The sequence below is a fragment of the Diadema setosum genome, chromosome 3, assembly GCF_964275005.1.
Source record: "Diadema setosum chromosome 3, eeDiaSeto1, whole genome shotgun sequence".
NCBI lineage: Eukaryota > Metazoa > Echinodermata > Echinoidea > Diadematoida > Diadematidae > Diadema > Diadema setosum.
This window is the reverse complement of record NC_092687.1, coordinates 14,215,721-14,278,772: the sequence shown is the minus strand read 5'-3', so window position 1 is coordinate 14,278,772 and position 63,052 is coordinate 14,215,721. Positions and strand designations below refer to the sequence as shown.

Below are 63,052 nucleotides of genomic sequence, written 5' to 3'. Positions count from 1 at the left end.
ATAAAACAGCTGCCTTAGGGAAACACGTGGATAAAACAAATGGAGCAGAAAAGTAAATCAAGTAATATGAAACAGAGAACAGATGTGGAAGCACATTAGGCAGAGCGTCTGCACGACGCCATGCCCGAGATGTCCGGTGATTCCTTCGAGGTACGCAATGAGCTGATAAAACGACAGTGCGAAGGTTGCGAGTCATTAGTTTTGTTCCACTACTCTCTGACTCACTACGTATCGCATCGATTGTTATCGTGATGGCGGCTTCGGAAGCAGCAAAGAAGACGACCAAGAAGAAAGCGCCCGAGCATCCACCGACCCAGGTGATGGTCAATGCTGCTATCGGCGCACTGAAGGAGCGGAATGGATCATCGCTTCAGGCCATTAAGAAGTACATCGCAGCCAACTACAAAGTAGGCGATATGGACCGACAGACCATCTTCATCAAGCGAGCTCTGCGGAAAGGGGTTGCCAACGAGACACTGGTTCAGACGAAAGGTGTCGGGGCATCTGGCTCTTTCAAGCTGAACGTCAAGGCAGCAAAGGCAGAGGCGGCGGAGAAGGCACGAAAAGAGAAGCAGAAGGCAAAGGTCAAGGCTGACCGCGAGAAGGCAAAGGCAAAGGCAGCCGCAAAGAAAGAGAAGGCGGTCGCCAAGAAGGCCAAAGCTGCAGCAGAAAAGAAGGAGAAGAAGAAGAAGGCGACAAAGAAGAAGCCGGCGAAGAAGACAGCAACCAAGTCGGAGAAAACGAAGACGCCCAAGAAGAAGACCGCAGCAAAGAAGCCATCCAAGAAGGCAACCCCGAAGAAAGTGGCGAAGAAGACGACGACCAAATCCAAGGCGGCAAAACCAAAGAAGCCTGCTGCCAAGAAGGGTGCCAAATAAGTTTATTTGCACCTCACACCAAAAATCAAACGGCTCTTTTAAGAGCCACCACAAACCCAAGAAAGAATAATTGTTGCAGTATCAACTAGTCGATGGAATGATGCACTGAGAAAAGAAAGGAAAAAAAAAAAAGAAGGAAATACACGAAACGGGGAAATAGAAAGGAATAGTTTACAAAAAGAGAAATCATTCTATATTGGTGAATTTATGTTGAAAAGGAGAGAAATGGTAGATGAAGGCACAGTTGAGGAGTTTTATGTGTTACTCAAGAGCAAACAATTGTGTGAGAGCTAGCGAAAATAGGCTAAACAGAATGCGAGCGGGGGGGGGGGAGGGTGATGGTTTTCGTTTGGGAGAGAAGTTTTACTCTGAAAAATCGTTTCGAGCTCGAAATTATGTGAGTGTGAGTGTGTGTACATATGTATATGTATATGTATATATCTGCCACTCCATATCTATGTAGCTTCATGCTGTCAATATTATCATATGTGTATTGTATTTGTTCATTTCTTTAGGTAATGTGCGACAGAGTAATGTATGTGATGTGACACAGTGCCCGTCCGACTCGCGGTGCTGGTCTGGTCAACGTAACGAACGGCCGTGAGGTGGCGCACTCGATCCAGCCGGATCTCGTGCAGGCGGATCGTGGGCTGGCCGCGGCGGACAGTAGGAGAATGGGGCGTCGCCCTCCATGTCCGCAAAGCGGTTACTTAACCCTGTTCGGTCATTGGGAGCGTCATCATTCGGCTTTTGGATCTCTCATCAGCTAAACCACAATCAACTCACGCCATCATGTCTGGACGCGGTAAAGGAGGCAAAGGACTAGGAAAGGGAGGAGCAAAGCGGCACCGCAAAGTTCTTCGAGATAACATCCAGGGCATCACCAAGCCAGCCATCCGTCGTCTGGCAAGAAGGGGCGGCGTGAAGCGAATCTCGGGCCTCATCTACGAAGAAACCCGCGGAGTCCTGAAAGTCTTCCTTGAGAACGTGATCCGCGATGCAGTGACATACTGCGAGCATGCCAAACGCAAGACGGTTACTGCCATGGACGTCGTCTACGCATTGAAGAGGCAGGGACGAACACTCTACGGATTTGGCGGCTAGAATTTAACGGCCTCCTGCACCACAAAACAACGGCTCTTTTCAGAGCCACCACATTATCAAGAAAGAATACACTTAATGAAACAAGTTTCCACATCTCTTTCCTTTTCTTTATTACGGAACGTCATCATAAGTAGCACGTTTGAATCAATGCGCAATCTATCTATCTATATAACCACACTGTTCGTACATCTTTTAAGTTCAGATTTCTGTTTCGTGGCAATGCTCTTAAAACGCCCTCATTATACGCTTTGCAGAGTTTACCGGTTGTAATTGAAGGTAATAGAATAATTATGGCATCCATTCGCTGATCACAGCCCCCAGTTGCAAATAGAGAGAGTGAGAGAGAGAGAAAGAAAAAGAGAGACGTTATTTTCATAAGTAAAGTTGTTGTCATACAATTGTAAAGTTGTTGTCATACAATTGTAAAGTTGTTGCTTTATGTGTAAAGTTGTTGCCTTTTTGGTAAAGTTGTTGCTCCCATAGTGGGCGGGTTGTATAAAGCAACAACATTACACATTTCTTTGGTGAAGTTGTTGCCTCTGCTCACAGATATTTCAGAGTTGTGAAGCTCACAATGCACATGCCGCCCCACGCCTGGACATGGACTGGAATTTGGAGATACTACCAAGACAGTATCATTCAGAAAAAAAAAAAAAAAAAAACAGAAGATAAAAAAGACACACACACACACACGCACACACACACACACCCACCAAAAAAAAAAACACACACACACAAAAAAAACCAAAACAAACCCTGCTAATTATTGACTACATTGTATTATGAATCAAGTAGATTGTTTGGCTTCACCTGATATTGAGTTAAACTCACTAAAGAGGATAGATTCTATACCCTATTTGGCATATAGCCAATTTTACGCAGATTCAATACCCTCAATACAAAATGTGGGTAAGTCTGGACAATATCTTGCTGTCTGACATTGGCTTTTGGTATTGTGCAGTGGGAAACAAGCAGTCAATCAATCAATCAATCAATCAATCAATCAAGTAGGTAAAAAAAGAAGAGTATCAGCAAAATATGAATGCAAGAAGGTATGTTTTTTTTTTTTCTAACGCAAAATGAATATTTACAAATAGATTTCAGCTTCAGCGTGTCAGCAAGCGGCGACGAAGGTAGATAACATGTGTAAGCTTAACACGCAATCAAAAGGAATAAGGGAAGTTAGCAGCTTTTTTGCGAGATACGAAACAGAATATATATAGTTACAGGAGATTTTCTAGATCTAGTTTGATTACAAAGAGAAAAGAAAAGAAAAGTAAATGGTGATTTAATATTTGCAGAGAATATTATTCACGTTTTTCATTTTTACACGCAATTCGTGAACAAATTAAGGTAAAATTGGACAAAAATCTGTCTACTGCCATCTGGTGGCAGAAACCGTTATTCCACCACCGCGGCCGGCCGGCCGGCAGGCGGGGCCGTCACGCCCGCCTGAATCGATGCTTCTGCTAATCCTCATCTAATTTGCATGAACTGTGCGAGCGGATCCTCCGAACGCGTATAAAAGAGGAAAGGGGGCAGCTGACCATAACATTTCTCTTTCAAAGCTGCATCGAATTCGCATCCGCCTAGTCTCTAGTCAACGCTCACAATGGCTCCTCCATCCGGACAAGTTGCCAAGAAGGGTTCCAAGAAAGCTGCCAAGGCTCCCCGGCCCAATGCCGACAAGAAGAGGCGTAGGAAGAGGAAGGAGAGCTACGGCATCTACATCTACAAGGTTCTGAAGCAAGTCCACCCAGATACTGGAATTTCGAGTCGCGCCATGTCCATCATGAACAGCTTCGTCAACGACATTTTCGAACGCATCGCCGCCGAAGCTGCACGTCTCGGTCAGTACAACAAGAAGTCGACCATCAGCAGCCGTGAAGTGCAGACCGCAGTGCGCCTCCTTCTCCCCGGAGAACTGGCAAAGCACGCCGTCAGCGAGGGCACCAAAGCTGTCACCAAGTACACTACATCCAAGTAGATGTCCACAGTCGCCTATATCTCAAACGGCCCTTATCAGGGCCACCACATAACCAAGAAAGAATATCCCACTGTTGTATGAAAACCTAATCATATCCTAATTATAACGAATCGAAAAGCTAGTACTTTACCCACCAGAGAAATACAAATCATCGCTTGTTTATAGTGACTTCACATTGTATGCTTATTTATATTTGCTTCTCGTGTTCACTTAATGTATTCCTTAATTAGTTTATTGACAGCACCACCTGATTGAAACATGGTAAAATTAGGCAAACATATTACAGATTAATGTTTAAGACCCGCACAATATAGATTAACTTCCAATCAGCCAGCTCTTCCCTTTCGGGTAAAAGAGTGTATTAAATTACCACACCGCTTTATATAATCGTCTTCTTAACGAGCTGTTGCTATATGAATCTATTCCAAATACCATCATGCACGTATAGTAATAATATCACTGTTACAGCAGCCTGCATACAGAAAAAAATCGTTCGGAATGATGTTTTCAGTATATTATACGCCGCAATAATCATTGAATTCGCGAGCTGGTATCTCAACGGCGCCATCTACGGGAAGGCGTGAACAGGTTGAGCGGCGTGACCAACCATAGCGGACGGGACGGGTGGGGGCCGCCGCTGCGGGGCTGGTGCGCCCAGATCGGACAAAGGAAATCACTGCTTGACCAATCACAGGCCACGGATTGGATCCGTCCCGGGTCTAGGGATCCATCGTCCGCGATATAAAATGGGAGCTGGATGTCCGGCGGTTTCATTCTCTTCCCAACTCCGCATCGAAAAAACTCCCCACTCGTTACCTGAAGAAAACATGGCTCGCACCAAGCAGACGGCTCGCAAGTCGACTGGAGGCAAGGCTCCTCGCAAGCAACTGGCTACGAAGGCTGCTCGCAAGAGTGCCCCCGCCACCGGAGGAGTGAAGAAACCTCATCGCTATAGGCCCGGCACAGTCGCACTTCGTGAGATTCGCCGCTACCAGAAGAGCACCGAACTTCTCATCCGCAAACTCCCCTTCCAGCGACTTGTTCGTGAGATTGCTCAGGATTTCAAGACCGAGCTGCGCTTCCAAAGTTCTGCTGTCATGGCCCTCCAAGAAGCGAGCGAGGCTTATCTCGTCGGTCTGTTCGAAGACACCAACCTGTGCGCCATCCACGCCAAGCGGGTTACCATCATGCCCAAGGACATTCAGCTGGCCCGTCGCATCCGGGGAGAGAGGGCGTAGAGAGAGGCCTGTCCTCCGTGGTCGCACCACACAACACAACGGCTCTTTTCAGAGCCACCACATTATCAAGAAAGAATATCATGGTTCATACAGGACAATATTCTGTTTGTTATTCTTAGTTTTAAAAAGTAGAGCCTTGGATGATGTTAGATATTTATGTATTTAAAAGTGCACACGTAGTTGAACGGAAATGAAAAATGAGAACAAGAAAACCACAAAGATAAATGAAATGCACGTAAAGTAGGGATATCTGCCCCCCCCCCCCCTTCAAATGAAACGCAGTCTACGGTGATTATGTACCTAGCAAATCAATTCATATGTAATTGAGACGAGAAGGGGTCTGTAAGGTGCTTGATAGAGAGGGAGAGAGAGAGAGAGGGGAGAGGGATAGATAGGGAGACAGAAGGAGTGAAGGGAAGGGGGTAAGAAAAAGTAAAACTATATGGTCAAGAAAAGGAAAAAAAAAAAGAAAGATTGTGACGTTAATTCGGAGCCTTTTTACCAATGTGTTGACGTGATCTGAATGCTGATTCAACACACTGAAAGTGTGTATTCACAATTGCTTTATTGTGAAATATAATATATGGACAGCCGCCGCGATACAACTAGCTGCATTGAACTACTAGACACTGTGCCGAGTTAGCCAGCAAGAGGGCAGCAAACAGCGCTTGTGTCCGCACTGGCAGCAGTAGCAGCTGCCCACTTCTGCCACCGGCTACGCTGATTGGTCGACCGGTCAACAAAAGGATCTTGACCCGCTGGATCCCCGAGCGGGGTATAAATGGGTGCGGAAACAATCGGCGGGGATCACACTCTCAGTTGAATCAGCATTCAGATCACGTCAACACATTTGTCTCTCCGTCTCCAATCATGTCTGGACGAGGAAAATCTGGCAAGGCTCGCACCAAGGCCAAGTCTCGATCATCACGCGCCGGCCTGCAGTTCCCCGTCGGCCGAGTTCATCGCTTCCTTCGTAAAGGCAACTACGCCCAGAGAGTAGGCGCTGGTGCACCAGTGTACCTAGCTGCTGTTCTGGAGTACCTGACCGCTGAGATTCTGGAGCTGGCCGGCAACGCCGCACGCGATAACAAGAAGACGAGGATCATCCCGCGACATCTTCAACTTGCCGTTCGCAACGACGAAGAGCTGAACAAGCTGCTGGGAGGCGTGACAATCGCTCAGGGTGGTGTACTGCCAAACATCCAGGCTGTGCTTCTGCCGAAGAAGACTGCAAAGTCCAGTTAGACACTTCACGGCGGCTCTTTTCAACCAAACGGCCCTTATCAGGGCCACCACATTTTCCAGAAAGAATACATTCAATTCATCATGCTATTTTGTGTTGTGTTGAGATTTCCGCTATATCTGGTTTTTTTTTCTTTTCTTTTCTTTTTCTTTTTTTTCCTTTCTCTCTCTCTCTCTCTCTCTCTCTCTCTAATTATCCTTACTTGAATCACACATAAATATAGGAAATGTAGAGAAAGGAAGAAATATAATGATAAATATGTAAGGTGACAATGCATGATATTATATAAGGAGACAAAATGGATAAGGGATATCTAGACTAAAGAATAAAGACTAAATATGTAAGGTGGCAATACATACCATTAGATGAGGAGAGAATATGGAGTAAAGAATAAGCATAGACTAGAGTATGAAAATAAGCAAGAGTTACGTACCAAGTTAATTTCGGAAGAATTTATGAATTTATGAAATGCACAGATGATAAATCGTCAGGCGAGGCCGTTCTGAGGTTAAAATGAAGGTATTAAAACAAAAGAGTAATTTATCGACAACATAAGAACAGCACAGCCACATGTATGTAGGAAGTTTGTGTGTTTGATTGCATTAATGCTCTAGTGTTTGTGCGTTTGCTGTCTAAAATTGTTGCAGTTTTCGGCATGTTGTAATATAAAACAGCTGCCTTAGGGAAACACGTGGATAAAACAAATGGAGCAGAAAAGTAAATCAAGTAATATGAAACAGAGAACAGATGTGGAAGCACATTAGGCAGAGCGTCTGCACGACGCCATGCCCGAGATGTCCGGTGATTCCTTCGAGGTACGCAATGAGCTGATAAAACGACAGTGCGAAGGTTGCGAGTCATTAGTTTTGTTCCACTACTCTCTGACTCACTACGTATCGCATCGATTGTTATCGTGATGGCGGCTTCGGAAGCAGCAAAGAAGACGACCAAGAAGAAAGCGCCCGAGCATCCACCGACCCAGGTGATGGTCAATGCTGCTATCGGCGCACTGAAGGAGCGGAATGGATCATCGCTTCAGGCCATTAAGAAGTACATCGCAGCCAACTACAAAGTAGGCGATATGGACCGACAGACCATCTTCATCAAGCGAGCTCTGCGGAAAGGGGTTGCCAACGAGACACTGGTTCAGACGAAAGGTGTCGGGGCATCTGGCTCTTTCAAGCTGAACGTCAAGGCAGCAAAGGCAGAGGCGGCGGAGAAGGCACGAAAAGAGAAGCAGAAGGCAAAGGTCAAGGCTGACCGCGAGAAGGCAAAGGCAAAGGCAGCCGCAAAGAAAGAGAAGGCGGTCGCCAAGAAGGCCAAAGCTGCAGCAGAAAAGAAGGAGAAGAAGAAGAAGGCGACAAAGAAGAAGCCGGCGAAGAAGACAGCAACCAAGTCGGAGAAAACGAAGACGCCCAAGAAGAAGACCGCAGCAAAGAAGCCATCCAAGAAGGCAACCCCGAAGAAAGTGGCGAAGAAGACGACGACCAAATCCAAGGCGGCAAAACCAAAGAAGCCTGCTGCCAAGAAGGGTGCCAAATAAGTTTATTTGCACCTCACACCAAAAATCAAACGGCTCTTTTAAGAGCCACCACAAACCCAAGAAAGAATAATTGTTGCAGTATCAACTAGTCGATGGAATGATGCACTGAGAAAAGAAAGGAAAAAAAAAAAGAAGGAAATACACGAAACGGGGAAATAGAAAGGAATAGTTTACAAAAAGAGAAATCATTCTATATTGGTGAATTTATGTTGAAAAGGAGAGAAATGGTAGATGAAGGCACAGTTGAGGAGTTTTATGTGTTACTCAAGAGCAAACAATTGTGTGAGAGCTAGCGAAAATAGGCTAAACAGAATGCGAGCGGGGGGGGGGGAGGGTGATGGTTTTCGTTTGGGAGAGAAGTTTTACTCTGAAAAATCGTTTCGAGCTCGAAATTATGTGAGTGTGAGTGTGTGTACATATGTATATGTATATGTATATATCTGCCACTCCATATCTATGTAGCTTCATGCTGTCAATATTATCATATGTGTATTGTATTTGTTCATTTCTTTAGGTAATGTGCGACAGAGTAATGTATGTGATGTGACACAGTGCCCGTCCGACTCGCGGTGCTGGTCTGGTCAACGTAACGAACGGCCGTGAGGTGGCGCACTCGATCCAGCCGGATCTCGTGCAGGCGGATCGTGGGCTGGCCGCGGCGGACAGTAGGAGAATGGGGCGTCGCCCTCCATGTCCGCAAAGCGGTTACTTAACCCTGTTCGGTCATTGGGAGCGTCATCATTCGGCTTTTGGATCTCTCATCAGCTAAACCACAATCAACTCACGCCATCATGTCTGGACGCGGTAAAGGAGGCAAAGGACTAGGAAAGGGAGGAGCAAAGCGGCACCGCAAAGTTCTTCGAGATAACATCCAGGGCATCACCAAGCCAGCCATCCGTCGTCTGGCAAGAAGGGGCGGCGTGAAGCGAATCTCGGGCCTCATCTACGAAGAAACCCGCGGAGTCCTGAAAGTCTTCCTTGAGAACGTGATCCGCGATGCAGTGACATACTGCGAGCATGCCAAACGCAAGACGGTTACTGCCATGGACGTCGTCTACGCATTGAAGAGGCAGGGACGAACACTCTACGGATTTGGCGGCTAGAATTTAACGGCCTCCTGCACCACAAAACAACGGCTCTTTTCAGAGCCACCACATTATCAAGAAAGAATACACTTAATGAAACAAGTTTCCACATCTCTTTCCTTTTCTTTATTACGGAACGTCATCATAAGTAGCACGTTTGAATCAATGCGCAATCTATCTATCTATATAACCACACTGTTCGTACATCTTTTAAGTTCAGATTTCTGTTTCGTGGCAATGCTCTTAAAACGCCCTCATTATACGCTTTGCAGAGTTTACCGGTTGTAATTGAAGGTAATAGAATAATTATGGCATCCATTCGCTGATCACAGCCCCCAGTTGCAAATAGAGAGAGTGAGAGAGAGAGAAAGAAAAAGAGAGACGTTATTTTCATAAGTAAAGTTGTTGTCATACAATTGTAAAGTTGTTGTCATACAATTGTAAAGTTGTTGCTTTATGTGTAAAGTTGTTGCCTTTTTGGTAAAGTTGTTGCTCCCATAGTGGGCGGGTTGTATAAAGCAACAACATTACACATTTCTTTGGTGAAGTTGTTGCCTCTGCTCACAGATATTTCAGAGTTGTGAAGCTCACAATGCACATGCCGCCCCACGCCTGGACATGGACTGGAATTTGGAGATACTACCAAGACAGTATCATTCAGAAAAAAAAAAAAAAAAAAAACAGAAGATAAAAAAGACACACACACACACACGCACACACACACACACCCACCAAAAAAAAAAACACACACACACAAAAAAAACCAAAACAAACCCTGCTAATTATTGACTACATTGTATTATGAATCAAGTAGATTGTTTGGCTTCACCTGATATTGAGTTAAACTCACTAAAGAGGATAGATTCTATACCCTATTTGGCATATAGCCAATTTTACGCAGATTCAATACCCTCAATACAAAATGTGGGTAAGTCTGGACAATATCTTGCTGTCTGACATTGGCTTTTGGTATTGTGCAGTGGGAAACAAGCAGTCAATCAATCAATCAATCAATCAATCAATCAAGTAGGTAAAAAAAGAAGAGTATCAGCAAAATATGAATGCAAGAAGGTATGTTTTTTTTTTTTTTTCTAACGCAAAATGAATATTTACAAATAGATTTCAGCTTCAGCGTGTCAGCAAGCGGCGACGAAGGTAGATAACATGTGTAAGCTTAACACGCAATCAAAAGGAATAAGGGAAGTTAGCAGCTTTTTTGCGAGATACGAAACAGAATATATATAGTTACAGGAGATTTTCTAGATCTAGTTTGATTACAAAGAGAAAAGAAAAGAAAAGTAAATGGTGATTTAATATTTGCAGAGAATATTATTCACGTTTTTCATTTTTACACGCAATTCGTGAACAAATTAAGGTAAAATTGGACAAAAATCTGTCTACTGCCATCTGGTGGCAGAAACCGTTATTCCACCACCGCGGCCGGCCGGCCGGCAGGCGGGGCCGTCACGCCCGCCTGAATCGATGCTTCTGCTAATCCTCATCTAATTTGCATGAACTGTGCGAGCGGATCCTCCGAACGCGTATAAAAGAGGAAAGGGGGCAGCTGACCATAACATTTCTCTTTCAAAGCTGCATCGAATTCGCATCCGCCTAGTCTCTAGTCAACGCTCACAATGGCTCCTCCATCCGGACAAGTTGCCAAGAAGGGTTCCAAGAAAGCTGCCAAGGCTCCCCGGCCCAATGCCGACAAGAAGAGGCGTAGGAAGAGGAAGGAGAGCTACGGCATCTACATCTACAAGGTTCTGAAGCAAGTCCACCCAGATACTGGAATTTCGAGTCGCGCCATGTCCATCATGAACAGCTTCGTCAACGACATTTTCGAACGCATCGCCGCCGAAGCTGCACGTCTCGGTCAGTACAACAAGAAGTCGACCATCAGCAGCCGTGAAGTGCAGACCGCAGTGCGCCTCCTTCTCCCCGGAGAACTGGCAAAGCACGCCGTCAGCGAGGGCACCAAAGCTGTCACCAAGTACACTACATCCAAGTAGATGTCCACAGTCGCCTATATCTCAAACGGCCCTTATCAGGGCCACCACATAACCAAGAAAGAATATCCCACTGTTGTATGAAAACCTAATCATATCCTAATTATAACGAATCGAAAAGCTAGTACTTTACCCACCAGAGAAATACAAATCATCGCTTGTTTATAGTGACTTCACATTGTATGCTTATTTATATTTGCTTCTCGTGTTCACTTAATGTATTCCTTAATTAGTTTATTGACAGCACCACCTGATTGAAACATGGTAAAATTAGGCAAACATATTACAGATTAATGTTTAAGACCCGCACAATATAGATTAACTTCCAATCAGCCAGCTCTTCCCTTTCGGGTAAAAGAGTGTATTAAATTACCACACCGCTTTATATAATCGTCTTCTTAACGAGCTGTTGCTATATGAATCTATTCCAAATACCATCATGCACGTATAGTAATAATATCACTGTTACAGCAGCCTGCATACAGAAAAAAATCGTTCGGAATGATGTTTTCAGTATATTATACGCCGCAATAATCATTGAATTCGCGAGCTGGTATCTCAACGGCGCCATCTACGGGAAGGCGTGAACAGGTTGAGCGGCGTGACCAACCATAGCGGACGGGACGGGTGGGGGCCGCCGCTGCGGGGCTGGTGCGCCCAGATCGGACAAAGGAAATCACTGCTTGACCAATCACAGGCCACGGATTGGATCCGTCCCGGGTCTAGGGATCCATCGTCCGCGATATAAAATGGGAGCTGGATGTCCGGCGGTTTCATTCTCTTCCCAACTCCGCATCGAAAAAACTCCCCACTCGTTACCTGAAGAAAACATGGCTCGCACCAAGCAGACGGCTCGCAAGTCGACTGGAGGCAAGGCTCCTCGCAAGCAACTGGCTACGAAGGCTGCTCGCAAGAGTGCCCCCGCCACCGGAGGAGTGAAGAAACCTCATCGCTATAGGCCCGGCACAGTCGCACTTCGTGAGATTCGCCGCTACCAGAAGAGCACCGAACTTCTCATCCGCAAACTCCCCTTCCAGCGACTTGTTCGTGAGATTGCTCAGGATTTCAAGACCGAGCTGCGCTTCCAAAGTTCTGCTGTCATGGCCCTCCAAGAAGCGAGCGAGGCTTATCTCGTCGGTCTGTTCGAAGACACCAACCTGTGCGCCATCCACGCCAAGCGGGTTACCATCATGCCCAAGGACATTCAGCTGGCCCGTCGCATCCGGGGAGAGAGGGCGTAGAGAGAGGCCTGTCCTCCGTGGTCGCACCACACAACACAACGGCTCTTTTCAGAGCCACCACATTATCAAGAAAGAATATCATGGTTCATACAGGACAATATTCTGTTTGTTATTCTTAGTTTTAAAAAGTAGAGCCTTGGATGATGTTAGATATTTATGTATTTAAAAGTGCACACGTAGTTGAACGGAAATGAAAAATGAGAACAAGAAAACCACAAAGATAAATGAAATGCACGTAAAGTAGGGATATCTGCCCCCCCCCCCTTCAAATGAAACGCAGTCTACGGTGATTATGTACCTAGCAAATCAATTCATATGTAATTGAGACGAGAAGGGGTCTGTAAGGTGCTTGATAGAGAGGGAGAGAGAGAGAGAGGGGAGAGGGATAGATAGGGAGACAGAAGGAGTGAAGGGAAGGGGGTAAGAAAAAGTAAAACTATATGGTCAAGAAAAGGAAAAAAAAAAAGAAAGATTGTGACGTTAATTCGGAGCCTTTTTACCAATGTGTTGACGTGATCTGAATGCTGATTCAACACACTGAAAGTGTGTATTCACAATTGCTTTATTGTGAAATATAATATATGGACAGCCGCCGCGATACAACTAGCTGCATTGAACTACTAGACACTGTGCCGAGTTAGCCAGCAAGAGGGCAGCAAACAGCGCTTGTGTCCGCACTGGCAGCAGTAGCAGCTGCCCACTTCTGCCACCGGCTACGCTGATTGGTCGACCGGTCAACAAAAGGATCTTGACCCGCTGGATCCCCGAGCGGGGTATAAATGGGTGCGGAAACAATCGGCGGGGATCACACTCTCAGTTGAATCAGCATTCAGATCACGTCAACACATTTGTCTCTCCGTCTCCAATCATGTCTGGACGAGGAAAATCTGGCAAGGCTCGCACCAAGGCCAAGTCTCGATCATCACGCGCCGGCCTGCAGTTCCCCGTCGGCCGAGTTCATCGCTTCCTTCGTAAAGGCAACTACGCCCAGAGAGTAGGCGCTGGTGCACCAGTGTACCTAGCTGCTGTTCTGGAGTACCTGACCGCTGAGATTCTGGAGCTGGCCGGCAACGCCGCACGCGATAACAAGAAGACGAGGATCATCCCGCGACATCTTCAACTTGCCGTTCGCAACGACGAAGAGCTGAACAAGCTGCTGGGAGGCGTGACAATCGCTCAGGGTGGTGTACTGCCAAACATCCAGGCTGTGCTTCTGCCGAAGAAGACTGCAAAGTCCAGTTAGACACTTCACGGCGGCTCTTTTCAACCAAACGGCCCTTATCAGGGCCACCACATTTTCCAGAAAGAATACATTCAATTCATCATGCTATTTTGTGTTGTGTTGAGATTTCCGCTATATCTGGTTTTTTTTTTCTTTTCTTTTCTTTTTCTTTTTTTTTCCTTTCTCTCTCTCTCTCTCTCTCTCTCTCTCTAATTATCCTTACTTGAATCACACATAAATATAGGAAATGTAGAGAAAGGAAGAAATATAATGATAAATATGTAAGGTGACAATGCATGATATTATATAAGGAGACAAAATGGATAAGGGATATCTAGACTAAAGAATAAAGACTAAATATGTAAGGTGGCAATACATACCATTAGATGAGGAGAGAATATGGAGTAAAGAATAAGCATAGACTAGAGTATGAAAATAAGCAAGAGTTACGTACCAAGTTAATTTCGGAAGAATTTATGAATTTATGAAATGCACAGATGATAAATCGTCAGGCGAGGCCGTTCTGAGGTTAAAAAGAAGGTATTAAAACAAAAGAGTAATTTATCGACAACATAAGAACAGCACAGCCACATGTATGTAGGAAGTTTGTGTGTTTGATTGCATTAATGCTCTAGTGTTTGTGCGTTTGCTGTCTAAAATTGTTGCAGTTTTCGGCATGTTGTAATATAAAACAGCTGCCTTAGGGAAACACGTGGATAAAACAAATGGAGCAGAAAAGTAAATCAAGTAATATGAAACAGAGAACAGATGTGGAAGCACATTAGGCAGAGCGTCTGCACGACGCCATGCCCGAGATGTCCGGTGATTCCTTCCAGGTACGCAATGAGCTGATAAAACGACAGTGCGAAGGTTGCGAGTCATTAGTTTTGTTCCACTACTCTCTGACTCACTACGTATCGCATCGATTGTTATCGTGATGGCGGCTTCGGAAGCAGCAAAGAAGACGACCAAGAAGAAAGCGCCCGAGCATCCACCGACCCAGGTGATGGTCAATGCTGCTATCGGCGCACTGAAGGAGCGGAATGGATCATCGCTTCAGGCCATTAAGAAGTACATCGCAGCCAACTACAAAGTAGGCGATATGGACCGACAGACCATCTTCATCAAGCGAGCTCTGCGGAAAGGGGTTGCCAACGAGACACTGGTTCAGACGAAAGGTGTCGGGGCATCTGGCTCTTTCAAGCTGAACGTCAAGGCAGCAAAGGCAGAGGCGGCGGAGAAGGCACGAAAAGAGAAGCAGAAGGCAAAGGTCAAGGCTGACCGCGAGAAGGCAAAGGCAAAGGCAGCCGCAAAGAAAGAGAAGGCGGTCGCCAAGAAGGCCAAAGCTGCAGCAGAAAAGAAGGAGAAGAAGAAGAAGGCGACAAAGAAGAAGCCGGCGAAGAAGACAGCAACCAAGTCGGAGAAAACGAAGACGCCCAAGAAGAAGACCGCAGCAAAGAAGCCATCCAAGAAGGCAACCCCGAAGAAAGTGGCGAAGAAGACGACGACCAAATCCAAGGCGGCAAAACCAAAGAAGCCTGCTGCCAAGAAGGGTGCCAAATAAGTTTATTTGCACCTCACACCAAAAATCAAACGGCTCTTTTAAGAGCCACCACAAACCCAAGAAAGAATAATTGTTGCAGTATCAACTAGTCGATGGAATGATGCACTGAGAAAAGAAAGGAAAAAAAAAAAAAGAAGGAAATACACGAAACGGGGAAATAGAAAGGAATAGTTTACAAAAAGAGAAATCATTCTATATTGGTGAATTTATGTTGAAAAGGAGAGAAATGGTAGATGAAGGCACAGTTGAGGAGTTTTATGTGTTACTCAAGAGCAAACAATTGTGTGAGAGCTAGCGAAAATAGGCTAAACAGAATGCGAGCGGGGGGGGGGAGGGTGATGGTTTTCGTTTGGGAGAGAAGTTTTACTCTGAAAAATCGTTTCGAGCTCGAAATTATGTGAGTGTGAGTGTGTGTACATATGTATATGTATATGTATATATCTGCCACTCCATATCTATGTAGCTTCATGCTGTCAATATTATCATATGTGTATTGTATTTGTTCATTTCTTTAGGTAATGTGCGACAGAGTAATGTATGTGATGTGACACAGTGCCCGTCCGACTCGCGGTGCTGGTCTGGTCAACGTAACGAACGGCCGTGAGGTGGCGCACTCGATCCAGCCGGATCTCGTGCAGGCGGATCGTGGGCTGGCCGCGGCGGACAGTAGGAGAATGGGGCGTCGCCCTCCATGTCCGCAAAGCGGTTACTTAACCCTGTTCGGTCATTGGGAGCGTCATCATTCGGCTTTTGGATCTCTCATCAGCTAAACCACAATCAACTCACGCCATCATGTCTGGACGCGGTAAAGGAGGCAAAGGACTAGGAAAGGGAGGAGCAAAGCGGCACCGCAAAGTTCTTCGAGATAACATCCAGGGCATCACCAAGCCAGCCATCCGTCGTCTGGCAAGAAGGGGCGGCGTGAAGCGAATCTCGGGCCTCATCTACGAAGAAACCCGCGGAGTCCTGAAAGTCTTCCTTGAGAACGTGATCCGCGATGCAGTGACATACTGCGAGCATGCCAAACGCAAGACGGTTACTGCCATGGACGTCGTCTACGCATTGAAGAGGCAGGGACGAACACTCTACGGATTTGGCGGCTAGAATTTAACGGCCTCCTGCACCACAAAACAACGGCTCTTTTCAGAGCCACCACATTATCAAGAAAGAATACACTTAATGAAACAAGTTTCCACATCTCTTTCCTTTTCTTTATTACGGAACGTCATCATAAGTAGCACGTTTGAATCAATGCGCAATCTATCTATCTATATAACCACACTGTTCGTACATCTTTTAAGTTCAGATTTCTGTTTCGTGGCAATGCTCTTAAAACGCCCTCATTATACGCTTTGCAGAGTTTACCGGTTGTAATTGAAGGTAATAGAATAATTATGGCATCCATTCGCTGATCACAGCCCCCAGTTGCAAATAGAGAGAGTGAGAGAGAGAGAAAGAAAAAGAGAGACGTTATTTTCATAAGTAAAGTTGTTGTCATACAATTGTAAAGTTGTTGTCATACAATTGTAAAGTTGTTGCTTTATGTGTAAAGTTGTTGCCTTTTTGGTAAAGTTGTTGCTCCCATAGTGGGCGGGTTGTATAAAGCAACAACATTACACATTTCTTTGGTGAAGTTGTTGCCTCTGCTCACAGATATTTCAGAGTTGTGAAGCTCACAATGCACATGCCGCCCCACGCCTGGACATGGACTGGAATTTGGAGATACTACCAAGACAGTATCATTCAGAAAAAAAAAAAAAAAAAAAACAGAAGATAAAAAAGACACACACACACACACGCACACACACACACACCCACCAAAAAAAAAAACACACACACACAAAAAAAACCAAAACAAACCCTGCTAATTATTGACTACATTGTATTATGAATCAAGTAGATTGTTTGGCTTCACCTGATATTGAGTTAAACTCACTAAAGAGGATAGATTCTATACCCTATTTGGCATATAGCCAATTTTACGCAGATTCAATACCCTCAATACAAAATGTGGGTAAGTCTGGACAATATCTTGCTGTCTGACATTGGCTTTTGGTATTGTGCAGTGGGAAACAAGCAGTCAATCAATCAATCAATCAATCAATCAATCAAGTAGGTAAAAAAAGAAGAGTATCAGCAAAATATGAATGCAAGAAGGTATGTTTTTTTTTTTTTTCTAACGCAAAATGAATATTTACAAATAGATTTCAGCTTCAGCGTGTCAGCAAGCGGCGACGAAGGTAGATAACATGTGTAAGCTTAACACGCAATCAAAAGGAATAAGGGAAGTTAGCAGCTTTTTTGCGAGATACGAAACAGAATATATATAGTTACAGGAGATTTTCTAGATCTAGTTTGATTACAAAGAGAAAAGAAAAGAAAAGTAAATGGTGATTTAATATTTGCAGAGAATATTATTCACGTTTTTCATTTTTACACGCAATTCGTGAACAAATTAAGGTAAAATTGGACAAAAATCTGTCTACTGCCATCTGGTGGCAGAAACCGTTATTCCACCACCGCGGCCGGCCGGCCGGCAGGCGGGGCCGTCACGCCCGCCTGAATCGATGCTTCTGCTAATCCTCATCTAATTTGCATGAACTGTGCGAGCGGATCCTCCGAACGCGTATAAAAGAGGAAAGGGGGCAGCTGACCATAACATTTCTCTTTCAAAGCTGCATCGAATTCGCATCCGCCTAGTCTCTAGTCAACGCTCACAATGGCTCCTCCATCCGGACAAGTTGCCAAGAAGGGTTCCAAGAAAGCTGCCAAGGCTCCCCGGCCCAATGCCGACAAGAAGAGGCGTAGGAAGAGGAAGGAGAGCTACGGCATCTACATCTACAAGGTTCTGAAGCAAGTCCACCCAGATACTGGAATTTCGAGTCGCGCCATGTCCATCATGAACAGCTTCGTCAACGACATTTTCGAACGCATCGCCGCCGAAGCTGCACGTCTCGGTCAGTACAACAAGAAGTCGACCATCAGCAGCCGTGAAGTGCAGACCGCAGTGCGCCTCCTTCTCCCCGGAGAACTGGCAAAGCACGCCGTCAGCGAGGGCACCAAAGCTGTCACCAAGTACACTACATCCAAGTAGATGTCCACAGTCGCCTATATCTCAAACGGCCCTTATCAGGGCCACCACATAACCAAGAAAGAATATCCCACTGTTGTATGAAAACCTAATCATATCCTAATTATAACGAATCGAAAAGCTAGTACTTTACCCACCAGAGAAATACAAATCATCGCTTGTTTATAGTGACTTCACATTGTATGCTTATTTATATTTGCTTCTCGTGTTCACTTAATGTATTCCTTAATTAGTTTATTGACAGCACCACCTGATTGAAACATGGTAAAATTAGGCAAACATATTACAGATTAATGTTTAAGACCCGCACAATATAGATTAACTTCCAATCAGCCAGCTCTTCCCTTTCGGGTAAAAGAGTGTATTAAATTACCACACCGCTTTATATAATCGTCTTCTTAACGAGCTGTTGCTATATGAATCTATTCCAAATACCATCATGCACGTATAGTAATAATATCACTGTTACAGCAGCCTGCATACAGAAAAAAATCGTTCGGAATGATGTTTTCAGTATATTATACGCCGCAATAATCATTGAATTCGCGAGCTGGTATCTCAACGGCGCCATCTACGGGAAGGCGTGAACAGGTTGAGCGGCGTGACCAACCATAGCGGACGGGACGGGTGGGGGCCGCCGCTGCGGGGCTGGTGCGCCCAGATCGGACAAAGGAAATCACTGCTTGACCAATCACAGGCCACGGATTGGATCCGTCCCGGGTCTAGGGATCCATCGTCCGCGATATAAAATGGGAGCTGGATGTCCGGCGGTTTCATTCTCTTCCCAACTCCGCATCGAAAAAACTCCCCACTCGTTACCTGAAGAAAACATGGCTCGCACCAAGCAGACGGCTCGCAAGTCGACTGGAGGCAAGGCTCCTCGCAAGCAACTGGCTACGAAGGCTGCTCGCAAGAGTGCCCCCGCCACCGGAGGAGTGAAGAAACCTCATCGCTATAGGCCCGGCACAGTCGCACTTCGTGAGATTCGCCGCTACCAGAAGAGCACCGAACTTCTCATCCGCAAACTCCCCTTCCAGCGACTTGTTCGTGAGATTGCTCAGGATTTCAAGACCGAGCTGCGCTTCCAAAGTTCTGCTGTCATGGCCCTCCAAGAAGCGAGCGAGGCTTATCTCGTCGGTCTGTTCGAAGACACCAACCTGTGCGCCATCCACGCCAAGCGGGTTACCATCATGCCCAAGGACATTCAGCTGGCCCGTCGCATCCGGGGAGAGAGGGCGTAGAGAGAGGCCTGTCCTCCGTGGTCGCACCACACAACACAACGGCTCTTTTCAGAGCCACCACATTATCAAGAAAGAATATCATGGTTCATACAGGACAATATTCTGTTTGTTATTCTTAGTTTTAAAAAGTAGAGCCTTGGATGATGTTAGATATTTATGTATTTAAAAGTGCACACGTAGTTGAACGGAAATGAAAAATGAGAACAAGAAAACCACAAAGATAAATGAAATGCACGTAAAGTAGGGATATCTGCCCCCCCCCCCTTCAAATGAAACGCAGTCTACGGTGATTATGTACCTAGCAAATCAATTCATATGTAATTGAGACGAGAAGGGGTCTGTAAGGTGCTTGATAGAGAGGGAGAGAGAGAGAGAGGGGAGAGGGATAGATAGGGAGACAGAAGGAGTGAAGGGAAGGGGGTAAGAAAAAGTAAAACTATATGGTCAAGAAAAGGAAAAAAAAAAAGAAAGATTGTGACGTTAATTCGGAGCCTTTTTACCAATGTGTTGACGTGATCTGAATGCTGATTCAACACACTGAAAGTGTGTATTCACAATTGCTTTATTGTGAAATATAATATATGGACAGCCGCCGCGATACAACTAGCTGCATTGAACTACTAGACACTGTGCCGAGTTAGCCAGCAAGAGGGCAGCAAACAGCGCTTGTGTCCGCACTGGCAGCAGTAGCAGCTGCCCACTTCTGCCACCGGCTACGCTGATTGGTCGACCGGTCAACAAAAGGATCTTGACCCGCTGGATCCCCGAGCGGGGTATAAATGGGTGCGGAAACAATCGGCGGGGATCACACTCTCAGTTGAATCAGCATTCAGATCACGTCAACACATTTGTCTCTCCGTCTCCAATCATGTCTGGACGAGGAAAATCTGGCAAGGCTCGCACCAAGGCCAAGTCTCGATCATCACGCGCCGGCCTGCAGTTCCCCGTCGGCCGAGTTCATCGCTTCCTTCGTAAAGGCAACTACGCCCAGAGAGTAGGCGCTGGTGCACCAGTGTACCTAGCTGCTGTTCTGGAGTACCTGACCGCTGAGATTCTGGAGCTGGCCGGCAACGCCGCACGCGATAACAAGAAGACGAGGATCATCCCGCGACATCTTCAACTTGCCGTTCGCAACGACGAAGAGCTGAACAAGCTGCTGGGAGGCGTGACAATCGCTCAGGGTGGTGTACTGCCAAACATCCAGGCTGTGCTTCTGCCGAAGAAGACTGCAAAGTCCAGTTAGACACTTCACGGCGGCTCTTTTCAACCAAACGGCCCTTATCAGGGCCACCACATTTTCCAGAAAGAATACATTCAATTCATCATGCTATTTTGTGTTGTGTTGAGATTTCCGCTATATCTGGTTTTTTTTTTCTTTTCTTTTCTTTTTCTTTTTTTTTCCTTTCTCTCTCTCTCTCTCTCTCTCTCTCTCTCTCTCTAATTATCCTTACTTGAATCACACATAAATATAGGAAATGTAGAGAAAGGAAGAAATATAATGATAAATATGTAAGGTGACAATGCATGATATTATATAAGGAGACAAAATGGATAAGGGATATCTAGACTAAAGAATAAAGACTAAATATGTAAGGTGGCAATACATACCATTAGATGAGGAGAGAATATGGAGTAAAGAATAAGCATAGACTAGAGTATGAAAATAAGCAAGAGTTACGTACCAAGTTAATTTCGGAAGAATTTATGAATTTATGAAACGCACAGATGATAAATCGTCAGGCGAGGCCGTTCTGAGGTTAAAAAGAAGGTATTAAAACAAAAGAGTAATTTATCGACAACATAAGAACAGCACAGCCACATGTATATAGGAAGTTTGTGTGTTTGATTGCATTAATGCTCTAGTGTTTGTGCGTTTGCTGTCTAAAATTGTTGCAGTTTTCGGCATGTTGTAATATAAAACAGCTGCCTTAGGGAAACACGTGGATAAAACAAATGGAGCAGAAAAGTAAATCAAGTAATATGAAACAGAGAACAGATGTGGAAGCACATTAGGCAGAGCGTCTGCACGACGCCATGCCCGAGATGTCCGGTGATTCCTTCGAGGTACGCAATGAGCTGATAAAACGACAGTGCGAAGGTTGCGAGTCATTAGTTTTGTTCCACTACTCTCTGACTCACTACGTATCGCATCGATTGTTATCGTGATGGCGGCTTCGGAAGCAGCAAAGAAGACGACCAAGAAGAAAGCGCCCGAGCATCCACCGACCCAGGTGATGGTCAATGCTGCTATCGGCGCACTGAAGGAGCGGAATGGATCATCGCTTCAGGCCATTAAGAAGTACATCGCAGCCAACTACAAAGTAGGCGATATGGACCGACAGACCATCTTCATCAAGCGAGCTCTGCGGAAAGGGGTTGCCAACGAGACACTGGTTCAGACGAAAGGTGTCGGGGCATCTGGCTCTTTCAAGCTGAACGTCAAGGCAGCAAAGGCAGAGGCGGCGGAGAAGGCACGAAAAGAGAAGCAGAAGGCAAAGGTCAAGGCTGACCGCGAGAAGGCAAAGGCAAAGGCAGCCGCAAAGAAAGAGAAGGCGGTCGCCAAGAAGGCCAAAGCTGCAGCAGAAAAGAAGGAGAAGAAGAAGAAGGCGACAAAGAAGAAGCCGGCGAAGAAGACAGCAACCAAGTCGGAGAAAACGAAGACGCCCAAGAAGAAGACCGCAGCAAAGAAGCCATCCAAGAAGGCAACCCCGAAGAAAGTGGCGAAGAAGACGACGACCAAATCCAAGGCGGCAAAACCAAAGAAGCCTGCTGCCAAGAAGGGTGCCAAATAAGTTTATTTGCACCTCACACCAAAAATCAAACGGCTCTTTTAAGAGCCACCACAAACCCAAGAAAGAATAATTGTTGCAGTATCAACCAGTCGATGGAAAGATGCACTGAGAAAAGAAAGAAAAAAAAAAAGAAGGAAATACACGAAACGGGGAAATAGAAAGGAATAGTTTACAAAAACAGAAATCATTCTATATTGGTGAATTTATGTTGAAAAGGAGAGAATGGTAGATGAAGGCACAATTGAGGAGTTTTATGTGTTACTCAAGAGCAAACAATTGTGTGAGAGCTAGCGAAAATAGGCTAAACAGAATGCGAGCGGGGGGAGGGTGATGGTTTTCGTTTGGGAGAGAAGTTTTACTCTGAAAAATCGTTTCAAGCTCGAAATTATGTGAGTGTGAGTGTGTGTATATATGTATATGTATATGTATATATCTGCCACTCCATATCTATGTAGCTTTGTGCTGTCAATATTATCATATGTGTATTTTATTTGTTCATTTCTTTAGGTAATGTGCGACAGAGTAATGTATGTGATGTGACACAGTGCCCGTCCGACTCGCGGTGCTGGTCTGGTCAACGCAACGAACGGCCGTGAGGTGGCGCACTCGATCCAGCCGGATCTCGTGCAGGCGGATCGTGGGCTGGCCGCGGCGGACAGTAGGAGAATGGGGCGTCGCCCTCCATGTCCGCAAAGCGGTTACTTAACCCTGTTCGGTCATTGGGAGCGTCATCATTCGGCTTTTGGATCTCTCATCAGCTAAACCACAATCAACTCACGCCATCATGTCTGGACGCGGTAAAGGAGGCAAAGGACTAGGAAAGGGAGGAGCAAAGCGGCACCGCAAAGTTCTTCGAGATAACATCCAGGGCATCACCAAGCCAGCCATCCGTCGTCTGGCAAGAAGGGGCGGCGTGAAGCGAATCTCGGGCCTCATCTACGAAGAAACCCGCGGAGTCCTGAAAGTCTTCCTTGAGAACGTGATCCGCGATGCAGTGACATACTGCGAGCATGCCAAACGCAAGACGGTTACTGCCATGGACGTCGTCTACGCATTGAAGAGGCAGGGACGAACACTCTACGGATTTGGCGGCTAGAATTTAACGGCCTCCTGCACCACAAAACAACGGCTCTTTTCAGAGCCACCACATTATCAAGAAAGAATACACTTAATGAAACAAGTTTCCACATCTCTTTCCTTTTCTTTATTACGGAACGTCATCATAAGTAGCACGTTTGAATCAATGCGCAATCTATCTATCTATATAACCACACTGTTCGTACATCTTTTAAGTTCAGATTTCTGTTTCGTGGCAATGCTCTTAAAACGCCCTCATTATACGCTTTGCAGAGTTTACCGGTTGTAATTGAAGGTAATAGAATAATTATGGCATCCATTCGCTGATCACAGCCCCCAGTTGCAAATAGAGAGAGTGAGAGAGAGAGAAAGAAAAAGAGAGACGTTATTTTCATAAGTAAAGTTGTTGTCATACAATTGTAAAGTTGTTGTCATACAATTGTAAAGTTGTTGCTTTATGTGTAAAGTTGTTGCCTTTTTGGTAAAGTTGTTGCTCCCATAGTGGGCGGGTTGTATAAAGCAACAACATTACACATTTCTTTGGTGAAGTTGTTGCCTCTGCTCACAGATATTTCAGAGTTGTGAAGCTCACAATGCACATGCCGCCCCACGCCTGGACATGGACTGGAATTTGGAGATACTACCAAGACAGTATCATTCAGAAAAAAAAAAAAAAAAACAGAAGATAAAAAAGACACACACACACACACGCACACACACACACACCCACCAAAAAAAAAAACACACACACACAAAAAAAACCAAAACAAACCCTGCTAATTATTGACTACATTGTATTATGAATCAAGTAGATTGTTTGGCTTCACCTGATATTGAGTTAAACTCACTAAAGAGGATAGATTCTATACCCTATTTTGCATATAGCCAATTTTACGCAGATTCAATACCCTCAATACAAAATGTGGGTAAGTCTGGACAATATCTTGCTGTCTGACATTGGCTTTTGGTATTGTGCAGTGGGAAACAAGCAGTCAATCAATCAATCAATCAATCAATCAATCAAGTAGGTAAAAAAAAAAAGAGTATCAGCAAAGTATGAATGCAAGAAGGTATGTTTTTTTTTTTTCTAACGCAAAATGAATATTTACAAATAGATTTCAGCTTCAGCGTGTCAGCGAGCGGCGACGAAGGTAGATAACATGTGTAAGCTTAACACGCAATCAAAAGGAATAAGGGAAGTTAGCAGCTTTTTTTGCGAGATACGAAACAGAATATATATAGTTACAGGAGATTTTCTAGATCTAGTTTGATTACAAAGAGAAAAGAAAAGAAAAGTAAATGGTGATTTAATATTTGCAGAGAATATTATTCACGTTTTTCATTTTTACACGCAATTCGTGAACAAATTAAGGTAAAATTGGACAAAAATCTGTCTACTGCCATCTGGTGGCAGAAACCGTTATTCCACCACCGCGGCCGGCCGGCCGGCAGGCGGGGCCGTCACGCCCGCCTGAATCGATGCTTCTGCTAATCCTCATCTAATTTGCATGAACTGTGCGAGCGGATCCTCCAAACGCGTATAAAAGAGGAAAGGGGGCAGCTGACCATAACATTTCTCTTTCAAAGCTGCATCGAATTCGCATCCGCCTAGTCTCTAGTCAACGCTCACAATGGCTCCTCCATCCGGACAAGTTGCCAAGAAGGGTTCCAAGAAAGCTGCCAAGGCTCCCCGGCCCAATGCCGACAAGAAGAGGCGTAGGAAGAGGAAGGAGAGCTACGGCATCTACATCTACAAGGTTCTGAAGCAAGTCCACCCAGATACTGGAATTTCGAGTCGCGCCATGTCCATCATGAACAGCTTCGTCAACGACATTTTCGAACGCATCGCCGCCGAAGCTGCACGTCTCGGTCAGTACAACAAGAAGTCGACCATCAGCAGCCGTGAAGTGCAGACCGCAGTGCGCCTCCTTCTCCCCGGAGAACTGGCAAAGCACGCCGTCAGCGAGGGCACCAAAGCTGTCACCAAGAAAGCCAAGAAAACCAAGAAAGAATATCCCACTGTTGTATGAAAACCTAATCATATCCTAATTATAACGAATCGAAAAGCTAGTACTTTACCCACCAGAGAAATACAAATCATCGCTTGTTTATAGTGACTTCACATTGTATGCTTATTTATATTTGCTTCTCGTGTTCACTTAATGTATTCCTTAATTAGTTTATTGACAGCACCACCTGATTGAAACATGGTAAAATTAGGCAAACATATTACAGATTAATGTTTAAGACCCGCACAATATAGATTAACTTCCAATCAGCCAGCTCTTCCCTTTCGGGTAAAAGAGTGTATTAAATTACCACACCGCTTTATATAATCGTCTTCTTAACGAGCTGTTGCTCTATGAATCTATTCCAAATACCATCATGCACGTATAGTAATAATATCACTGTTACAGCAGCCTGCATACAGAAAAAAATCGTTCGGAATGATGTTTTCAGTATATTATACGCCGCAATAATCATTGAATTCGCGAGCTGGTATCTCAACGGCGCCATCTACGGGAAGGCGTGAACAGGTTGAGCGGCGTGACCAACCATAGCGGACGGGACGGGTGGGGGCCGCCGCTGCGGGGCTGGTGCGCCCAGATCGGACAAAGGAAATCACTGCTTGACCAATCACAGGCCACGGATTGGATCCGTCCCGGGTCTAGGGATCCATCGTCCGCGATATAAAATGGGAGCTGGATGTCCGGCGGTTTCATTCTCTTCCCAACTCCGCATCGAAAAAACTCCCCACTCGTTACCTGAAGAAAACATGGCTCGCACCAAGCAGACGGCTCGCAAGTCGACTGGAGGCAAGGCTCCTCGCAAGCAACTGGCTACGAAGGCTGCTCGCAAGAGTGCCCCCGCCACCGGAGGAGTGAAGAAACCTCATCGCTATAGGCCCGGCACAGTCGCACTTCGTGAGATTCGCCGCTACCAGAAGAGCACCGAACTTCTCATCCGCAAACTCCCCTTCCAGCGACTTGTTCGTGAGATTGCTCAGGATTTCAAGACCGAGCTGCGCTTCCAAAGTTCTGCTGTCATGGCCCTCCAAGAAGCGAGCGAGGCTTATCTCGTCGGTCTGTTCGAAGACACCAACCTGTGCGCCATCCACGCCAAGCGGGTTACCATCATGCCCAAGGACATTCAGCTGGCCCGTCGCATCCGGGGAGAGAGGGCGTAGAGAGAGGCCTGTCCTCCGTGGTCGCACCACACAACACAACGGCTCTTTTCAGAGCCACCACATTATCAAGAAAGAATATCATGGTTCATACAGGACAATATTCTGTTTGTTATTCTTAGTTTTAAAAAGTAGAGCCTTGGATGATGTTAGATATTTATGTATTTAAAAGTGCACACGTAGTTGAACGGAAATGAAAAATGAGAACAAGAAAACCACAAAGATAAATGAAATGCACGTAAAGTAGGGATATCTGCCCCCCCCCTTCAAATGAAACGCAGTCTACGGTGATTATGTACCTAGCAAATCAATTCATATGTAATTGAGACGAGAAGGGGTCTGTAAGGTGCTTGATAGAGAGGGAGAGAGAGAGAGAGGGGAGAGGGATAGATAGGGAGACAGAAGGAGTGAAGGGAAGGGGGTAAGAAAAAGTAAAACTATATGGTCAAGAAAAGGAAAAAAAAAAAGAAAGATTGTGACGTTAATTCGGAGCCTTTTTACCAATGTGTTGACGTGATCTGAATGCTGATTCAACACACTGAAAGTGTGTATTCACAATTGCTTTATTGTGAAATATAATATATGGACAGCCGCCGCGATACAACTAGCTGCATTGAACTACTAGACACTGTGCCGAGTTAGCCAGCAAGAGGGCAGCAAACAGCGCTTGTGTCCGCACTGGCAGCAGTAGCAGCTGCCCACTTCTGCCACCGGCTACGCTGATTGGTCGACCGGTCAACAAAAGGATCTTGACCCGCTGGATCCCCGAGCGGGGTATAAATGGGTGCGGAAACAATCGGCGGGGATCACACTCTCAGTTGAATCAGCATTCAGATCACGTCAACACATTTGTCTCTCCGTCTCCAATCATGTCTGGACGAGGAAAATCTGGCAAGGCTCGCACCAAGGCCAAGTCTCGATCATCACGCGCCGGCCTGCAGTTCCCCGTCGGCCGAGTTCATCGCTTCCTTCGTAAAGGCAACTACGCCCAGAGAGTAGGCGCTGGTGCACCAGTGTACCTAGCTGCTGTTCTGGAGTACCTGACCGCTGAGATTCTGGAGCTGGCCGGCAACGCCGCACGCGATAACAAAGAAGCCATCCAAGAAGGCAACCCCGAAGAAAGTGGCGAAGAAGACGACGACCAAATCCAAGGCGGCAAAACCAAAGAAGCCTGCTGCCAAGAAGGGTGCCAAATAAGTTTATTTGCACCTCACACCAAAAATCAAACGGCTCTTTTAAGAGCCACCACAAACCCAAGAAAGAATAATTGTTGCAGTATCAACTAGTCGATGGAATGATGCACTGAGAAAAGAAAGGAAAAAAAAAAAAAGAAGGAAATACACGAAACGGGGAAATAGAAAGGAATAGTTTACAAAAAGAGAAATCATTCTATATTGGTGAATTTATGTTGAAAAGGAGAGAAATGGTAGATGAAGGCACAGTTGAGGAGTTTTATGTGTTACTCAAGAGCAAACAATTGTGTGAGAGCTAGCGAAAATAGGCTAAACAGAATGCGAGCGGGGGGGGGGAGGGTGATGGTTTTCGTTTGGGAGAGAAGTTTTACTCTGAAAAATCGTTTCGAGCTCGAAATTATGTGAGTGTGAGTGTGTGTACATATGTATATGTATATGTATATATCTGCCACTCCATATCTATGTAGCTTCATGCTGTCAATATTATCATATGTGTATTGTATTTGTTCATTTCTTTAGGTAATGTGCGACAGAGTAATGTATGTGATGTGACACAGTGCCCGTCCGACTCGCGGTGCTGGTCTGGTCAACGTAACGAACGGCCGTGAGGTGGCGCACTCGATCCAGCCGGATCTCGTGCAGGCGGATCGTGGGCTGGCCGCGGCGGACAGTAGGAGAATGGGGCGTCGCCCTCCATGTCCGCAAAGCGGTTACTTAACCCTGTTCGGTCATTGGGAGCGTCATCATTCGGCTTTTGGATCTCTCATCAGCTAAACCACAATCAACTCACGCCATCATGTCTGGACGCGGTAAAGGAGGCAAAGGACTAGGAAAGGGAGGAGCAAAGCGGCACCGCAAAGTTCTTCGAGATAACATCCAGGGCATCACCAAGCCAGCCATCCGTCGTCTGGCAAGAAGGGGCGGCGTGAAGCGAATCTCGGGCCTCATCTACGAAGAAACCCGCGGAGTCCTGAAAGTCTTCCTTGAGAACGTGATCCGCGATGCAGTGACATACTGCGAGCATGCCAAACGCAAGACGGTTACTGCCATGGACGTCGTCTACGCATTGAAGAGGCAGGGACGAACACTCTACGGATTTGGCGGCTAGAATTTAACGGCCTCCTGCACCACAAAACAACGGCTCTTTTCAGAGCCACCACATTATCAAGAAAGAATACACTTAATGAAACAAGTTTCCACATCTCTTTCCTTTTCTTTATTACGGAACGTCATCATAAGTAGCACGTTTGAATCAATGCGCAATCTATCTATCTATATAACCACACTGTTCGTACATCTTTTAAGTTCAGATTTCTGTTTCGTGGCAATGCTCTTAAAACGCCCTCATTATACGCTTTGCAGAGTTTACCGGTTGTAATTGAAGGTAATAGAATAATTATGGCATCCATTCGCTGATCACAGCCCCCAGTTGCAAATAGAGAGAGTGAGAGAGAGAGAAAGAAAAAGAGAGACGTTATTTTCATAAGTAAAGTTGTTGTCATACAATTGTAAAGTTGTTGTCATACAATTGTAAAGTTGTTGCTTTATGTGTAAAGTTGTTGCCTTTTTGGTAAAGTTGTTGCTCCCATAGTGGGCGGGTTGTATAAAGCAACAACATTACACATTTCTTTGGTGAAGTTGTTGCCTCTGCTCACAGATATTTCAGAGTTGTGAAGCTCACAATGCACATGCCGCCCCACGCCTGGACATGGACTGGAATTTGGAGATACTACCAAGACAGTATCATTCAGAAAAAAAAAACAAAAAAAAACAGAAGATAAAAAAGACACACACACACACACGCACACACACACACACCCACCAAAAAAAAAACACACACACACAAAAAAAACCAAAACAAACCCTGCTAATTATTGACTACATTGTATTATGAATCAAGTAGATTGTTTGGCTTCACCTGATATTGAGTTAAACTCACTAAAGAGGATAGATTCTATACCCTATTTGGCATATAGCCAATTTTACGCAGATTCAATACCCTCAATACAAAATGTGGGTAAGTCTGGACAATATCTTGCTGTCTGACATTGGCTTTTGGTATTGTGCAGTGGGAAACAAGCAGTCAATCAATCAATCAATCAATCAATCAATCAAGTAGGTAAAAAAAGAAGAGTATCAGCAAAATATGAATGCAAGAAGGTATGTTTTTTTTTTTTTCTAACGCAAAATGAATATTTACAAATAGATTTCAGCTTCAGCGTGTCAGCAAGCGGCGACGAAGGTAGATAACATGTGTAAGCTTAACACGCAATCAAAAGGAATAAGGGAAGTTAGCAGCTTTTTTGCGAGATACGAAACAGAATATATATAGTTACAGGAGATTTTCTAGATCTAGTTTGATTACAAAGAGAAAAGAAAAGAAAAGTAAATGGTGATTTAATATTTGCAGAGAATATTATTCACGTTTTTCATTTTTACACGCAATTCGTGAACAAATTAAGGTAAAATTGGACAAAAATCTGTCTACTGCCATCTGGTGGCAGAAACCGTTATTCCACCACCGCGGCCGGCCGGCCGGCAGGCGGGGCCGTCACGCCCGCCTGAATCGATGCTTCTGCTAATCCTCATCTAATTTGCATGAACTGTGCGAGCGGATCCTCCGAACGCGTATAAAAGAGGAAAGGGGGCAGCTGACCATAACATTTCTCTTTCAAAGCTGCATCGAATTCGCATCCGCCTAGTCTCTAGTCAACGCTCACAATGGCTCCTCCATCCGGACAAGTTGCCAAGAAGGGTTCCAAGAAAGCTGCCAAGGCTCCCCGGCCCAATGCCGACAAGAAGAGGCGTAGGAAGAGGAAGGAGAGCTACGGCATCTACATCTACAAGGTTCTGAAGCAAGTCCACCCAGATACTGGAATTTCGAGTCGCGCCATGTCCATCATGAACAGCTTCGTCAACGACATTTTCGAACGCATCGCCGCCGAAGCTGCACGTCTCGGTCAGTACAACAAGAAGTCGACCATCAGCAGCCGTGAAGTGCAGACCGCAGTGCGCCTCCTTCTCCCCGGAGAACTGGCAAAGCACGCCGTCAGCGAGGGCACCAAAGCTGTCACCAAGTACACTACATCCAAGTAGATGTCCACAGTCGCCTATATCTCAAACGGCCCTTATCAGGGCCACCACATAACCAAGAAAGAATATCCCACTGTTGTATGAAAACCTAATCATATCCTAATTATAACGAATCGAAAAGCTAGTACTTTACCCACCAGAGAAATACAAATCATCGCTTGTTTATAGTGACTTCACATTGTATGCTTATTTATATTTGCTTCTCGTGTTCACTTAATGTATTCCTTAATTAGTTTATTGACAGCACCACCTGATTGAAACATGGTAAAATTAGGCAAACATATTACAGATTAATGTTTAAGACCCGCACAATATAGATTAACTTCCAATCAGCCAGCTCTTCCCTTTCGGGTAAAAGAGTGTATTAAATTACCACACCGCTTTATATAATCGTCTTCTTAACGAGCTGTTGCTCTATGAATCTATTCCAAATACCATCATGCACGTATAGTAATAATATCACTGTTACAGCAGCCTGCATACAGAAAAAAATCGTTCGGAATGATGTTTTCAGTATATTATACGCCGCAATAATCATTGAATTCGCGAGCTGGTATCTCAACGGCGCCATCTACGGGAAGGCGTGAACAGGTTGAGCGGCGTGACCAACCATAGCGGACGGGACGGGTGGGGGCCGCCGCTGCGGGGCTGGTGCGCCCAGATCGGACAAAGGAAATCACTGCTTGACCAATCACAGGCCACGGATTGGATCCGTCCCGGGTCTAGGGATCCATCGTCCGCGATATAAAATGGGAGCTGGATGTCCGGCGGTTTCATTCTCTTCCCAACTCCGCATCGAAAAAACTCCCCACTCGTTACCTGAAGAAAACATGGCTCGCACCAAGCAGACGGCTCGCAAGTCGACTGGAGGCAAGGCTCCTCGCAAGCAACTGGCTACGAAGGCTGCTCGCAAGAGTGCCCCCGCCACCGGAGGAGTGAAGAAACCTCATCGCTATAGGCCCGGCACAGTCGCACTTCGTGAGATTCGCCGCTACCAGAAGAGCACCGAACTTCTCATCCGCAAACTCCCCTTCCAGCGACTTGTTCGTGAGATTGCTCAGGATTTCAAGACCGAGCTGCGCTTCCAAAGTTCTGCTGTCATGGCCCTCCAAGAAGCGAGCGAGGCTTATCTCGTCGGTCTGTTCGAAGACACCAACCTGTGCGCCATCCACGCCAAGCGGGTTACCATCATGCCCAAGGACATTCAGCTGGCCCGTCGCATCCGGGGAGAGAGGGCGTAGAGAGAGGCCTGTCCTCCGTGGTCGCACCACACAACACAACGGCTCTTTTCAGAGCCACCACATTATCAAGAAAGAATATCATGGTTCATACAGGACAATATTCTGTTTGTTATTCTTAGTTTTAAAAAGTAGAGCCTTGGATGATGTTAGATATTTATGTATTTAAAAGTGCACACGTAGTTGAACGGAAATGAAAAATGAGAACAAGAAAACCACAAAGATAAATGAAATGCACGTAAAGTAGGGATATCTGCCCCCCCCTTCAAATGAAACGCAGTCTACGGTGATTATGTACCTAGCAAATCAATTCATATGTAATTGAGACGAGAAGGGGTCTGTAAGGTGCTTGATAGAGAGGGAGAGAGAGAGAGAGGGGAGAGGGATAGATAGGGAGACAGAAGGAGTGAAGGGAAGGGGGTAAGAAAAAGTAAAACTATATGGTCAAGAAAAGGAAAAAAAAAAGAAAGATTGTGACGTTAATTCGGAGCCTTTTTACCAATGTGTTGACGTGATCTGAATGCTGATTCAACACACTGAAAGTGTGTATTCACAATTGCTTTATTGTGAAATATAATATATGGACAGCCGCCGCGATACAACTAGCTGCATTGAACTACTAGACACTGTGCCGAGTTAGCCAGCAAGAGGGCAGCAAACAGCGCTTGTGTCCGCACTGGCAGCAGTAGCAGCTGCCCACTTCTGCCACCGGCTACGCTGATTGGTCGACCGGTCAACAAAAGGATCTTGACCCGCTGGATCCCCGAGCGGGGTATAAATGGGTGCGGAAACAATCGGCGGGGATCACACTCTCAGTTGAATCAGCATTCAGATCACGTCAACACATTTGTCTCTCCGTCTCCAATCATGTCTGGACGAGGAAAATCTGGCAAGGCTCGCACCAAGGCCAAGTCTCGATCATCACGCGCCGGCCTGCAGTTCCCCGTCGGCCGAGTTCATCGCTTCCTTCGTAAAGGCAACTACGCCCAGAGAGTAGGCGCTGGTGCACCAGTGTACCTAGCTGCTGTTCTGGAGTACCTGACCGCTGAGATTCTGGAGCTGGCCGGCAACGCCGCACGCGATAACAAGAAGACGAGGATCATCCCGCGACATCTTCAACTTGCCGTTCGCAACGACGAAGAGCTGAACAAGCTGCTGGGAGGCGTGACAATCGCTCAGGGTGGTGTACTGCCAAACATCCAGGCTGTGCTTCTGCCGAAGAAGACTGCAAAGTCCAGTTAGACACTTCACGGCGGCTCTTTTCAACCAAACGGCCCTTATCAGGGCCACCACATTTTCCAGAAAGAATACATTCAATTCATCATGCTATTTTGTGTTGTGTTGAGATTTCCGCTATATCTGGTTTTTTTTTTCTTTTCTTTTCTTTTTCTTTTTTTTTCCTTTCTCTCTCTCTCTCTCTCTCTCTCTCTCTCTAATTATCCTTACTTGAATCACACATAAATATAGGAAATGTAGAGAAAGGAAGAAATATAATGATAAATATGTAAGGTGACAATGCATGATATTATATAAGGAGACAAAATGGATAAGGGATATCTAGACTAAAGAATAAAGACTAAATATGTAAGGTGGCAATACATACCATTAGATGAGGAGAGAATATGGAGTAAAGAATAAGCATAGACTAGAGTATGAAAATAAGCAAGAGTTACGTACCAAGTTAATTTCGGAAGAATTTATGAATTTATGAAATGCACAGATGATAAATCGTCAGGCGAGGCCGTTCTGAGGTTAAAAAGAAGGTATTAAAACAAAAGAGTAATTTATCGACAACATAAGAACAGCACAGCCACATGTATGTAGGAAGTTTGTGTGTTTGATTGCATTAATGCTCTAGTGTTTGTGCGTTTGCTGTCTAAAATTGTTGCAGTTTTCGGCATGTTGTAATATAAAACAGCTGCCTTAGGGAAACACGTGGATAAAACAAATGGAGCAGAAAAGTAAATCAAGTAATATGAAACAGAGAACAGATGTGGAAGCACATTAGGCAGAGCGTCTGCACGACGCCATGCCCGAGATGTCCGGTGATTCCTTCGAGGTACGCAATGAGCTGATAAAACGACAGTGCGAAGGTTGCGAGTCATTAGTTTTGTTCCACTACTCTCTGACTCACTACGTATCGCATCGATTGTTATCGTGATGGCGGCTTCGGAAGCAGCAAAGAAGACGACCAAGAAGAAAGCGCCCGAGCATCCACCGACCCAGGTGATGGTCAATGCTGCTATCGGCGCACTGAAGGAGCGGAATGGATCATCGCTTCAGGCCATTAAGAAGTACATCGCAGCCAACTACAAAGTAGGCGATATGGACCGACAGACCATCTTCATCAAGCGAGCTCTGCGGAAAGGGGTTGCCAACGAGACACTGGTTCAGACGAAAGGTGTCGGGGCATCTGGCTCTTTCAAGCTGAACGTCAAGGCAGCAAAGGCAGAGGCGGCGGAGAAGGCACGAAAAGAGAAGCAGAAGGCAAAGGTCAAGGCTGACCGCGAGAAGGCAAAGGCAAAGGCAGCCGCAAAGAAAGAGAAGGCGGTCGCCAAGAAGGCCAAAGCTGCAGCAGAAAAGAAGGAGAAGAAGAAGAAGGCGACAAAGAAGAAGCCGGCGAAGAAGACAGCAACCAAGTCGGAGAAAACGAAGACGCCCAAGAAGAAGACCGCAGCAAAGAAGCCATCCAAGAAGGCAACCCCGAAGAAAGTGGCGAAGAAGACGACGACCAAATCCAAGGCGGCAAAACCAAAGAAGCCTGCTGCCAAGAAGGGTGCCAAATAAGTTTATTTGCACCTCACACCAAAAATCAAACGGCTCTTTTAAGAGCCACCACAAACCCAAGAAAGAATAATTGTTGCAGTATCAACCAGTCGATGGAAAGATGCACTGAGAAAAGAAAGAAAAAAAAAAGAAGGAAATACACGAAACGGGGAAATAGAAAGGAATAGTTTACAAAAACAGAAATCATTCTATATTGGTGAATTTATGTTGAAAAGGAGAGAATGGTAGATGAAGGCACAATTGAGGAGTTTTATGTGTTACTCAAGAGCAAACAATTGTGTGAGAGCTAGCGAAAATAGGCTAAACAGAATGCGAGCGGGGGGAGGGTGATGGTTTTCGTTTGGGAGAGAAGTTTTACTCTGAAAAATCGTTTCAAGCTCGAAATTATGTGAGTGTGAGTGTGTGTATATATGTATATGTATATGTATATATCTGCCACTCCATATCTATGTAGCTTTGTGCTGTCAATATTATCATATGTGTATTTTATTTGTTCATTTCTTTAGGTAATGTGCGACAGAGTAATGTATGTGATGTGACACAGTGCCCGTCCGACTCGCGGTGCTGGTCTGGTCAACGCAACGAACGGCCGTGAGGTGGCGCACTCGATCCAGCCGGATCTCGTGCAGGCGGATCGTGGGCTGGCCGCGGCGGACAGTAGGAGAATGGGGCGTCGCCCTCCATGTCCGCAAAGCGGTTACTTAACCCTGTTCGGTCATTGGGAGCGTCATCATTCGGCTTTTGGATCTCTCATCAGCTAAACCACAATCAACTCACGCCATCATGTCTGGACGCGGTAAAGGAGGCAAAGGACTAGGAAAGGGAGGAGCAAAGCGGCACCGCAAAGTTCTTCGAGATAACATCCAGGGCATCACCAAGCCAGCCATCCGTCGTCTGGCAAGAAGGGGCGGCGTGAAGCGAATCTCGGGCCTCATCTACGAAGAAACCCGCGGAGTCCTGAAAGTCTTCCTTGAGAACGTGATCCGCGATGCAGTGACATACTGCGAGCATGCCAAACGCAAGACGGTTACTGCCATGGACGTCGTCTACGCATTGAAGAGGCAGGGACGAACACTCTACGGATTTGGCGGCTAGAATTTAACGGCCTCCTGCACCACAAAACAACGGCTCTTTTCAGAGCCACCACATTATCAAGAAAGAATACACTTAATGAAACAAGTTTCCACATCTCTTTCCTTTTCTTTATTACGGAACGTCATCATAAGTAGCACGTTTGAATCAATGCGCAATCTATCTATCTATATAACCACACTGTTCGTACATCTTTTAAGTTCAGATTTCTGTTTCGTGGCAATGCTCTTAAAACGCCCTCATTATACGCTTTACAGAGTTTACCGGTTGTAATTGAAGGTAATAGAATAATTATGGCATCCATTCGCTGATCACAGCCCCCAGTTGCAAATAGAGAGAGTGAGAGAGAGAGAGAGAGAGAGAGAAAGAAAGAAAGAGAGAGACGTTATTTTCATAAGTAAAGTTGTTGTCATACAATTGTAAAGTTGTTGTCATACAATTGTAAAGTTGTTGCTTTATGTGTAAAGTTGTTGCCTTTTTGGTAAAGTTGTTGCTCCCATAGTGGGCGGGTTGTATAAAGCAACAACATTACACATTTCTTTGGTGAAGTTGTTGCCTTTGCTCACAGATATTTCAGAGTTGTGAAGCTCACAATGCACATGCCGCCCCGCGCCTGGACATGGACTGGAATTTGGAGATACTACCAAGACAGTATCATTCAGAAAAAAAAAAAAAAACAAACAAACAAACAAACAAAAACAAAAACAGAAGATAAAAAAGACACACACACACACACACACACACCCACCAAAAAAAAAAAAAAACCACACACAAAAAAAAAAAAAACAAACCCTGCTAATTATTGACTACATTGTATTATGAATAAAGTAGATTGTTTGGCTTCACCTGATATTGAGTTAAACTCACTAAAGAGGATAGATTCTATACCCTATTTTGCATATAGCCAATTTTACGCAGATTCAATACCCTCAATACAAAATGTGGGTAAGTCTGGACAATATCTTGCTGTCTGACATTGGCTTTTGGTATTGTGCAGTGGGAAACAAGCAGTCAATCAATCAATCAATCAATCAATCAATCAAGTAGGTAAAAAAAAAAAGAGTATCAGCAAAGTATGAATGCAAGAAGGTATGTTTTTTTTTTTTCTAACGCAAAATGAATATTTACAAATAGATTTCAGCTTCAGCGTGTCAGCGAGCGGCGACGAAGGTAGATAACATGTGTAAGCTTAACACGCAATCAAAAGGAATAAGGGAAGTTAGCAGCTTTTTTTGCGAGATACGAAACAGAATATATATAGTTACAGGAGATTTTCTAGATCTAGTTTGATTACAAAGAGAAAAGAAAAGAACAGTAAATGGTGATTTAATATTTGCAGAGAATATTATTCACGTTTTTCATTTTTACACGCAATTCGTGAACAAATTAAGGTAAAATTGGACAAAAATCTGTCTACTGCCATCTGGTGGCAGAAACCGTTATTCCACCACCGCGGCCGGCCGGCCGGCAGGCGGGGCCGTCACGCCCGCCTGAATCGATGCTTCTGCTAATCCTCATCTAATTTGCATGAACTGTGCGAGCGGATCCTCCAAACGCGTATAAAAGAGGAAAGGGGGCAGCTGACCATAACATTTCTCTTTCAAAGCTGCATCGAATTCGCATCCGCCTAGTCTCTAGTCAACGCTCACAATGGCTCCTCCATCCGGACAAGTTGCCAAGAAGGGTTCCAAGAAAGCTGCCAAGGCTCCCCGGCCCAATGCCGACAAGAAGAGGCGTAGGAAGAGGAAGGAGAGCTACGGCATCTACATCTACAAGGTTCTGAAGCAAGTCCACCCAGATACTGGAATTTCGAGTCGCGCCATGTCCATCATGAACAGCTTCGTCAACGACATTTTCGAACGCATCGCCGCCGAAGCTGCACGTCTCGGTCAGTACAACAAGAAGTCGACCATCAGCAGCCGTGAAGTGCAGACCGCAGTGCGCCTCCTTCTCCCCGGAGAACTGGCAAAGCACGCCGTCAGCGAGGGCACCAAAGCTGTCACCAAGTACACTACATCCAAGTAGATGTCCACAGTCGCCTATATCTCAAACGGCCCTTATCAGGGCCACCACATAACCAAGAAAGAATATCCCACTGTTGTATGAAAACCTAATCATATCCTAATTATAACGAATCGAAAAGCTAGTACTTTACCCACCAGAGAAATACAAATCATCGCTTGTTTATAGTGACTTCACATTGTATGCTTATTTATATTTGCTTCTCGTGTTCACTTAATGTATTCGTTAATTAGTTTATTGACAGCACCACCTGATTGAAACATGGTAAAATTAGGCAAACATATTACAGATTAATGTTTAAGACCCGCACAATATAGATTAACTTCCAATCAGCCAGCTCTTCCCTTTCGGGTAAAAGAGTGTATTAAATTACCACACCGCTTTATAGAATCGTCTTCTTAACGAGCTGTTGCTATATGAATCTATTCCAAATACCATCATGCACGTATAGTAATAATATCACTGTTACAGCAGCCTGCATACAGAAAAAAAAAAATCTCGTTCGGAATGATGTTTTCAGTATATTATACGCCGCAATAATCATTGAATTCGCGAGCTGGTATCTCAACGGCGCCATCTACGGGAAGGCGTGAACAGGTTGAGCGGCGTGACCAACCATAGCGGACGGGACGGGTGGGGGCCGCCGCTGCGGGGCTGGTGCGCCCAGTTCGGACAAAGGAAATCACTGCTTGACCAATCACAGGCCACGGATTGGATCCGTCCCGGGTCTAGGGATCCATCGTCCGCGATATAAAATGGGAGCTGGATGTCCGGCGGTTTCATTCTCTTCCCAACTCCGCATCGAAAAATCTCCCCACTCGTTACCTGAAGAAAACATGGCTCGCACCAAGCAGACGGCTCGCAAGTCGACTGGAGGCAAGGCTCCTCGCAAGCAACTGGCTACGAAGGCTGCTCGCAAGAGTGCCCCCGCCACCGGAGGAGTGAAGAAACCTCATCGCTATAGGCCCGGCACAGTCGCACTTCGTGAGATTCGCCGCTACCAGAAGAGCACCGAACTTCTCATCCGCAAACTCCCCTTCCAGCGACTTGTTCGTGAGATTGCTCAGGATTTCAAGACCGAGCTGCGCTTCCAAAGTTCTGCTGTCATGGCCCTCCAAGAAGCGAGCGAGGCTTATCTCGTCGGTCTGTTCGAAGACACCAACCTGTGCGCCATCCACGCCAAGCGGGTTACCATCATGCCCAAGGACATTCAGCTGGCCCGTCGCATCCGGGGAGAGAGGGCGTAGAGAGAGGCCTGTCCTCCGTGGTCGCACCACACAACACAACGGCTCTTTTCAGAGCCACCACATTATCAAGAAAGAATATCATGGTTCATACAGGACAATATTCTGTTTGTTATTCTTAGTTTTAAAAAGTAGAGCCTTGGATGATGTTAGATATTTATGTATTTAAAAGTGCACACGTAGTTGAACGGAAATGAAAAATGAGAACAAGAAAACCACAAAGATAAATGAAATGCACGTAAAGTAGGGATATCTGCCCCCCCCCCCCTTCAAATGAAACGCAGTCTACGGTGATTATGTACCTAGCAAATCAATTCATATGTAACTGAGACGAGAAGGGGTCTGTAAGGTGCTTGATAGAGAGGAAGAGAGAGAGAGAGAGAGGGGGGGGGAGAGGGATAGATAGGGAGACAGAAGGAGTGAAGGGAGGGGGGTAAGAAAAAGTAAAACTATGTGGTCAAGAAAAGGAAAAAAAAAAGATTGTGACGTTAATTCGGAGCCTTTTTACCAATGTGTTGACGTGATCTGAATGCTGATTCAACTGAAAGTGTGTATTCACAATTGCTTTATTGTGAAATATAATACATGGACAGCCGCCGCGATACAACTAGCTGCATTGAACTACTACACACTGTGCCGAGTTAGCCAGCAAGAGGGCAGGAAACAGCGCTTGTGTCCGCACTGGCAGCAGTAGCATCTGCCCACTTCTGCCACCGGCTACGCTGATTGGTCGACCGGTCAACAAAAGGATCTTGACCCGCTGGATCCCCGAGCGGGGTATAAATGGGTGCGGAAACAATCGGCGGGGATCACACTCTCAGTTGAATCAGCATTCAGATCACGTCAACACATTTGTCTCTCCGTCTCCAATCATGTCTGGACGAGGAAAATCTGGCAAGGCTCGCACCAAGGCCAAGTCTCGATCATCACGCGCCGGCCTGCAGTTCCCCGTCGGCCGAGTTCATCGCTTCCTTCGTAAAGGCAACTACGCCCAGAGAGTAGGCGCTGGTGCACCAGTGTACCTAGCTGCTGTTCTGGAGTACCTGACCGCTGAGATTCTGGAGCTGGCCGGCAACGCCGCACGCGATAACAAGAAGACGAGGATCATCCCGCGACATCTTCAACTTGCCGTTCGCAACGACGAAGAGCTGAACAAGCTGCTGGGAGGCGTGACAATCGCTCAGGGTGGTGTACTGCCAAACATCCAGGCTGTGCTTCTGCCGAAGAAGACTGCAAAGTCCAGTTAGACACTTCACGGCGGCTCTTTTCAACCAAACGGCCCTTATCAGGGCCACCACATTTTCCAGAAAGAATACATTCAATTCATCATGCTATTTTGTGTTGTGTTGAGATTTCCGCTATATCTGTTTTTTTTTTCTTTTCTTTTCTTTTTCTTTTTTTTTTCTTTTCTCTCTCTCTCTCTCTCTCTCTCTCTCTCTCTAATTATCCTTACTTGAATCACACATAAATAGGAAATGTAGAGAAAGGAAGAAATATAATGATAAATATGTAAGGTGACAATGCATGATATTATATAAGGAGACAAAATGGATAAGGGATATCTAGACCAAAGAATAAAGACTAAATATATAAGGTGGCAATACATACCATTAGATGAGGAGAGAATATGGAGTAAAGAATAAGCATAGACTAGAGTATGAAAATAAGCAAGAGTTAAGTACCAAGTTAATTTCGGAAGAATTTATGAATTTATGAAACGCACAGATGATAAATCGTCAGGCGAGGCCGTTCTGAGGTTAAAAAGAAGGTATTAAAATAAAAGAGTAATTTATCGACAACATAAGAACAGCACAGCCACATGTATGTAGGACGTTTGTGTGTTTGATTGCATTAATGCTCTAGTGTTTGTGCGTTTGCTGTCTAAAATTGTTGCAGTTTTCGGCATGTTGTAATATAAAACAGCTGCCTTAGGGAAACACGTGGATAAAACAAATGGAGCAGAAAAGTAAATCAAGTAATATGAAACAGAGAACAGATGTGGAAGCACATTAGGCAGAGCGTCTGCACGACGCCATGCCCGAGATGTCCGGTGATTCCTTCGAGGTACGCAATGAGCTGATAAAACGACAGTGCGAAGGTTGCGAGTCATTAGTTTTGTTCCACTACTCTCTGACTCACTACGTATCGCATCGATTGTTATCGTGATGGCGGCTTCGGAAGCAGCAAAGAAGACGACCAAGAAGAAAGCGCCCGAGCATCCACCGACCCAGGTGATGGTCAATGCTGCTATCGGCGCACTGAAGGAGCGGAATGGATCATCGCTTCAGGCCATTAAGAAGTACATCGCAGCCAACTACAAAGTAGGCGATATGGACCGACAGACCATCTTCATCAAGCGAGCTCTGCGGAAAGGGGTTGCCAACGAGACACTGGTTCAGACGAAAGGTGTCGGGGCATCTGGCTCTTTCAAGCTGAACGTCAAGGCAGCAAAGGCAGAGGCGGCGGAGAAGGCACGAAAAGAGAAGCAGAAGGCAAAGGTCAAGGCTGACCGCGAGAAGGCAAAGGCAAAGGCAGCCGCAAAGAAAGAGAAGGCGGTCGCCAAGAAGGCCAAAGCTGCAGCAGAAAAGAAGGAGAAGAAGAAGAAGGCGACAAAGAAGAAGCCGGCGAAGAAGACAGCAACCAAGTCGGAGAAAACGAAGACGCCCAAGAAGAAGACCGCAGCAAAGAAGCCATCCAAGAAGGCAACCCCGAAGAAAGTGGCGAAGAAGACGACGACCAAATCCAAGGCGGCAAAACCAAAGAAGCCTGCTGCCAAGAAGGGTGCCAAATAAGTTTATTTGCACCTCACACCAAAAATCAAACGGCTCTTTTAAGAGCCACCACAAACCCAAGAAAGAATAATTGTTGCAGTATCAACCAGTCGATGGAAAGATGCACTGAGAAAAGAAAGAAAAAAAAAAAGAAGGAAATACACGAAACGGGGAAATAGAAAGGAATAGTTTACAAAAACAGAAATCATTCTATATTGGTGAATTTATGTTGAAAAGGAGAGAATGGTAGATGAAGGCACAATTGAGGAGTTTTATGTGTTACTCAAGAGCAAACAATTGTGTGAGAGCTAGCGAAAATAGGCTAAACAGAATGCGAGCGGGGGGAGGGTGATGGTTTTCGTTTGGGAGAGAAGTTTTACTCTGAAAAATCGTTTCAAGCTCGAAATTATGTGAGTGTGAGTGTGTGTATATATGTATATGTATATGTATATATCTGCCACTCCATATCTATGTAGCTTTGTGCTGTCAATATTATCATATGTGTATTTTATTTGTTCATTTCTTTAGGTAATGTGCGACAGAGTAATGTATGTGATGTGACACAGTGCCCGTCCGACTCGCGGTGCTGGTCTGGTCAACGCAACGAACGGCCGTGAGGTGGCGCACTCGATCCAGCCGGATCTCGTGCAGGCGGATCGTGGGCTGGCCGCGGCGGACAGTAGGAGAATGGGGCGTCGCCCTCCATGTCCGCAAAGCGGTTACTTAACCCTGTTCGGTCATTGGGAGCGTCATCATTCGGCTTTTGGATCTCTCATCAGCTAAACCACAATCAACTCACGCCATCATGTCTGGACGCGGTAAAGGAGGCAAAGGACTAGGAAAGGGAGGAGCAAAGCGGCACCGCAAAGTTCTTCGAGATAACATCCAGGGCATCACCAAGCCAGCCATCCGTCGTCTGGCAAGAAGGGGCGGCGTGAAGCGAATCTCGGGCCTCATCTACGAAGAAACCCGCGGAGTCCTGAAAGTCTTCCTTGAGAACGTGATCCGCGATGCAGTGACATACTGCGAGCATGCCAAACGCAAGACGGTTACTGCCATGGACGTCGTCTACGCATTGAAGAGGCAGGGACGAACACTCTACGGATTTGGCGGCTAGAATTTAACGGCCTCCTGCACCACAAAACAACGGCTCTTTTCAGAGCCACCACATTATCAAGAAAGAATACACTTAATGAAACAAGTTTCCACATCTCTTTCCTTTTCTTTATTACGGAACGTCATCATAAGTAGCACGTTTGAATCAATGCGCAATCTATCTATCTATATAACCACACTGTTCGTACATCTTTTAAGTTCAGATTTCTGTTTCGTGGCAATGCTCTTAAAACGCCCTCATTATACGCTTTACAGAGTTTACCGGTTGTAATTGAAGGTAATAGAATAATTATGGCATCCATTCGCTGATCACAGCCCCCAGTTGCAAATAGAGAGAGTGAGAGAGAGAGAGAGAGAGAGAGAGAGAAAGAAAGAAAGAGAGAGACGTTATTTTCATAAGTAAAGTTGTTGTCATACAATTGTAAAGTTGTTGTCATACAATTGTAAAGTTGTTGCTTTATGTGTAAAGTTGTTGCCTTTTTGGTAAAGTTGTTGCTCCCATAGTGGGCGGGTTGTATAAAGCAACAACATTACACATTTCTTTGGTGAAGTTGTTGCCTTTGCTCACAGATATTTCAGAGTTGTGAAGCTCACAATGCACATGCCGCCCCGCGCCTGGACATGGACTGGAATTTGGAGATACTACCAAGACAGTATCATTCAGAAAAAAAAAAAAAAACAAACAAACAAACAAACAAAAACAAAAACAGAAGATAAAAAAGACACACACACACACACACACACACACCCACCAAAAAAAAAAAAAACCACACACAAAAAAAAAAACAAACAAACCCTGCTAATTATTGACTACATTGTATTATGAATAAAGTAGATTGTTTGGCTTCACCTGATATTGAGTTAAACTCACTAAAGAGGATAGATTCTATACCCTATTTTGCATATAGCCAATTTTACGCAGATTCAATACCCTCAATACAAAATGTGGGTAAGTCTGGACAATATCTTGCTGTCTGACATTGGCTTTTGGTATTGTGCAGTGGGAAACAAGCAGTCAATCAATCAATCAATCAATCAATCAATCAAGTAGGTAAAAAAAAAAGAGTATCAGCAAAGTATGAATGCAAGAAGGTATGTTTTTTTTTTTCTAACGCAAAATGAATATTTACAAATAGATTTCAGCTTCAGCGTGTCAGCGAGCGGCGACGAAGGTAGATAACATGTGTAAGCTTAACACGCAATCAAAAGGAATAAGGGAAGTTAGCAGCTTTTTTTGCGAGATACGAAACAGAATATATATAGTTACAGGAGATTTTCTAGATCTAGTTTGATTACAAAGAGAAAAGAAAAGAAAAGTAAATGGTGATTTAATATTTGCAGAGAATATTATTCACGTTTTTCATTTTTACACGCAATTCGTGAACAAATTAAGGTAAAATTGGACAAAAATCTGTCTACTGCCATCTGGTGGCAGAAACCGTTATTCCACCACCGCGGCCGGCCGGCCGGCAGGCGGGGCCGTCACGCCCGCCTGAATCGATGCTTCTGCTAATCCTCATCTAATTTGCATGAACTGTGCGAGCGGATCCTCCAAACGCGTATAAAAGAGGAAAGGGGGCAGCTGACCATAACATTTCTCTTTCAAAGCTGCATCGAATTCGCATCCGCCTAGTCTCTAGTCAACGCTCACAATGGCTCCTCCATCCGGACAAGTTGCCAAGAAGGGTTCCAAGAAAGCTGCCAAGGCTCCCCGGCCCAATGCCGACAAGAAGAGGCGTAGGAAGAGGAAGGAGAGCTACGGCATCTACATCTACAAGGTTCTGAAGCAAGTCCACCCAGATACTGGAATTTCGAGTCGCGCCATGTCCATCATGAACAGCTTCGTCAACGACATTTTCGAACGCATCGCCGCCGAAGCTGCACGTCTCGGTCAGTACAACAAGAAGTCGACCATCAGCAGCCGTGAAGTGCAGACCGCAGTGCGCCTCCTTCTCCCCGGAGAACTGGCAAAGCACGCCGTCAGCGAGGGCACCAAAGCTGTCACCAAGTACACTACATCCAAGTAGATGTCCACAGTCGCCTATATCTCAAACGGCCCTTATCAGGGCCACCACATAACCAAGAAAGAATATCCCACTGTTGTATGAAAACCTAATCATATCCTAATTATAACGAATCGAAAAGCTAGTACTTTACCCACCAGAGAAATACAAATCATCGCTTGTTTATAGTGACTTCACATTGTATGCTTATTTATATTTGCTTCTCGTGTTCACTTAATGTATTCGTTAATTAGTTTATTGACAGCACCACCTGATTGAAACATGGTAAAATTAGGCAAACATATTACAGATTAATGTTTAAGACCCGCACAATATAGATTAACTTCCAATCAGCCAGCTCTTCCCTTTCGGGTAAAAGAGTGTATTAAATTACCACACCGCTTTATAGAATCGTCTTCTTAACGAGCTGTTGCTATATGAATCTATTCCAAATACCATCATGCACGTATAGTAATAATATCACTGTTACAGCAGCCTGCATACAGAAAAAAAAAAAAAATCTCGTTCGGAATGATGTTTTCAGTATATTATACGCCGCAATAATCATTGAATTCGCGAGCTGGTATCTCAACGGCGCCATCTACGGGAAGGCGTGAACAGGTTGAGCGGCGTGACCAACCATAGCGGACGGGACGGGTGGGGGCCGCCGCTGCGGGGCTGGTGCGCCCAGTTCGGACAAAGGAAATCACTGCTTGACCAATCACAGGCCACGGATTGGATCCGTCCCGGGTCTAGGGATCCATCGTCCGCGATATAAAATGGGAGCTGGATGTCCGGCGGTTTCATTCTCTTCCCAACTCCGCATCGAAAAATCTCCCCACTCGTTACCTGAAGAAAACATGGCTCGCACCAAGCAGACGGCTCGCAAGTCGACTGGAGGCAAGGCTCCTCGCAAGCAACTGGCTACGAAGGCTGCTCGCAAGAGTGCCCCCGCCACCGGAGGAGTGAAGAAACCTCATCGCTATAGGCCCGGCACAGTCGCACTTCGTGAGATTCGCCGCTACCAGAAGAGCACCGAACTTCTCATCCGCAAACTCCCCTTCCAGCGACTTGTTCGTGAGATTGCTCAGGATTTCAAGACCGAGCTGCGCTTCCAAAGTTCTGCTGTCATGGCCCTCCAAGAAGCGAGCGAGGCTTATCTCGTCGGTCTGTTCGAAGACACCAACCTGTGCGCCATCCACGCCAAGCGGGTTACCATCATGCCCAAGGACATTCAGCTGGCCCGTCGCATCCGGGGAGAGAGGGCGTAGAGAGAGGCCTGTCCTCCGTGGTCGCACCACACAACACAACGGCTCTTTTCAGAGCCACCACATTATCAAGAAAGAATATCATGGTTCATACAGGACAATATTCTGTTTGTTATTCTTAGTTTTAAAAAGTAGAGCCTTGGATGATGTTAGATATTTATGTATTTAAAAGTGCACACGTAGTTGAACGGAAATGAAAAATGAGAACAAGAAAACCACAAAGATAAATGAAATGCACGTAAAGTAGGGATATCTGCCCCCCCCCCCTTCAAATGAAACGCAGTCTACGGTGATTATGTACCTAGCAAATCAATTCATATGTAACTGAGACGAGAAGGGGTCTGTAAGGTGCTTGATAGAGAGGAAGAGAGAGAGAGAGAGAGGGGGGGGGAGAGGGATAGATAGGGAGACAGAAGGAGTGAAGGGAGGGGGGTAAGAAAAAGTAAAACTATGTGGTCAAGAAAAGGAAAAAAAAAAAAGATTGTGACGTTAATTCGGAGCCTTTTTACCAATGTGTTGACGTGATCTGAATGCTGATTCAACTGAAAGTGTGTATTCACAATTGCTTTATTGTGAAATATAATACATGGACAGCCGCCGCGATACAACTAGCTGCATTGAACTACTACACACTGTGCCGAGTTAGCCAGCAAGAGGGCAGCAAACAGCGCTTGTGTCCGCACTGGCAGCAGTAGCAGCTGCCCACTTCTGCCACCGGCTACGCTGATTGGTCGACCGGTCAACAAAAGGATCTTGACCCGCTGGATCCCCGAGCGGGGTATAAATGGGTGCGGAAACAATCGGCGGGGATCACACTCTCAGTTGAATCAGCATTCAGATCACGTCAACACATTTGTCTCTCCGTCTCCAATCATGTCTGGACGAGGAAAATCTGGCAAGGCTCGCACCAAGGCCAAGTCTCGATCATCACGCGCCGGCCTGCAGTTCCCCGTCGGCCGAGTTCATCGCTTCCTTCGTAAAGGCAACTACGCCCAGAGAGTAGGCGCTGGTGCACCAGTGTACCTAGCTGCTGTTCTGGAGTACCTGACCGCTGAGATTCTGGAGCTGGCCGGCAACGCCGCACGCGATAACAAGAAGACGAGGATCATCCCGCGACATCTTCAACTTGCCGTTCGCAACGACGAAGAGCTGAACAAGCTGCTGGGAGGCGTGACAATCGCTCAGGGTGGTGTACTGCCAAACATCCAGGCTGTGCTTCTGCCGAAGAAGACTGCAAAGTCCAGTTAGACACTTCACGGCGGCTCTTTTCAACCAAACGGCCCTTATCAGGGCCACCACATTTTCCAGAAAGAATACATTCAATTCATCATGCTATTTTGTGTTGTGTTGAGATTTCCGCTATATCTGTTTTTTTTTTCTTTTCTTTTCTTTTTCTTTTTTTTTTCCTTTCTCTCTCTCTCTCTCTCTCTCTCTCTCTAATTATCCTTACTTGAATCACACATAAATAGGAAATGTAGAGAAAGGAAGAAATATAATGATAAATATGTAAGGTGACAATGCATGATATTATATAAGGAGACAAAATGGATAAGGGATATCTAGACCAAAGAATAAAGACTAAATATATAAGGTGGCAATACATACCATTAGATGAGGAGAGAATATGGAGTAAAGAATAAGCATAGACTAGAGTATGAAAATAAGCAAGAGTTAAGTACCAAGTTAATTTCGGAAGAATTTATGAATTTATGAAACGCACAGATGATAAATCGTCAGGCGAGGCCGTTCTGAGGTTAAAAAGAAGGTATTAAAATAAAAGAGTAATTTATCGACAACATAAGAACAGCACAGCCACATGTATGTAGGACGTTTGTGTGTTTGATTGCATTAATGCTCTAGTGTTTGTGCGTTTGCTGTCTAAAATTGTTGCAGTTTTCGGCATGTTGTAATATAAAACAGCTGCCTTAGGGAAACACGTGGATAAAACAAATGGAGCAGAAAAGTAAATCAAGTAATATGAAACAGAGAACAGATGTGGAAGCACATTAGGCAGAGCGTCTGCACGACGCCATGCCCGAGATGTCCGGTGATTCCTTCGAGGTACGCAATGAGCTGATAAAACGACAGTGCGAAGGTTGCGAGTCATTAGTTTTGTTCCACTACTCTCTGACTCACTACGTATCGCATCGATTGTTATCGTGATGGCGGCTTCGGAAGCAGCAAAGAAGACGACCAAGAAGAAAGCGCCCGAGCATCCACCGACCCAGGTGATGGTCAATGCTGCTATCGGCGCACTGAAGGAGCGGAATGGATCATCGCTTCAGGCCATTAAGAAGTACATCGCAGCCAACTACAAAGTAGGCGATATGGACCGACAGACCATCTTCATCAAGCGAGCTCTGCGGAAAGGGGTTGCCAACGAGACACTGGTTCAGACGAAAGGTGTCGGGGCATCTGGCTCTTTCAAGCTGAACGTCAAGGCAGCAAAGGCAGAGGCGGCGGAGAAGGCACGAAAAGAGAAGCAGAAGGCAAAGGTCAAGGCTGACCGCGAGAAGGCAAAGGCAAAGGCAGCCGCAAAGAAAGAGAAGGCGGTCGCCAAGAAGGCCAAAGCTGCAGCAGAAAAGAAGGAGAAGAAGAAGAAGGCGACAAAGAAGAAGCCGGCGAAGAAGACAGCAACCAAGTCGGAGAAAACGAAGACGCCCAAGAAGAAGACCGCAGCAAAGAAGCCATCCAAGAAGGCAACCCCGAAGAAAGTGGCGAAGAAGACGACGACCAAATCCAAGGCGGCAAAACCAAAGAAGCCTGCTGCCAAGAAGGGTGCCAAATAAGTTTATTTGCACCTCACACCAAAAATCAAACGGCTCTTTTAAGAGCCACCACAAACCCAAGAAAGAATAATTGTTGCAGTATCAACCAGTCGATGGAAAGATGCACTGAGAAAAGAAAGAAAAAAAAAAAGAAGGAAATACACGAAACGGGGAAATAGAAAGGAATAGTTTACAAAAACAGAAATCATTCTATATTGGTGAATTTATGTTGAAAAGGAGAGAATGGTAGATGAAGGCACAATTGAGGAGTTTTATGTGTTACTCAAGAGCAAACAATTGTGTGAGAGCTAGCGAAAATAGGCTAAACAGAATGCGAGCGGGGGGAGGGTGATGGTTTTCGTTTGGGAGAGAAGTTTTACTCTGAAAAATCGTTTCAAGCTCGAAATTATGTGAGTGTGAGTGTGTGTATATATGTATATGTATATGTATATATCTGCCACTCCATATCTATGTAGCTTTGTGCTGTCAATATTATCATATGTGTATTTTATTTGTTCATTTCTTTAGGTAATGTGCGACAGAGTAATGTATGTGATGTGACACAGTGCCCGTCCGACTCGCGGTGCTGGTCTGGTCAACGCAACGAACGGCCGTGAGGTGGCGCACTCGATCCAGCCGGATCTCGTGCAGGCGGATCGTGGGCTGGCCGCGGCGGACAGTAGGAGAATGGGGCGTCGCCCTCCATGTCCGCAAAGCGGTTACTTAACCCTGTTCGGTCATTGGGAGCGTCATCATTCGGCTTTTGGATCTCTCATCAGCTAAACCACAATCAACTCACGCCATCATGTCTGGACGCGGTAAAGGAGGCAAAGGACTAGGAAAGGGAGGAGCAAAGCGGCACCGCAAAGTTCTTCGAGATAACATCCAGGGCATCACCAAGCCAGCCATCCGTCGTCTGGCAAGAAGGGGCGGCGTGAAGCGAATCTCGGGCCTCATCTACGAAGAAACCCGCGGAGTCCTGAAAGTCTTCCTTGAGAACGTGATCCGCGATGCAGTGACATACTGCGAGCATGCCAAACGCAAGACGGTTACTGCCATGGACGTCGTCTACGCATTGAAGAGGCAGGGACGAACACTCTACGGATTTGGCGGCTAGAATTTAACGGCCTCCTGCACCACAAAACAACGGCTCTTTTCAGAGCCACCACATTATCAAGAAAGAATACACTTAATGAAACAAGTTTCCACATCTCTTTCCTTTTCTTTATTACGGAACGTCATCATAAGTAGCACGTTTGAATCAATGCGCAATCTATCTATCTATATAACCACACTGTTCGTACATCTTTTAAGTTCAGATTTCTGTTTCGTGGCAATGCTCTTAAAACGCCCTCATTATACGCTTTACAGAGTTTACCGGTTGTAATTGAAGGTAATAGAATAATTATGGCATCCATTCGCTGATCACAGCCCCCAGTTGCAAATAGAGAGAGTGAGAGAGAGAGAGAGAGAGAGAGAGAAAGAGAGAGACGTTATTTTCATAAGTAAAGTTGTTGTCATACAATTGTAAAGTTGTTGTCATACAATTGTAAAGTTGTTGCTTTATGTGTAAAGTTGTTGCCTTTTTGGTAAAGTTGTTGCTCCCATAGTGGGCGGGTTGTATAAAGCAACAACATTACACATTTCTTTGGTGAAGTTGTTGCCTTTGCTCACAGATATTTCAGAGTTGTGAAGCTCACAATGCACATGCCGCCCCGCGCCTGGACATGGACTGGAATTTGGAGATACTACCAAGACAGTATCATTCAGAAAAAAAAAACAAACAAACAAACAAACAAACAAAAACAAAAACAGAAGATAAAAAAGACACACACACACACACACACACACCCACCAAAAAAAAAAAAAACCACACACAAAAAAAAAAAACAAACCCTGCTAATTATTGACTACATTGTATTATGAATAAAGTAGATTGTTTGGCTTCACCTGATATTGAGTTAAACTCACTAAAGAGGATAGATTCTATACCCTATTTTGCATATAGCCAATTTTACGCAGATTCAATACCCTCAATACAAAATGTGGGTAAGTCTGGACAATATCTTGCTGTCTGACATTGGCTTTTGGTATTGTGCAGTGGGAAACAAGCAGTCAATCAATCAATCAATCAATCAATCAATCAATCAAGTAGGTAAAAAAAAAAAGAGTATCAGCAAAGTATGAATGCAAGAAGGTATGTTTTTTTTTTTCTAACGCAAAATGAATATTTACAAATAGATTTCAGCTTCAGCGTGTCAGCGAGCGGCGACGAAGGTAGATAACATGTGTAAGCTTAACACGCAATCAAAAGGAATAAGGGAAGTTAGCAGCTTTTTTTGCGAGATACGAAACAGAATATATATAGTTACAGGAGATTTTCTAGATCTAGTTTGATTACAAAGAGAAAAGAAAAGAAAAGTAAATGGTGATTTAATATTTGCAGAGAATATTATTCACGTTTTTCATTTTTACACGCAATTCGTGAACAAATTAAGGTAAAATTGGACAAAAATCTGTCTACTGCCATCTGGTGGCAGAAACCGTTATTCCACCACCGCGGCCGGCCGGCCGGCAGGCGGGGCCGTCACGCCCGCCTGAATCGATGCTTCTGCTAATCCTCATCTAATTTGCATGAACTGTGCGAGCGGATCCTCCAAACGCGTATAAAAGAGGAAAGGGGGCAGCTGACCATAACATTTCTCTTTCAAAGCTGCATCGAATTCGCATCCGCCTAGTCTCTAGTCAACGCTCACAATGGCTCCTCCATCCGGACAAGTTGCCAAGAAGGGTTCCAAGAAAGCTGCCAAGGCTCCCCGGCCCAATGCCGACAAGAAGAGGCGTAGGAAGAGGAAGGAGAGCTACGGCATCTACATCTACAAGGTTCTGAAGCAAGTCCACCCAGATACTGGAATTTCGAGTCGCGCCATGTCCATCATGAACAGCTTCGTCAACGACATTTTCGAACGCATCGCCGCCGAAGCTGCACGTCTCGGTCAGTACAACAAGAAGTCGACCATCAGCAGCCGTGAAGTGCAGACCGCAGTGCGCCTCCTTCTCCCCGGAGAACTGGCAAAGCACGCCGTCAGCGAGGGCACCAAAGCTGTCACCAAGTACACTACATCCAAGTAGATGTCCACAGTCGCCTATATCTCAAACGGCCCTTATCAGGGCCACCACATAACCAAGAAAGAATATCCCACTGTTGTATGAAAACCTAATCATATCCTAATTATAACGAATCGAAAAGCTAGTACTTTACCCACCAGAGAAATACAAATCATCGCTTGTTTATAGTGACTTCACATTGTATGCTTATTTATATTTGCTTCTCGTGTTCACTTAATGTATTCGTTAATTAGTTTATTGACAGCACCACCTGATTGAAACATGGTAAAATTAGGCAAACATATTACAGATTAATGTTTAAGACCCGCACAATATAGATTAACTTCCAATCAGCCAGCTCTTCCCTTTCGGGTAAAAGAGTGTATTAAATTACCACACCGCTTTATAGAATCGTCTTCTTAACGAGCTGTTGCTATATGAATCTATTCCAAATACCATCATGCACGTATAGTAATAATATCACTGTTACAGCAGCCTGCATACAGAAAAAAAAAAAATCTCGTTCGGAATGATGTTTTCAGTATATTATACGCCGCAATAATCATTGAATTCGCGAGCTGGTATCTCAACGGCGCCATCTACGGGAAGGCGTGAACAGGTTGAGCGGCGTGACCAACCATAGCGGACGGGACGGGTGGGGGCCGCCGCTGCGGGGCTGGTGCGCCCAGTTCGGACAAAGGAAATCACTGCTTGACCAATCACAGGCCACGGATTGGATCCGTCCCGGGTCTAGGGATCCATCGTCCGCGATATAAAATGGGAGCTGGATGTCCGGCGGTTTCATTCTCTTCCCAACTCCGCATCGAAAAATCTCCCCACTCGTTACCTGAAGAAAACATGGCTCGCACCAAGCAGACGGCTCGCAAGTCGACTGGAGGCAAGGCTCCTCGCAAGCAACTGGCTACGAAGGCTGCTCGCAAGAGTGCCCCCGCCACCGGAGGAGTGAAGAAACCTCATCGCTATAGGCCCGGCACAGTCGCACTTCGTGAGATTCGCCGCTACCAGAAGAGCACCGAACTTCTCATCCGCAAACTCCCCTTCCAGCGACTTGTTCGTGAGATTGCTCAGGATTTCAAGACCGAGCTGCGCTTCCAAAGTTCTGCTGTCATGGCCCTCCAAGAAGCGAGCGAGGCTTATCTCGTCGGTCTGTTCGAAGACACCAACCTGTGCGCCATCCACGCCAAGCGGGTTACCATCATGCCCAAGGACATTCAGCTGGCCCGTCGCATCCGGGGAGAGAGGGCGTAGAGAGAGGCCTGTCCTCCGTGGTCGCACCACACAACACAACGGCTCTTTTCAGAGCCACCACATTATCAAGAAAGAATATCATGGTTCATACAGGACAATATTCTGTTTGTTATTCTTAGTTTTAAAAAGTAGAGCCTTGGATGATGTTAGATATTTATGTATTTAAAAGTGCACACGTAGTTGAACGGAAATGAAAAATGAGAACAAGAAAACCACAAAGATAAATGAAATGCACGTAAAGTAGGGATATCTGCCCCCCCCCCCTTCAAATGAAACGCAGTCTACGGTGATTATGTACCTAGCAAATCAATTCATATGTAACTGAGACGAGAAGGGGTCTGTAAGGTGCTTGATAGAGAGGAAGAGAGAGAGAGAGAGAGGGGGGGGGGAGAGGGATAGATAGGGAGACAGAAGGAGTGAAGGGAGGGGGGTAAGAAAAAGTAAAACTATGTGGTCAAGAAAAGGAAAAAAAAAAAAAGATTGTGACGTTAATTCGGAGCCTTTTTACCAATGTGTTGACGTGATCTGAATGCTGATTCAACTGAAAGTGTGTATTCACAATTGCTTTATTGTGAAATATAATACATGGACAGCCGCCGCGATACAACTAGCTGCATTGAACTACTACACACTGTGCCGAGTTAGCCAGCAAGAGGGCAGCAAACAGCGCTTGTGTCCGCACTGGCAGCAGTAGCAGCTGCCCACTTCTGCCACCGGCTACGCTGATTGGTCGACCGGTCAACAAAAGGATCTTGACCCGCTGGATCCCCGAGCGGGGTATAAATGGGTGCGGAAACAATCGGCGGGGATCACACTCTCAGTTGAATCAGCATTCAGATCACGTCAACACATTTGTCTCTCCGTCTCCAATCATGTCTGGACGAGGAAAATCTGGCAAGGCTCGCACCAAGGCCAAGTCTCGATCATCACGCGCCGGCCTGCAGTTCCCCGTCGGCCGAGTTCATCGCTTCCTTCGTAAAGGCAACTACGCCCAGAGAGTAGGCGCTGGTGCACCAGTGTACCTAGCTGCTGTTCTGGAGTACCTGACCGCTGAGATTCTGGAGCTGGCCGGCAACGCCGCACGCGATAACAAGAAGACGAGGATCATCCCGCGACATCTTCAACTTGCCGTTCGCAACGACGAAGAGCTGAACAAGCTGCTGGGAGGCGTGACAATCGCTCAGGGTGGTGTACTGCCAAACATCCAGGCTGTGCTTCTGCCGAAGAAGACTGCAAAGTCCAGTTAGACACTTCACGGCGGCTCTTTTCAACCAAACGGCCCTTATCAGGGCCACCACATTTTCCAGAAAGAATACATTCAATTCATCATGCTATTTTGTGTTGTGTTGAGATTTCCGCTATATCTGTTTTTTTTTTCTTTTCTTTTCTTTTTCTTTTTTTTTTCCTTTCTCTCTCTCTCTCTCTCTCTCTCTCTCTAATTATCCTTACTTGAATCACACATAAATAGGAAATGTAGAGAAAGGAAGAAATATAATGATAAATATGTAAGGTGACAATGCATGATATTATATAAGGAGACAAAATGGATAAGGGATATCTAGACCAAAGAATAAAGACTAAATATATAAGGTGGCAATACATACCATTAGATGAGGAGAGAATATGGAGTAAAGAATAAGCATAGACTAGAGTATGAAAATAAGCAAGAGTTAAGTACCAAGTTAATTTCGGAAGAATTTATGAATTTATGAAACGCACAGATGATAAATCGTCAGGCGAGGCCGTTCTGAGGTTAAAAAGAAGGTATTAAAATAAAAGAGTAATTTATCGACAACATAAGAACAGCACAGCCACATGTATGTAGGACGTTTGTGTGTTTGATTGCATTAATGCTCTAGTGTTTGTGCGTTTGCTGTCTAAAATTGTTGCAGTTTTCGGCATGTTGTAATATAAAACAGCTGCCTTAGGGAAACACGTGGATAAAACAAATGGAGCAGAAAAGTAAATCAAGTAATATGAAACAGAGAACAGATGTGGAAGCACATTAGGCAGAGCGTCTGCACGACGCCATGCCCGAGATGTCCGGTGATTCCTTCGAGGTACGCAATGAGCTGATAAAACGACAGTGCGAAGGTTGCGAGTCATTAGTTTTGTTCCACTACTCTCTGACTCACTACGTATCGCATCGATTGTTATCGTGATGGCGGCTTCGGAAGCAGCAAAGAAGACGACCAAGAAGAAAGCGCCCGAGCATCCACCGACCCAGGTGATGGTCAATGCTGCTATCGGCGCACTGAAGGAGCGGAATGGATCATCGCTTCAGGCCATTAAGAAGTACATCGCAGCCAACTACAAAGTAGGCGATATGGACCGACAGACCATCTTCATCAAGCGAGCTCTGCGGAAAGGGGTTGCCAACGAGACACTGGTTCAGACGAAAGGTGTCGGGGCATCTGGCTCTTTCAAGCTGAACGTCAAGGCAGCAAAGGCAGAGGCGGCGGAGAAGGCACGAAAAGAGAAGCAGAAGGCAAAGGTCAAGGCTGACCGCGAGAAGGCAAAGGCAAAGGCAGCCGCAAAGAAAGAGAAGGCGGTCGCCAAGAAGGCCAAAGCTGCAGCAGAAAAGAAGGAGAAGAAGAAGAAGGCGACAAAGAAGAAGCCGGCGAAGAAGACAGCAACCAAGTCGGAGAAAACGAAGACGCCCAAGAAGAAGACCGCAGCAAAGAAGCCATCCAAGAAGGCAACCCCGAAGAAAGTGGCGAAGAAGACGACGACCAAATCCAAGGCGGCAAAACCAAAGAAGCCTGCTGCCAAGAAGGGTGCCAAATAAGTTTATTTGCACCTCACACCAAAAATCAAACGGCTCTTTTAAGAGCCACCACAAACCCAAGAAAGAATAATTGTTGCAGTATCAACCAGTCGATGGAAAGATGCACTGAGAAAAGAAAGAAAAAAAAAAAGAAGGAAATACACGAAACGGGGAAATAGAAAGGAATAGTTTACAAAAACAGAAATCATTCTATATTGGTGAATTTATGTTGAAAAGGAGAGAATGGTAGATGAAGGCACAATTGAGGAGTTTTATGTGTTACTCAAGAGCAAACAATTGTGTGAGAGCTAGCGAAAATAGGCTAAACAGAATGCGAGCGGGGGGAGGGTGATGGTTTTCGTTTGGGAGAGAAGTTTTACTCTGAAAAATCGTTTCAAGCTCGAAATTATGTGAGTGTGAGTGTGTGTATATATGTATATGTATATGTATATATCTGCCACTCCATATCTATGTAGCTTTGTGCTGTCAATATTATCATATGTGTATTTTATTTGTTCATTTCTTTAGGTAATGTGCGACAGAGTAATGTATGTGATGTGACACAGTGCCCGTCCGACTCGCGGTGCTGGTCTGGTCAACGCAACGAACGGCCGTGAGGTGGCGCACTCGATCCAGCCGGATCTCGTGCAGGCGGATCGTGGGCTGGCCGCGGCGGACAGTAGGAGAATGGGGCGTCGCCCTCCATGTCCGCAAAGCGGTTACTTAACCCTGTTCGGTCATTGGGAGCGTCATCATTCGGCTTTTGGATCTCTCATCAGCTAAACCACAATCAACTCACGCCATCATGTCTGGACGCGGTAAAGGAGGCAAAGGACTAGGAAAGGGAGGAGCAAAGCGGCACCGCAAAGTTCTTCGAGATAACATCCAGGGCATCACCAAGCCAGCCATCCGTCGTCTGGCAAGAAGGGGCGGCGTGAAGCGAATCTCGGGCCTCATCTACGAAGAAACCCGCGGAGTCCTGAAAGTCTTCCTTGAGAACGTGATCCGCGATGCAGTGACATACTGCGAGCATGCCAAACGCAAGACGGTTACTGCCATGGACGTCGTCTACGCATTGAAGAGGCAGGGACGAACACTCTACGGATTTGGCGGCTAGAATTTAACGGCCTCCTGCACCACAAAACAACGGCTCTTTTCAGAGCCACCACATTATCAAGAAAGAATACACTTAATGAAACAAGTTTCCACATCTCTTTCCTTTTCTTTATTACGGAACGTCATCATAAGTAGCACGTTTGAATCAATGCGCAATCTATCTATCTATATAACCACACTGTTCGTACATCTTTTAAGTTCAGATTTCTGTTTCGTGGCAATGCTCTTAAAACGCCCTCATTATACGCTTTACAGAGTTTACCGGTTGTAATTGAAGGTAATAGAATAATTATGGCATCCATTCGCTGATCACAGCCCCCAGTTGCAAATAGAGAGTGAGAGAGAGAGAGAGAGAGAGAGAGAGAGAAAGAAAGAAAGAGAGAGACGTTATTTTCATAAGTAAAGTTGTTGTCATACAATTGTAAAGTTGTTGTCATACAATTGTAAAGTTGTTGCTTTATGTGTAAAGTTGTTGCCTTTTTGGTAAAGTTGTTGCTCCCATAGTGGGCGGGTTGTATAAAGCAACAACATTACACATTTCTTTGGTGAAGTTGTTGCCTTTGCTCACAGATATTTCAGAGTTGTGAAGCTCACAATGCACATGCCGCCCCGCGCCTGGACATGGACTGGAATTTGGAGATACTACCAAGACAGTATCATTCAGAAAAAAAAAAAACAAACAAACAAACAAACAAAAACAAAAACAGAAGATAAAAAAGACACACACACACACACACACACACCCACCAAAAAAAAAAAAAACCACACACAAAAAAAAAAAAAACAAACCCTGCTAATTATTGACTACATTGTATTATGAATAAAGTAGATTGTTTGGCTTCACCTGATATTGAGTTAAACTCACTAAAGAGGATAGATTCTATACCCTATTTTGCATATAGCCAATTTTACGGAGATTCAATACCCTCAATACAAAATGTGGGTAAGTCTGGACAATATCTTGCTGTCTGACATTGGCTTTTGGTATTGTGCAGTGGGAAACAAGCAGTCAATCAATCAATCAATCAATCAATCAATCAAGTAGGTAAAAAAAAAAAGAGTATCAGCAAAGTATGAATGCAAGAAGGTATGTTTTTTTTTTCTAACGCAAAATGAATATTTACAAATAGATTTCAGCTTCAGCGTGTCAGCGAGCGGCGACGAAGGTAGATAACATGTGTAAGCTTAACACGCAATCAAAAGGAATAAGGGAAGTTAGCAGCTTTTTTTGCGAGATACGAAACAGAATATATATAGTTACAGGAGATTTTCTAGATCTAGTTTGATTACAAAGAGAAAAGAAAAGAAAAGTAAATGGTGATTTAATATTTGCAGAGAATATTATTCACGTTTTTCATTTTTACACGCAATTCGTGAACAAATTAAGGTAAAATTGGACAAAAATCTGTCTACTGCCATCTGGTGGCAGAAACCGTTATTCCACCACCGCGGCCGGCCGGCCGGCAGGCGGGGCCGTCACGCCCGCCTGAATCGATGCTTCTGCTAATCCTCATCTAATTTGCATGAACTGTGCGAGCGGATCCTCCAAACGCGTATAAAAGAGGAAAGGGGGCAGCTGACCATAACATTTCTCTTTCAAAGCTGCATCGAATTCGCATCCGCCTAGTCTCTAGTCAACGCTCACAATGGCTCCTCCATCCGGACAAGTTGCCAAGAAGGGTTCCAAGAAAGCTGCCAAGGCTCCCCGGCCCAATGCCGACAAGAAGAGGCGTAGGAAGAGGAAGGAGAGCTACGGCATCTACATCTACAAGGTTCTGAAGCAAGTCCACCCAGATACTGGAATTTCGAGTCGCGCCATGTCCATCATGAACAGCTTCGTCAACGACATTTTCGAACGCATCGCCGCCGAAGCTGCACGTCTCGGTCAGTACAACAAGAAGTCGACCATCAGCAGCCGTGAAGTGCAGACCGCAGTGCGCCTCCTTCTCCCCGGAGAACTGGCAAAGCACGCCGTCAGCGAGGGCACCAAAGCTGTCACCAAGTACACTACATCCAAGTAGATGTCCACAGTCGCCTATATCTCAAACGGCCCTTATCAGGGCCACCACATAACCAAGAAAGAATATCCCACTGTTGTATGAAAACCTAATCATATCCTAATTATAACGAATCGAAAAGCTAGTACTTTACCCACCAGAGAAATACAAATCATCGCTTGTTTATAGTGACTTCACATTGTATGCTTATTTATATTTGCTTCTCGTGTTCACTTAATGTATTCGTTAATTAGTTTATTGACAGCACCACCTGATTGAAACATGGTAAAATTAGGCAAACATATTACAGATTAATGTTTAAGACCCGCACAATATAGATTAACTTCCAATCAGCCAGCTCTTCCCTTTCGGGTAAAAGAGTGTATTAAATTACCACACCGCTTTATAGAATCGTCTTCTTAACGAGCTGTTGCTATATGAATCTATTCCAAATACCATCATGCACGTATAGTAATAATATCACTGTTACAGCAGCCTGCATACAGAAAAAAAAAAATCTCGTTCGGAATGATGTTTTCAGTATATTATACGCCGCAATAATCATTGAATTCGCGAGCTGGTATCTCAACGGCGCCATCTACGGGAAGGCGTGAACAGGTTGAGCGGCGTGACCAACCATAGCGGACGGGACGGGTGGGGGCCGCCGCTGCGGGGCTGGTGCGCCCAGTTCGGACAAAGGAAATCACTGCTTGACCAATCACAGGCCACGGATTGGATCCGTCCCGGGTCTAGGGATCCATCGTCCGCGATATAAAATGGGAGCTGGATGTCCGGCGGTTTCATTCTCTTCCCAACTCCGCATCGAAAAATCTCCCCACTCGTTACCTGAAGAAAACATGGCTCGCACCAAGCAGACGGCTCGCAAGTCGACTGGAGGCAAGGCTCCTCGCAAGCAACTGGCTACGAAGGCTGCTCGCAAGAGTGCCCCCGCCACCGGAGGAGTGAAGAAACCTCATCGCTATAGGCCCGGCACAGTCGCACTTCGTGAGATTCGCCGCTACCAGAAGAGCACCGAACTTCTCATCCGCAAACTCCCCTTCCAGCGACTTGTTCGTGAGATTGCTCAGGATTTCAAGACCGAGCTGCGCTTCCAAAGTTCTGCTGTCATGGCCCTCCAAGAAGCGAGCGAGGCTTATCTCGTCGGTCTGTTCGAAGACACCAACCTGTGCGCCATCCACGCCAAGCGGGTTACCATCATGCCCAAGGACATTCAGCTGGCCCGTCGCATCCGGGGAGAGAGGGCGTAGAGAGAGGCCTGTCCTCCGTGGTCGCACCACACAACACAACGGCTCTTTTCAGAGCCACCACATTATCAAGAAAGAATATCATGGTTCATACAGGACAATATTCTGTTTGTTATTCTTAGTTTTAAAAAGTAGAGCCTTGGATGATGTTAGATATTTATGTATTTAAAAGTGCACACGTAGTTGAACGGAAATGAAAAATGAGAACAAGAAAACCACAAAGATAAATGAAATGCACGTAAAGTAGGGATATCTGCCCCCCCCTTCAAATGAAACGCAGTCTACGGTGATTATGTACCTAGCAAATCAATTCATATGTAACTGAGACGAGAAGGGGTCTGTAAGGTGCTTGATAGAGAGGAAGAGAGAGAGAGAGAGAGGGGGGGGGGGAGAGGGATAGATAGGGAGACAGAAGGAGTGAAGGGAGGGGGGTAAGAAAAAGTAAAACTATGTGGTCAAGAAAAGGAAAAAAAAAAGATTGTGACGTTAATTCGGAGCCTTTTTACCAATGTGTTGACGTGATCTGAATGCTGATTCAACTGAAAGTGTGTATTCACAATTGCTTTATTGTGAAATATAATACATGGACAGCCGCCGCGATACAACTAGCTGCATTGAACTACTACACACTGTGCCGAGTTAGCCAGCAAGAGGGCAGCAAACAGCGCTTGTGTCCGCACTGGCAGCAGTAGCAGCTGCCCACTTCTGCCACCGGCTACGCTGATTGGTCGACCGGTCAACAAAAGGATCTTGACCCGCTGGATCCCCGAGCGGGGTATAAATGGGTGCGGAAACAATCGGCGGGGATCACACTCTCAGTTGAATCAGCATTCAGATCACGTCAACACATTTGTCTCTCCGTCTCCAATCATGTCTGGACGAGGAAAATCTGGCAAGGCTCGCACCAAGGCCAAGTCTCGATCATCACGCGCCGGCCTGCAGTTCCCCGTCGGCCGAGTTCATCGCTTCCTTCGTAAAGGCAACTACGCCCAGAGAGTAGGCGCTGGTGCACCAGTGTACCTAGCTGCTGTTCTGGAGTACCTGACCGCTGAGATTCTGGAGCTGGCCGGCAACGCCGCACGCGATAACAAGAAGACGAGGATCATCCCGCGACATCTTCAACTTGCCGTTCGCAACGACGAAGAGCTGAACAAGCTGCTGGGAGGCGTGACAATCGCTCAGGGTGGTGTACTGCCAAACATCCAGGCTGTGCTTCTGCCGAAGAAGACTGCAAAGTCCAGTTAGACACTTCACGGCGGCTCTTTTCAACCAAACGGCCCTTATCAGGGCCACCACATTTTCCAGAAAGAATACATTCAATTCATCATGCTATTTTGTGTTGTGTTGAGATTTCCGCTATATCTGTTTTTTTTTCTTTTCTTTTCTTTTTCTTTTTTTTTCCTTTCTCTCTCTCTCTCTCTCTCTCTCTCTCTCTAATTATCCTTACTTGAATCACACATAAATAGGAAATGTAGAGAAAGGAAGAAATATAATGATAAATATGTAAGGTGACAATGCATGATATTATATAAGGAGACAAAATGGATAAGGGATATCTAGACCAAAGAATAAAGACTAAATATATAAGGTGGCAATACATACCATTAGATGAGGAGAGAATATGGAGTAAAGAATAAGCATAGACTAGAGTATGAAAATAAGCAAGAGTTAAGTACCAAGTTAATTTCGGAAGAATTTATGAATTTATGAAACGCACAGATGATAAATCGTCAGGCGAGGCCGTTCTGAGGTTAAAAAGAAGGTATTAAAACAAAAGAGTAATTTATCGACAACATAAGAACAGCACAGCCACATGTATGTAGGACGTTTGTGTGTTTGATTGCATTAATGCTCTAGTGTTTGTGCGTTTGCTGTCTAAAATTGTTGCAGTTTTCGGCATGTTGTAATATAAAACAGCTGCCTTAGGGAAACACGTGGATAAAACAAATGGAGCAGAAAAGTAAATCAAGTAATATGAAACAGAGAACAGATGTGGAAGCACATTAGGCAGAGCGTCTGCACGACGCCATGCCCGAGATGTCCGGTGATTCCTTCGAGGTACGCAATGAGCTGATAAAACGACAGTGCGAAGGTTGCGAGTCATTAGTTTTGTTCCACTACTCTCTGACTCACTACGTATCGCATCGATTGTTATCGTGATGGCGGCTTCGGAAGCAGCAAAGAAGACGACCAAGAAGAAAGCGCCCGAGCATCCACCGACCCAGGTGATGGTCAATGCTGCTATCGGCGCACTGAAGGAGCGGAATGGATCATCGCTTCAGGCCATTAAGAAGTACATCGCAGCCAACTACAAAGTAGGCGATATGGACCGACAGACCATCTTCATCAAGCGAGCTCTGCGGAAAGGGGTTGCCAACGAGACACTGGTTCAGACGAAAGGTGTCGGGGCATCTGGCTCTTTCAAGCTGAACGTCAAGG

General features: G+C 45.4%; 10 protein-coding genes across 10 annotated transcripts; all 10 read left to right on the top strand.

Annotated features, from left to right (window-relative positions):
• Nucleotides 1-3,594: 3,594 nt before the first annotated feature.
• LOC140246590 (histone H2B.1, embryonic-like) lies at nt 3,595-3,969 on the top strand. Its single transcript, XM_072325931.1, has 2 exons — nt 3,595-3,679; nt 3,743-3,969. Exons 1-2 carry the CDS (start codon nt 3,595-3,597, stop codon nt 3,967-3,969), a joined length of 312 nt encoding a protein of 103 aa, XP_072182032.1.
• Nucleotides 3,970-10,712: 6,743 nt separating this feature from the next.
• Nucleotides 10,713-11,087, top strand: LOC140246589 (histone H2B.1, embryonic-like). Its single transcript, XM_072325930.1, has 2 exons — nt 10,713-10,797; nt 10,861-11,087. The coding sequence occupies exons 1-2, from the start codon at nt 10,713-10,715 to the stop codon at nt 11,085-11,087; spliced, it is 312 nt and encodes a 103-aa protein (XP_072182031.1).
• A 6,743-nt stretch (nt 11,088-17,830) lies between these two features.
• Nucleotides 17,831-18,205, top strand: LOC140246588 (histone H2B.1, embryonic-like). The gene is made up of 2 exons (XM_072325929.1): nt 17,831-17,915; nt 17,979-18,205. The coding sequence occupies exons 1-2, from the start codon at nt 17,831-17,833 to the stop codon at nt 18,203-18,205; spliced, it is 312 nt and encodes a 103-aa protein (XP_072182030.1).
• Nucleotides 18,206-24,943: 6,738 nt separating this feature from the next.
• LOC140246587 (histone H2B.2, embryonic-like) lies at nt 24,944-25,342 on the top strand. The gene has a single exon (XM_072325927.1). The coding sequence runs from the start codon at nt 24,944-24,946 to the stop codon at nt 25,340-25,342; it is 399 nt and encodes a 132-aa protein (XP_072182028.1).
• Nucleotides 25,343-28,485: 3,143 nt separating this feature from the next.
• Nucleotides 28,486-28,797, top strand: LOC140246586 (histone H4). The gene has a single exon (XM_072325926.1). The coding sequence runs from the start codon at nt 28,486-28,488 to the stop codon at nt 28,795-28,797; it is 312 nt and encodes a 103-aa protein (XP_072182027.1).
• A 1,613-nt stretch (nt 28,798-30,410) lies between these two features.
• Nucleotides 30,411-30,785, top strand: LOC140246585 (histone H2B.1, embryonic-like). Its single transcript, XM_072325925.1, has 2 exons — nt 30,411-30,495; nt 30,559-30,785. The coding sequence occupies exons 1-2, from the start codon at nt 30,411-30,413 to the stop codon at nt 30,783-30,785; spliced, it is 312 nt and encodes a 103-aa protein (XP_072182026.1).
• Nucleotides 30,786-37,549: 6,764 nt separating this feature from the next.
• On the top strand, nt 37,550-37,924 carry LOC140226449 (histone H2B.2, embryonic). The gene has a single exon (XM_072306915.1). It carries the CDS (start codon nt 37,550-37,552, stop codon nt 37,922-37,924), a length of 375 nt encoding a protein of 124 aa, XP_072163016.1.
• A 6,780-nt stretch (nt 37,925-44,704) lies between these two features.
• On the top strand, nt 44,705-45,079 carry LOC140226455 (histone H2B.2, embryonic). Its single transcript, XM_072306920.1, has one exon. The coding sequence runs from the start codon at nt 44,705-44,707 to the stop codon at nt 45,077-45,079; it is 375 nt and encodes a 124-aa protein (XP_072163021.1).
• Nucleotides 45,080-51,848: 6,769 nt separating this feature from the next.
• Nucleotides 51,849-52,223, top strand: LOC140226454 (histone H2B.2, embryonic). The gene has a single exon (XM_072306919.1). It carries the CDS (start codon nt 51,849-51,851, stop codon nt 52,221-52,223), a length of 375 nt encoding a protein of 124 aa, XP_072163020.1.
• Nucleotides 52,224-58,997: 6,774 nt separating this feature from the next.
• LOC140226453 (histone H2B.2, embryonic) lies at nt 58,998-59,372 on the top strand. The gene has a single exon (XM_072306918.1). The coding sequence runs from the start codon at nt 58,998-59,000 to the stop codon at nt 59,370-59,372; it is 375 nt and encodes a 124-aa protein (XP_072163019.1).
• Nucleotides 59,373-63,052: the final 3,680 nt, after the last annotated feature.

Coding starts and splice junctions, on each gene's coding strand:
- LOC140246590 (XM_072325931.1), top strand. CDS start 3,595: ATGGCTCCTCCATCCGGACAAGTTGCCAAGAAGGGTTCCAAGAAAGCT. Junction 3,680..3,742: donor CAATGCCGACAAGAAGAGGC/GTAGGAAGAGGA, acceptor AAGTCCACCCAG/ATACTGGAATTTCGAGTCGC.
- LOC140246589 (XM_072325930.1), top strand. CDS start 10,713: ATGGCTCCTCCATCCGGACAAGTTGCCAAGAAGGGTTCCAAGAAAGCT. Junction 10,798..10,860: donor CAATGCCGACAAGAAGAGGC/GTAGGAAGAGGA, acceptor AAGTCCACCCAG/ATACTGGAATTTCGAGTCGC.
- LOC140246588 (XM_072325929.1), top strand. CDS start 17,831: ATGGCTCCTCCATCCGGACAAGTTGCCAAGAAGGGTTCCAAGAAAGCT. Junction 17,916..17,978: donor CAATGCCGACAAGAAGAGGC/GTAGGAAGAGGA, acceptor AAGTCCACCCAG/ATACTGGAATTTCGAGTCGC.
- LOC140246587 (XM_072325927.1), top strand. CDS start 24,944: ATGGCTCCTCCATCCGGACAAGTTGCCAAGAAGGGTTCCAAGAAAGCT.
- LOC140246586 (XM_072325926.1), top strand. CDS start 28,486: ATGTCTGGACGCGGTAAAGGAGGCAAAGGACTAGGAAAGGGAGGAGCA.
- LOC140246585 (XM_072325925.1), top strand. CDS start 30,411: ATGGCTCCTCCATCCGGACAAGTTGCCAAGAAGGGTTCCAAGAAAGCT. Junction 30,496..30,558: donor CAATGCCGACAAGAAGAGGC/GTAGGAAGAGGA, acceptor AAGTCCACCCAG/ATACTGGAATTTCGAGTCGC.
- LOC140226449 (XM_072306915.1), top strand. CDS start 37,550: ATGGCTCCTCCATCCGGACAAGTTGCCAAGAAGGGTTCCAAGAAAGCT.
- LOC140226455 (XM_072306920.1), top strand. CDS start 44,705: ATGGCTCCTCCATCCGGACAAGTTGCCAAGAAGGGTTCCAAGAAAGCT.
- LOC140226454 (XM_072306919.1), top strand. CDS start 51,849: ATGGCTCCTCCATCCGGACAAGTTGCCAAGAAGGGTTCCAAGAAAGCT.
- LOC140226453 (XM_072306918.1), top strand. CDS start 58,998: ATGGCTCCTCCATCCGGACAAGTTGCCAAGAAGGGTTCCAAGAAAGCT.